This window comes from Hyla sarda, chromosome 2 (assembly GCF_029499605.1).
Source record: "Hyla sarda isolate aHylSar1 chromosome 2, aHylSar1.hap1, whole genome shotgun sequence".
In the NCBI taxonomy this organism is placed as follows: domain Eukaryota; kingdom Metazoa; phylum Chordata; class Amphibia; order Anura; family Hylidae; genus Hyla; species Hyla sarda.
The window spans coordinates 407554376-407626464 of record NC_079190.1 but is presented as its reverse complement, the minus strand read 5'-3'; the positions used below and the strand labels follow the sequence as shown (position 1 = coordinate 407626464).

The window sequence follows — 72089 nt, the reverse complement described above, 5'->3', positions numbered from 1 at the left end:
GATCGGCTGTATACAGCGATCGCCTCTCTGCTCTGTACTCCAGCCACTCACTCATTCATATATACCCTCAGAGCTGTGATTGGCTGCAACCTTCCGGCCAATCACAACTCTGGGCGGAAAATATGAATGAGTCAGGTGAATTTGCTGTATTGGGGTGCTTCGGTCTTTTGCAACGCTGGAGTCCTTCCTTCTGGAGCCCACTCTGCTGTACCAGTGTTACGCCGAGCGCTCCGGGTCCCCGCTCCTCCCCGGAGCGCTCGCTTCACTCTCCCCGCGGCAGCGCTCCGGTCACGTCCTCTGACCCGGGGCGCTGCGATTCCGCTGCCAGCCGGGATGCGATTCGCGATGCGGGTAGCGCCCGCTCGCGATGCGCACCCCGGCTCCCCTACCTGACTCGCTCTCCGTCTGTTCTGTCCCGGCGCGCGCGGCCCCGCTCCCTAGGGCGCGCGCGCGCCGGGTCTCTGCGATTTAAAGGGCCACTGCGCCGCTGATTGGCGCAGTGGTTCCAATTAGTGTGTTCACCTGTGCACTTCCCTATATCACCTCACTTCCCCTGCACTCCCTTGCCGGATCTTGTTGCCTTAGTGCCAGTGAAAGCGTTCCTTGTGTGTTCCTTGCCTGTGTTTCCAGACCTTCTGCCGTTGCCCCTGACTACGATCCTTGCTGCCTGCCCCGACCTTCTGCTACGTCCGACCTTGCTTTTGCCTACTCCCTTGTACCGCGCCTATCTTCAGCAGCCAGAGAGGTGAGCCGTTGCTAGTGGATACGACCTGGTCACTACCGCCGCAGCAAGACCATCCCGCTTTGCGGCGGGCTCTGGTGAAAACCAGTAGTGGCTTAGAACCGGTCCACTAGCACGGTCCACGCCAATCCCTCTCTGGCACAGAGGATCCACTACCTGCCAGCCGGCATCGTGACAGTAGATCCGGCCATGGATCCCGCTGAAGTTCCTCTGCCAGTTGTCGCTGACCTCACCACGGTGGTCGCCCAGCAGTCACAACAGATAGCGCAACAAGGCCAACAGCTGTCTCAACTGACCGTTATGCTACAACAGTTACTACCACAGCTTCAGCAGTCATCTCCTCCGCCAGCTCCTGCACCTCCTCCGCAGCGAGTGGCCGCTCCTGGGATACGCTTATCCTTGCCGGATAAATTTGATGGGGACTCTAAGTTTTGCCGTGGCTTTCTTTCCCAATGTTCCCTGCATCTGGAGATGATGTCGGACCTGTTTCCCACTGAAAGGTCTAAGGTGGCTTTCGTAGTCAGCCTTCTGTCCGGAAAAGCCCTGTCATGGGCCACACCGCTCTGGGACCGCAATGACCCCGTCACTGCCTCTGTACACTCCTTCTTCTCGGAAATCCGAAGTGTCTTTGAGGAACCTGCCCGAGCCTCTTCTGCTGAGACTGCCCTGTTGAACCTGGTCCAGGGTAATTCTTCCGTTGGCGAGTATGCCGTACAATTCCGTACTCTTGCTTCAGAATTGTCCTGGAATAATGAGGCCCTCTGCGCGACCTTCAAAAAAGGCCTATCCAGCAACATTAAAGATGTTCTGGCCGCACGAGAAATTCCTGCTAATCTACATGAACTTATTCACCTAGCCACTCGCATTGACATGCGTTTTTCCGAAAGGCGTCAGGAACTCCGCCAAGATATGGACTCTGTTCACACGAGGCGTTTCTTCTCCTCGGCTCCTCTCTCCTCTGGTCCCCTGCAATCTGTTCCTGTGCCTCCCGCCGTGGAGGCTATGCAGGTCGACCGGTCTCGCCTGACACCTCAAGAGAGGACACGACGCCGTATGGAGAACCTCTGCCTGTACTGTGCTAGTACCGAACACTTCCTGAGAGATTGTCCTATCCGTCCTCCCCGCCTGGAAAAACGTACGCTGACTCCGCACAAAGGTGAGACAGTCCTTGATGTCTACTCTGCTTCTCCACGTCTTACTGTGCCTGTGCGGATGTCTGCCTCTGCCTTCTCCTTCTCTACAGTGGCCTTCTTGGACTCTGGATCTGCAGGAAATTTTATTTTGGCCTCTCTCGTCAACAGGTTCAACATCCCGGTGACCAGTCTCGCCAGACCCCTCTACATCAATTGTGTAAATAATGAAAGATTGGACTGTACCATACGTTTCCGCACGGAGCCCCTTCTTATGAGCATCGGATCTCATCATGAGAGGATTGAACTTTTGGTCCTCCCCAATTGCACCTCGGAAATTCTCCTTGGACTTCCCTGGCTTCAACTTCATTCCCCTACCCTGGATTGGTCCACTGGGGAGATCAAGAGTTGGGGGTCCTCTTGTTCCAAGAACTGTCTAAAACCGGTTCCCAGTAACCCTTGCCGTAACTCTGTGGTTCCTCCAGTAACCGGTCTCCCTAAGGCCTATATGGACTTCGCGGATGTTTTCTGCAAAAAACAAGCTGAGACTCTACCTCCTCACAGGCCTTATGATTGCCCTATCGACCTCCTCCCGGGCACTACTCCACCCCGGGGCAGAATTTATCCTCTCTCTGCCCCAGAGACTCTTGCCATGTCCGAATACGTCCAGGAGAATCTAAAAAAGGGCTTTATCCGTAAATCCTCCTCTCCTGCCGGAGCCGGATTTTTCTTTGTGTCCAAAAAAGATGGCTCCCTACGTCCTTGCATTGACTACCGCGGTCTTAATAAAATCACGGTTAAGAACCGCTACCCCTTACCCCTCATCTCTGAACTCTTTGATCGCCTCCAAGGTGCCCACATCTTCACTAAATTGGACTTAAGAGGCGCCTATAACCTCATCCGCATCAGAGAGGGGGACGAGTGGAAAACGGCATTTAACACCAGAGATGGACACTTTGAGTATCTGGTCATGCCCTTTGGACTGTGCAACGCCCCTGCCGTTTTCCAAGACTTTGTCAATGAAATTTTTCGTGATCTGTTATACTCCTGTGTTGTTGTATATCTGGACGATATCCTAATTTTTTCTGCCAATCTAGAAGAACACCGCCAGCATGTCCGTATGGTTCTTCAGAGACTTCGTGACAACCAACTCTATGCCAAAATTGAGAAATGTCTGTTTGAATGCCAATCTCTTCCTTTTCTAGGATATTTGGTCTCTGGCCAGGGACTACAGATGGATCCAGACAAACTCTCTGCCGTCTTAGATTGGCCACGCCCCTCCGGACTCCGTGCTATCCAACGCTTTTTGGGGTTCGCCAATTATTACAGGCAATTTATTCCACATTTTTCTACCATTGTGGCTCCTATCGTGGCTTTAACCAAAAAAAATGCTGATCCCAAGTCCTGGCCTCCTCAAGCAGAAGACGCCTTTAAACGACTCAAGTCTGCCTTTTCTTCGGCTCCCGTCCTCTCCAGACCTGACCCTTCCAAACCCTTCCTATTGGAGGTTGATGCCTCCTCAGTGGGAGCTGGAGCTGTTCTTCTACAAAAAAATTCTTCCGGGCATGCTGTCACTTGTGGTTTTTTCTCTAGGACCTTCTCTCCAGCGGAGAGGAACTACTCCATCGGGGATCGAGAGCTTCTAGCCATTAAATTAGCACTTGAGGAATGGAGGCATCTGCTGGAGGGATCAAGTTCTCCTGTTATTATCTACACCGACCACAAGAACCTCTCCTACCTCCAGTCTGCCCAACGGCTGAATCCTCGCCAGGCCCGGTGGTCTCTGTTCTTTGCCCGATTTAATTTTGAGATTCACTTTCGTCCTGCCGATAAGAACATTAGGGCCGATGCTCTCTCTCGTTCCTCGGATGCCTCAGAAGTTGAACTCTCTCCGCAACACATCATTCCACCTGACTGCCTGATCTCCACTTCTCCTGCCTCCATCAGGCAGACTCCTCCAGGAAAGACCTTTGTTTCTCCTCGCCAACGCCTCGGAATCCTCAAATGGGGTCACTCCTCCCATCTCGCAGGTCATGCGGGTATCAAGAAATCTGTGCAACTCATCTCCCGCTTCTATTGGTGGCCGACTCTGGAGACGGATGTTGTGGACTTTGTGCGAGCCTGCACTATCTGTGCCCGGGATAAGACTCCTCGCCAGAAGCCCGCTGGTTTTCTTCATCCTCTGCCTGTCCCCGAACAGCCTTGGTCTCTGATTGGTATGGATTTTATTACTGATTTACCCCCTTCCCGTGGCAACACTGTTATTTGGGTGGTCGTTGATCGATTCTCCAAAATGGCACATTTCATCCCTCTTCCTGGTCTTCCTTCTGCGCCTCAGTTGGCTAAACAATTTTTTGTACACATTTTTCGTCTTCACGGGTTGCCTACGCAGATTGTCTCGGATAGAGGCGTCCAATTCGTGTCTAAATTCTGGAGGGCTCTCTGTAAACAACTCAAGATTAAATTAAATTTTTCTTCTGCATATCATCCCCAGTCCAATGGACAAGTAGAAAGGATTAACCAGATCTTGGGTGATTATTTGCGACATTTTGTTTCCTCCCGCCAGGATGACTGGGCAGATCTCCTCCCATGGGCCGAATTCTCGTATAACTTCAGGGTCTCTGAGTCTTCCTCCAAATCCCCATTTTTCGTGGTGTACGGCCGTCACCCTCTTCCCCCCCTCCCTACTCCCTTGCCCTCTGGTCTGCCCGCTGTGGATGAAATTTCTCGTGACCTTTCCATCATATGGAGAGAGACCCAAAATTCTCTCTTACAGGCTTCATCACGCATGAAGAAGTTCGCGGATAAGAAAAGAAGAGCTCCCCCCGTTTTTTCCCCTGGAGACAAGGTATGGCTCTCCGCTAAATATGTCCGCTTCCGTGTCCCTAGCTACAAGTTGGGACCACGCTATCTTGGTCCTTTCAAAATTTTGTGTCAAATTAATCCTGTCTCTTATAAACTTCTTCTTCCTCCCTCTCTTCGTATCCCTAATGCCTTTCACGTCTCTCTTCTCAAACCACTCATCCTCAACCGTTTTTCTCCCAAATCTGTTCCTCCCACTCCTGTTTCCGGCTCCTCGGACATCTTCTCGGTCAAAGAAATTTTAGCTGCCAAAAAGGTCAGAGGGAAAATTTTTTTTTTAGTGGACTGGGAGGGTTGTGGTCCTGAAGAGAGATCCTGGGAACCTGAGGACAACATCCTAGACAAAAGTCTGCTCCTCAGGTTCTCAGGCTCTAAGAAGAGGGGGAGACCCAAGGGGGGGGTACTGTTACGCCGAGCGCTCCGGGTCCCCGCTCCTCCCCGGAGCGCTCGCTTCACTCTCCCCGCGGCAGCGCTCCGGTCACGTCCTCTGACCCGGGGCGCTGCGATTCCGCTGCCAGCCGGGATGCGATTCGCGATGCGGGTAGCGCCCGCTCGCGATGCGCACCCCGGCTCCCCTACCTGACTCGCTCTCCGTCTGTTCTGTCCCGGCGCGCGCGGCCCCGCTCCCTAGGGCGCGCGCGCCGGGTCTCTGCGATTTAAAGGGCCACTGCGCCGCTGATTGGCGCAGTGGTTCCAATTAGTGTGTTCACCTGTGCACTTCCCTATATCACCTCACTTCCCCTGCACTCCCTTGCCGGATCTTGTTGCCTTAGTGCCAGTGAAAGCGTTCCTTGTGTGTTCCTTGCCTGTGTTTCCAGACCTTCTGCCGTTGCCCCTGACTACGATCCTTGCTGCCTGCCCCGACCTTCTGCTACGTCCGACCTTGCTTTTGCCTACTCCCTTGTACCGCGCCTATCTTCAGCAGCCAGAGAGGTGAGCCGTTGCTAGTGGATACGACCTGGTCACTACCGCCGCAGCAAGACCATCCCGCTTTGCGGCGGGCTCTGGTGAAAACCAGTAGTGACTTAGAACCGGTCCACTAGCACGGTCCACGCCAATCCCTCTCTGGCACAGAGGATCCACTACCTGCCAGCCGGCATTGTGACAACCAGATCTATATTTAGTTCAAATCAAATTGAGAGAAGTGCTGGAGTTTTGTTTCATTGTAACAAGCTGTTTCTAGATACATTTGTGCACAATGTGGAACGCGATCCCTGTCTGCGGATGCACTTGTGTATACTGGGGATCACAATCTCTTAAAGTCTGAACAAAGAGAAGATAGCTCCAGTCCAGATACATTCCGATGGGGTCTCCCTGGATCATGGTGAAGGTATATGAGGAAACCTTACAGGTTAGCTTGGTTTGGAATCGACAGGTGTCATGTTGATTCTTGTCTGCCGGAGTCTTCGCATTTTTGCATCGCTGGAAACCCTCTAGTTCTGGCCCACCTTGCTGCGCATGGTATTGCGGTTGGTTATGTGGATCGCAAAGGTATATTATGGAGAGTCAATTATTTATATCTACAATGTTTTTATTTGTATTATTAGGTAGTGCTGGAGACCTGGAGTTCAAGCCCACTTTATGAGTTCCCCCTAGTTTTCTTTGGATTGGGGCCATTGTGCAGTGGGAAAAAGTACTGTCTATTAGTACAGGTACTACTGCTCCCATCATGGAACAGTTTGTTCCATGTTGGGAGTAGTAGTACTACCTAAAAAAAATTGAGACAAAAAAGTGAAAAACACACACACTACATTTTAATTATTGTTGGCTACATTTTTAGTGCCCTACCCACCCGCATAAATTGATCCCTGTTTAAAAATGTTTTCCTTCACTACTGAATCTTTTTTATTTTAGTTTTTTAATGGTACCCTACGAAATTTCATTAAAAAAGGAATCTCCATCTCCAATAACCATAAAAACGAATAACGAAATCGGCCAAAAACTGTAATAAAACTAACGACATGTATAACGAATAGATCCGAAATAACAAATTCATCCGAAAGCCGTACAGTTTCTGGATAGAACCGGAAAAAAAAATATACGAATGCATCCGAAAATAGAATAAATCGAATTACTGTATCCCGAAGGTTTAGCAGAACCGAAAAATTTTTCATACGAAAAAAACCCAAAACAAAACAAAATATTTGGTTGTGCACATGTTTAACTGATATATAAAAATATACAGGGTTGACCATTTATATGGATACGCCTTAATAAAATGGGAATGGTTGGGATATTAACTTCCTGTTTGTGGCACATTAGTCTATGTGAGGGGGAAAGTTTTCAAGATGGGTGGTGACCATGGTAGCCATTTTGAAGTTGGCCATTTTGAATTGTTTTTTCAATAGGAAGAGGGTCATGTGACACATCAAACTTATTGGGAATACAAGAAAACAATTATGTGCTTGGTTTTAACATAACTTTATTCTTTCATGAGTTATTTACAAATTTCTGATCACTTATAAAATGTGTTCAATGTGCTGCCCATTGTATTGGATTGTCAATGCAACCCTCTTCTCCCACTTTTCACACACTGATAGCAACACCGCAGGAGAAATGCTAGCACAGGTTTCCAGTATCCATAGTTTCAGGTGCTGCAGAATGGGCAAAACAAAAATTGGAACAGAACCCTCAGTTTACGCAGAAGATTTTGTTCAGTGATGAGGCAAACTTTTATGTGAATGGTGAAGTTAACAAACAAAACCACCGCTATTGGTCTGACACTATCCCACATTGGATAGATCCCTCCAAGACTGTTGAAACACAAAAATTGATGGTATGGTGTGGTATATGGGGTACAAAGATAGTGGGGCATTCTTCATCAATGGAAACCTCAAGGCCACTGGATATGCAAAATTGCTACATGATGATGTATTTCCCTCTTTATGCACTGAAGCTGGCACGTTCCCTGAGTTTTTCCAGCAAGATGGTGCACCACCACATTATGAGTGTCAGGTCCGAGCCTTCCTAGATGAACAGTTTCCTGGAAAGTGGATTGGTCATCGTGGGCCAGTTGAATGGCCCCCAAGGTCTCCCGATCTGACCCCCTTAGACTTTTATCTTTGAGGTCATCTGAAGGCAATTGTCTATGCTGTGAAGATACGAGATGTGCAGCACCTGAATCTATGGATACTGGAAGCCTGTGCTAGCATTTCTCCTGCGGTGTTGCTATCAGTGTGTGAAGAGTGGGAGAAGAGCGTTGCATTGACAATCCAACACAATGGGCAGCACATTGAACACATTTTATAAGTGATCAGAAACTTGTAAATAACTCATGAAAGAATAAAGTTATGTTAAAACCAAGCACATCATTGTTTTTCTTGTGAAATTCCCAATACGTTTGATGTCTCACATGACTCTCTTCCTATTGAAAAAACAAAAGTTGGATTCAAATGGCCAACTTCAAAATGGCGGCCATGGTTACCACCCATCTTTCCCCCAGTTTCCCCCCTCACATATACTAATGTGCCACAAACAGGAAGTTAATATCACCAACCATTCCCATTTTATTAAGGTGTAGCCATATAAATGGCCAAACCTGTATAGTTAGCAGTTAGTGGATTTAGGGAAGGACCGTAGGAGTTCCTTTCTAGGAAACTGCTGGGCCAAGATGATTCACATATAGTGCTAAATGATTGTTACTATTATTCTTGACATCTTCTTGTACTATGCTGTCATGAAAAAGAAAAATCAGAAGTGTTTGTAGTTACCTGGTGAGTACAATGGCTTTGTTCTGAAACTCATATATATAAAAAAAGGGATGTGAACAGAGTGTAGCATGGAAGAACAGAGTACACAATTTCATTAAATTGTGCTTACCAAAGGATATACAATGGGGAGAATAAGTATTTGATACACTGCCGATTTTGCATGTTTTCCTACTTACAAAGCATATAGAGGTCTGTAATTTTATCATAGGTACTCTTCAACTGTGAGAGGCAGAATATAAAACAAAAATCCAGAAAATCACATGATTTTTAAAATGTTTTATTTTTATTGCATAATATAAGTATTTGATCGCCTACCTACCACTAAGAATTCTGGCTCTCACAGACCTGTTATTTTTTCTTTAAGAAGCCCTCCTGTCCTTCACTGCACCTGTTTGAACTCATTACCTGTATAAAAGACACCTGTCCACACACTCAATCAAACAAACTCAAACCTCTCCACAATGGCCAAGACCAGACAGCTTTATAAGGACATCAGGGATAAAATTGTAGACCTGCAAAAGGTTGAGATGGGCTACAGGACAAGAGACAAGCAGCTTGGTGAGAAGGCAACAACTGTTGGCGCAATTATTAGAAAATGGAAGAAGTTCAAGATGATGATCAATCTCCCTTGGTCTGTGGCTCCATGCAAGATCTTATCTCGTGGGGCATCAATGATCATGAGGAAGGTGAGGGATCAGCCCAGAACTACATGGCAGGACCTGGTCAATGTCCTGAAGAGAGTTGGGACTAGTCTTCAAGAAAACCATTAGTAACACACTACGGTGTCAAAGATTAAAATCATGCAGCGCACGTAAGGTCCCCCTGCTCAAGCCTTTAATGGTATAGGGAACTAATGGGCTAGTGCAGTGGCTGTCCGTGCATGCTGGAGTTGTAGTTTTGCAACATCTGGAGGTCCACAGGTTGGAGACCACTGCACTAGCCCATTAGTTCCCTATACCATTAAAGAAGGGAGGGCTCAATATTCGCGAATATGCGCATATGCGAAGAGCAGAGAGGGATGCAGTGATCACTGTGATGTGTAAAACATGAAAAGCAGAAGACTTGAAAAATGCTGCACTCACCCACTGAGAAGTATTTGCCAAACGATGCTTTATTCCAAGTGTCCATACAGCAGACGGCAAGTCAATAGCTGGTGTTGTGCAAACAAAAAGCTAAAATTGCTTTCTTGCTAATATAGCATGGACAAACTAATAGAAATATAGATATCTATGAAGCTAGTATCTCTCAACATTGGGCCAGTGATTGGGACAGAATTTGAAGCTGTAATAAGAATGTAAAAATGTGTCTGAATTCTGCTCTTGTGATACAGGGCTTGGTTTGCAGTTAGGGGCTGTCTGGGCAAACAAAAGTATTGTGTGTAGGCTCATGCAGGCATTTAAATAAAAAAAAAGTTATACTCACCTATTCCAATCCACTACGTCCATCCCAATGGTATCTGATCCCCCCTGAGCAGTGTTTACTGCTTTCATCTCGGCACACAGAAACCGATGCTCTGCCAATGACCGAGGTGCATTTGTGGTGTCCCTGCAACAAAGGCTGTCCTGTGGGCTAAAGATTTCCTCGGGCATCCCTCCTGTCTATATGTTGGGCCCACTGCCCCATTGTCTAATTTTTTATAACATGATTTATAGCTGCGTCATGTTATGTGTTAATTTATGCACTGTACCTTTAGGAAATTGTGGCAGAGGGACCAGGTGACCCTGATACCCAATGGGAGACCCCAAAACCTTGCCCTTAATATAGTGTAGAGGGGAGGAGAGTTTAGTTGAGTGAGGGAGTTTGGAGGAGAAGTCAGAAGAGAGTGTGTTCCAGATAGTAAGCTGAGGAGAAGCCTTGGGAGGAGAAGTCTGCTAAATTCCACAGCCACACAAAATCTCAGGAAAAGACCCTGGCGCTCAGGTGAAATGTCAAAGCCCGGCGGTAAACAAAGCTCTTGGGGAAAATCTTTACTTCAGTCAGTCAGTCAAGTTAAGTCTTTCAAGTCAGCATGTGCTACTACTAATCTTAAAGCTGTATTCAACAGCCACTACAACTCCCAGCAAGCTGTTACGCTCCACAGGTTCCACTCTGCCCATCCTTCTGCAACCAAAGTCTGTATTGTTCAAGTCCTGCTACCTCCAGCAAAGTAAAGAGACAGTTATACGTAACCTGGCATTGGTGTATGAGTTATTCCATGTCTGACCCTGAAGAAGCTGTCGTATCCTCGGACCGTGTAGGTTAATAGTTCCCTGGCATCACAATGTGATACATCCAACCACCCCCAGTAACAAACAGGATCATTTTCAACCGTGAGCTTTCACCACACATTATCGCTACAACCAGAAATTTTTTGAGCAGGTCTTCCTTTGGGTTAATGTAATAGAAAGGGATTCTCAACATGGACTGACACCCTTTGGGTGGATGTGGTGGTGGTGTATTGAGGTGAATATAACTTTTTGTCATTTTTCTGCTCTGAATTTTCACACACAGCAGACTTCTGACACGGAGCTTCAGCCTATCACTGGCCGAGGCGGGACATCGCTGCGGCCAGTGATAGGCTGAAGCTCCGTGTGACGTGCCGGGCTAACCGGAAGTAAGAAGAATACAGCCCGGGGACCGAACACCTGTACCGGAGCTCCGGGGGCTCGTTGGCAGGTAAGATGAAGTGCATTTTCTTTTATTTTGCAGCCCAGACAGGATAACATGAAAAAAGTGCGCGCCGAAGTACTCCTTTAAGTGCCAACCCATAGTGCCATTTAAAAATATTCATTATCCTGAATAGCTGAGAGGACGATTGGAGGGCCCTTAACTGCCTCTTCGCTGTCCGATTGTTGCTAGGTTACTCCAGCCAGCCTCAGCAGGCTGAAACAATTGAGCACAGATTACACTGATCAATTCTATGCTATGGCATAGCATTGAACAGTGCATGCAATCAGAAGATTGCATGTAATAGTCCCCTGTGGGGACTAAAAAATTGTGTAAAAAAAAAAAAAAGTTAACAAATGTGATTTAACCCATTCCCTAATAAAAGTTTGAATCACCCCACTTTTCCCACAAAAAAAAGGTAAACAGAAATAAACATAAATATATGTGGTATCGCCGCATGCATAAATGTCCGAACTATAAAAATATATTGTTAATTAAACCGCACGGTCAATGGCGTACACGTTAAAAAAGTCAAAAATTGCGTATTTTTGGTCATTTTGTATACCCTAAATAAATATATAAAAAGCGATCAAAAAATCCCATCAAAACAAAAATGGCATCAATAAAAACTTAGAAAATGGTGTTTTTATTTTTTTCATTTTGTCCAACAAATAATTTTTTGGGGGGTTTCACCAAAGATTTAGTTTTTGAAATGACTGATGTCATTGCAAAGTAAAATTGGTGGCGCATAAAACAAGCCCTCATATAGGTCTGTAGGTGGAAAACCGAAAACGTTATGATTTTTAGAAAGTGAGGAGGAAAAAAAAGTACAAAAATAGAAAAACCCTGAGTCCTTGAAGGGGTACTCCCAGGGAGAACTTTTTTTTAAATCAACTGGTGCCAGAAAGTTAAACAGATTTGTAAATTACTTCTATTTAAAAAATCTTAATCCTTCCCGTACTTTTAAGGGGCTGTATACTACAGAGGAAATGCTTTTCTTTTTTGGATTTCTCTTCTGTCACGACCACAGTGCTCTCTGCTGACCTCTGCTGTCCATTTTAGGAACTCTCCAGAGCAGGAGAAAATCCCCAAAGCAAACATATGCTGCTACAGTTTGCTGCTACATATGCTACTACATAGCTAATCCCCATAGAAAACCTGTCCTGCTCTGGACAGTTCCTAAAATGGACAGAGGTGTCAGCAGAGAGAACTGTGGTCAGACAGAAAGGAAATTCAAAAAGAAAAGAACTTTCTCTGGAACATACAGCAGCTGATAAGAACTGAAAGGATTAAGATTTTTAAATAGAAGTAATTTGCAAATCTGTTTTCCCCTAGAAAAAATATTTTCTAGGGGAGTACCCCTTTAAAAACCTTAAATGATTCCACCATATATCATACATAATAATAAAGCCACAGAAATGATAGATAACACCTGCAGAAATAAGTGGTAGTATTTGCACTCAAGAATAATAATATTCCATGATCATAGGCAACTGGTAAAGAAACAATGTAATTTGCTTATAGACCTTTTAGAAACAATATATCTTGCACACAAAATATACAGTTAGTGAAAAAATGTTACTTGATCTATTGCCGATCTTAGTGAAGAGGTCCTGTAAAGTGAAACAGTTCTTATCTCCAGCCGGCTTCTGTAAGTGCTGTGCACTAGAATAAATCACCTTTTTCGTATAGTATTTTTTGTACAGTGCATAGTGAAAGTATTCGGCCCCCTTGAACTTTTTTTTACCTTTTGCCACATTTCAGGCTTCAAACATAAAAATATAAAACTGTAATTTTTTGTGAAGTATCAACAACAAGTGGGACACAATCATGAAGTGAATCGAAATTTATTGGATATTTCAAACTTTTTTAACAAATAAAAACCTGAAAAATTAGGCGTGCAAAATTATTCAGACCCTTTACTTTCAGTGCAGCAAACTCTCTCCAGAAGTTCAGTGAGGATCTCTGAATGACCCAATGTTGACCTAAATGACTAATGATGATAAATAGAATCCACCTGTGTGGCCCATGATCACTCTGGATGAACTGCAGAGATCTACAGCTGAGGTGGGAGACTCTGTCCATAGGACAACAATCAGTCGTATACTGCACAAATCTGGCCTTTATGGAAGAGTGGCAAGAAGAAAGCCATTTCTTAAAGATATCCATAAAAAGTGTTGTTTAAAGTTTGCCACAAGCCACCTGGGAGACACACCAAATATGTGGAAGAAGGTGCTCTGGTCAGATGAAACCAAAATCCAACTTTTTGGCAACAATGCAAAATGTTATGTTTGGCGTAAAAGCAACACAGCTCATCACCCTGAACGCACCATCCCCACTGTCAAACATGGTGGTGGCAGCATCATGGTTTGGGCCTGCTTTTCTTCAGCAGGGACAGGGAAGAAGGTTAAAATTAATGGGAAGATGGATGAAACCAAATACAGGACCATTCTGGAAGAAAACCTGATGGAGTCTGCAAAAGACCTGAGACTGGGATGGAGATTTGTCTTCCAACAAGACAACGATCCAAAACATAAAGCAAAATCTACAATGGAATGGTTCACAAATAACATATCTAGGTGTTAGAATGGCCAAGTCAAAGTCCAGACCTGAATCCAATCGAGAATCTGTGGAAAGAACTAAAAACTAAAAACTTCTGTTCACAAACGCTCTCCATCCAACCTCACTGAGCTCGAGCTGTTTTGCAAGGAGAAATGGGCAAAAATGTCAGTCTCTTGATGTGCAAAACTGATAGAGACATACCCCAAGCGACTTACAGCTGTAATTGCAGCAAAAGGTGGGCTACAAAATATTAACTTAAGGGGGCTGAATAATTTTGCACGCCCAATTTTTCAGTTTTTTATTTGTTAAAAAAGTTTGAAATATCCAATAAATTTCGTTCCACTTCAGGATTGTGTCCCACTTGTTGATTCTTCACAAAAAAATTACAGTTTTATATCTTTATGTTTGAAGCCGGAAATGTAGCAAAAGATCGAAAAATTTCAAGGGGGCCGAATACTTTCACTATGCACTGTATATAGTCTTTTCTTGCTAAATATACTGTATAAAATAAGGGTTTGTTCACACTGTGTAATTCACGTGGAATTCCGTGAGCAGATTCCCGCGAGTGAAATTAAGCACAGTGAACATTAGCATTAGTGTGAATGGGTCTTTTGTGGGACCCATTCACACTGAGGGATTTCCCAACGTGTTGCTTGCTCTACAGATGTGAGCGTCCTTGATGTAGATCACCACTGTGTATCCTTTCTGATTTGACAGCTTCCCCTTAGCACTAGTGAGGATGCACTACTGTGGAAAAGCTGACAGATTGTCAGAACTCACAGGCAGGGATACAAGTGGGGACAGCCTAGGCCTGCATGTGCCCTTCTTGTGGACATGTTAAGCTGGGAGCACATGCTCTGTTGGAGATGAATTCACACAAAGGACTGAGAGCACTATTGTATATATTTAGCAAGAAAAGTTACAGGGTGGGCCATTTATATGAATACACCTTAATAATATGGGAATGGTTGGTGATATTAACTTCCTGTTTGTGGCACATTAGTATATGTGAGGGGGAAACTTATCAAGATGGGTGGTGACCATGGTGGCCATTTTAAAGTCGGCTATTTTGAATCCAACTTTTGTTTTTTCAATAGGAAGAGGGTCATGTGACACATCAAACTTATTGGGAATTTCACAAGAAAAACAATGATGTGCTTGATTTTAACCTAACTTTAATCTTTCATGAGTTATTTACAAGTTTCTGACCACTTGTAAATTGTGTTCAATGTGCTGCCCATTGTGTTGGATTGTCAATGCAACCCTCTTCTCCCACTCTTCACACACAGATAGCAACACCACAGGAGAAATGCTAGCACAGGCTTCCAGTATCCGTAGTTTCAGGCAAAACAAAAATTGGAACAGGACCGTCAGTTTACGCATAAGATTTTGTTCAGTGATGAGGCAAACTTTTATGTGAATGGTGAAGTTAACAAACAAAACCACCGCTATTAGTCTGACACTAACCCACATTGGATAGATCCCTCCAAGACTGCTGTAACACAAAAGTTGATGGTATGGTGTGGTATATGGGGTACAAAGATATTGGGGCCATTCTTCATCAATGGAAACCTCAAGGCCACTGGATATGTGAAATTGCTACTTGATTATGTGTTTCCCTCTTTATGCACTGAAGCTGGCACGTTCCCTGGGTTTTTCCAGCAAGATGTTGCACCACCACATTATGGATGTCAGGTCCGAGCATTCCTAGATGAACAGTTTCCTGGAAAGTGGATTGGTTGTTGTGGGCCAGTTGAACGGCCCCCAAGGTCTCCCGATCAGACCCCCTTAGACTTTTATCTTTGAGGTCATCTGAGGGCAATTGTCTATCCTGTGAAGATACGAGATGTGCAGCACCTGAAACTATGGATACTTGAAGCCTGTGCTAGCATTTCTCCTGCGGTGTTGCTATCAGTGTGTGAAGAGTGGGAGAAGAGGGTTGCATTGACAATCCAACACAATGGGCAGCACATTGAACACATTTTATAAGTGGTCAGAAACTTGTAAATAACTCATGAAAGAATAAAGTTACGCTAAAACCAAGCACATCATTGTTTTTCTTGTGAAATTCCCAATAAGTTTGATGTGTCACATGACCCTCTTCCTATTGAAAAAACAAAAGTTGGATTCAAAATGGCCAACTTCAAAATGGCCGCCATGGTTACCACCCATCTTCTCCCCAGTTTCCCCCCTCACATATACTAATGTGCCACAATCAGGAAGTTAATATCACCAACCATTCCCATTTTATTAAGGTGTATCCATATAAATGGCCCACCCTGTATATACAAAAAAGACTATATAAAAAGGTGATTTATTCTAGTGCACAGCACTTAAAAAAGCCGACTGGAGATAGGAACTATTTCACTTTGCAGGACCTATTCACTAAGATCAGCAATAGATCAAGTAACATTTTTCCACAAACAGTATCTTTTCTGCGCAAGATAGATAATTGTTGCCTATGGTCATTGAATACTGTTAATCTTGAGTGCAAATTCTACCCTTTATTTCTGCAAGTGTTATCTATCATTTCTGCATGCTTTATTATTCTGTATGGATTATGGGGAAATCATTTCAGGTATTTCAGTAATGATAAATACAGAGTCTCATCCTTGAAAATTCTGAAAAATGTATCCCCTAAATTTTAGATCGTGGGAGGTCAGACCTCTGGGGCCCCCTGCGATCTCCTATAGGAGCCCCGGTAGTGGTACATCACAACCCCGAAGTGAAAGCCACCACGCCGCCTCCATATATCTCTATGGAAGAGCCAGTTTGGCCATTTTCAGCTCTCTTCAGCGGGGATCATTACACTCTCCTGGGGAGAGCAGAGGGTCCATACAGGAAAATGCGTGGGGCCCAGCAGTTGCACCCCCATGATCTAGGATAGGGGATACGTTTTTCAGAATTTTCTACTTTAATATTTTTTAAGATTCTATGAATTCATCTGAGATATGTTACTGTACAATTACACATGCTATGTCTGTTTCAAGGACCCTGTAGCAGATATCAGATGCACAAAAACGGAATATAAATTTTATCCATTGCTTATATATGAATAAATATCAATTTTTATTTTACATAAACTGGCTAAACAATACATTATTCTTATACCATATTTATATTAGGACCAAACTAGAGGACAGTGTAAGTCCACTTTCTTTCTCTTTACTACACACTACTTAAAAAAATGCCACTAAAAATGCATCATGGAGCAAAAAAATAAGGGGCAGTCTATTGTAGTTTTTCTTTGCCCTTTTTTTGTCCTGAAAAAAAAAAAAAAAAAGTTGTGCCTGCTCTATAGAATTATCTTTAGATGTTGCTCTACAAATGTTTTTTCTCTTTATTTTGACACAGTATCTGACATAAGTGAGTCCACCCCTTATATTTTTTAAGTATTGTATTATATCTTTATATGTGACAACCATGAAGAAATAGGAGGACTTTTTGATGTTTTTTTTTAAGGATTTTTTTCTGCTATATGAAGTGACCGAAAATCTGCAATTCTGGATTTGGTATTTTTTACATTTATGCCATTGACAGTGCAGTTTAATTTACATTATATTGTTAAAGTTTTAACATTTACGCACACCCCATTACCACATTTGTTTATGTAGTTTACATTATTTTATTTACAGAAATGGGAAAAGAATGGGTTCAAACTTTTATTAGGAAAGGGGCTTATTCACGTTTGTTAACAATTGTTTATACTATTTTTTGCACTATTGTTTTAGCCCTTATAAGAGATTATTACATGCAATCTTGCGACTGCATACACTGATCAATGCTGTATCATAGCACAACATTAATCAGTGTTATTGGCTCTCCATTAATGCAACCTGCCATGGCTTCCTGCAGAGATAGAGTGATGATCCAACAGGACGGAGGCAGGAAGGGACCCTCCACCCGTCCTTACAGCAGATTGGAATCCTGTGATTTTGTTCCAGTGGTCCCGATCAGCAGGCTAAGCTAGCCGGGAAGTACATTACCCCCATTTAAACGCTGTGATCAATTCAATTCAAGCATCTGAGGAGTTAATGCCAGATATCAACCCAATCGGTGATGTCCGGCATTAGCCGTGGGTCCTGGGAACCATCCGATGTGAAGTGCACTAAGGTCTTCAGCGTGCCTTATTCAGCGGGAGGGGTCTTAGGACGTGCATATACATCATGTTTCCTTATGGGATTCATATCACCTCTAAGTGAAAATGTCCAACTTGGGTCCAAAGTGTCAATATTTTGTGTGGCCACCATTATTTTCCAGCACTGCCTCAAGCCTCTTCACCAGAGCTTCAAAGGTTGCAACTGGAGTCCTCTTCCACGCCTCCATGATTACATCACAGAGCTGCTAGATGTTAGAAACCTTGTGCTTACCCACCTTACGTTTAAGGATGCCCCACAGATGCTTAACCCCTTAAGGACTCAGGGTTTTTCCGTTTTTGCACTTTCGTTTTTTCCTCCTTACCTTTTAAAAATCATAACCCTTTCAATTTTCCACCTAAAAATCTATATTATGGCTTATTTTTTGCGTCGCCAATTCTACTTTGCAGTGACATTAGTCATTTTACCCAAAAATGCACAGCGAAACGGAAAAAAAATCATTGTGCGACAAAATCGAAAAAAAAACGCCATTTTGTAACTTTTGGGGGCTTCCGTTTCTACGCAGTGCATATTTCGGTAAAAATTACACCTTATAATTATTCTGTAGGTCCATACGGTTAAAATGATACCCTACTTATATAGGTTTGATTTTGTCGCACTTCTGGAAAAAATCATAACTACATGCAGGAAAATTTTTACGTTTAAAAATGTCATCTTCTGACCCCTATAACTTTTTTATTTTTCCACGTACAGGGCGGTATGAGGACTCATTTTTTGCGCCGGGATCTGAAGTTTTTATTGATATGATTTTTGTTTTGATATTACTTTTTGATCACTTTTTATTAATTTTTTTATGTTATAAAAAGTTACCAAAATATGCTTTTTTGGACTTTGGAATTTTTTTGCGCGTACGCCATTGACCGTACGGCTTAATTAATGATATATTTTTATAGGTCGGACATTTACGCACGCGGCGATACCACATATGTTTATTTTTATTTTTTTTTACACTGTTTTATTTTTTTTATGGGAAAAGGGGGGTGATTCAAACTTTTATTAGGGAAGGGGTTAAATGACCTTTATTAACCCTTTTTTTTACATTTTTTTTGCAGTGTTATAGGTCCCATAGGGACCTATAACACTGCACACGCTGATCTCTCATCCTGATCACAGACGTGTATTAACACGCCTGTGATCAGCATTATCGGCGCTTGACTGCTCCTGCCTGGATCTCAGGCACGGAGCAGTCATTCGTCGATCGGACACCGAGGAGGCAGGTAAGAGCCCTCCCGGTGTCCGATCAGCTGTTCGGGACGCCGCGATTTCACCGCAGCGGTCCCGAACAGCCCGACTGAGCAGCCGGGATACTTTCAGTTTCACTTTAGAAGCGGCGGTCAGCTTTGACCGCCGCTTCTAAAGGGTTAATACCGCACATCGCCGCGATCGGCGATGTGTGGCATTAGCCGCAGGTCCCGGCCGTTGATTAGCGCCGGGACCCACGCGATATGATGCGGGATCGCGGCGCGATCCCGCTTCATATCGCGGGAGCCGGCGCAGGACGTAAATATACGTCCTGCGTCGTTAAGGGGTTAATGTGATTTAGGTCTGAAGACATGCTTTACCAGTCCACTACCTATACCATCAGCTTCTTTAACAAGGCATGTTGGCATTAATGATTCCCTCAATGGTTACCTCATGCAGCCCCAGACCGTGACACTCTCATCACAATGCTTGAATGCAAACAAAACACACTTGTCTTGGAACTTCTCACCTTTGATGTAGTGTGCAGAGTATGGTCTGAGCACTGACAAGCTGCACCACCACCCCTTTAACCTCTGCAGCAATGCAGGCAACACTCATACTTCTATTTCCCAATGATAACCTCTGGATATGATGCTGAGAACGTGAACTCAATTTCTTTGGTCGACCATGGCAAGGCCTGTTATGAGTGGAACCTGTCCTTTGAAACTGCTATATGGTCTTGCTCACCATGCTGCAGTTCAGTTTCAGGGTATTGGCAATCTTCTTATAGCCTAGGCCATCATTTTGTAGAGCAACTATTCTTTTTTTTTTTCAGATACTCAGAGAGTTCTTTGCAATTAGTGTTGAGCGGCATAGGCCATATTCGAATTCGCGAATATTCGCGAATATATAGACGAATATTCGTCATATATTCGCGAATATTCGCATATTCGTAATATTCTCGTTTTATTTTCGCATATGCGAATATTCACGTATGCGAAAATTACCATATGCGAAAATTAACATATTCAAAATTAACATTAAACGAAAATTTGCATATGTGAAAATTAGCATATGCTAATTTTCGCATATGAGAAAATTCGCACGCCAGTCTCACACAGTATTAGAGCCTTCTTTACACCACACAGGCTAGAAGCAGAGAGGTGTGATCACTGTTATGTGTACTGTGAAAAAAAAAACAAAAAAAAAACCCGAATATTCGTAATTATGAATATATAGTGCTATATTCGCGAATATTCGCAAATTCGCGAATATGCGATATTCGCGAATAAAATTTGCAATGCGAATATTCGCGAGCAACACTATTTGCAATGAAGTGCCATGTTGAACTTTCAGTCAAAAGTATTAGTCAAAATTAAGACACTTGCTTCCCATTCAAATCTGAGACCTTTTAACACTGACAAGTCACATGAAATCAGGGAGGAAAAAGACTAATGAGGCCTGATTTGGACTTGGGGGGATATTGGTGGGCAGTAAGCTCAACTTTATCAGTGCCAGGCAGCTGCTTTCAAGGGTAACAAAGTCATGAAATATATCAAGAGAGGCATTGAGGCTTATGAAAAGGACATAGTTTTGCTTATATATAAATCATTAGTCAGACTGCACATGTTGTATTGTGTTTAATTTTGTGCCTCTGTATATAAGAAGGAAATGACTGAACTGAAGAGGGTGCAGATTAGGGCGACAAACCCCTTAAGGTCCTAGCCCATTTCACCTTAATGACCTGGCCATTTTTTGCACATCTGCAAAAAGTTCAGCAGCAATTTTCCAATTTTTCACAAACTTTTCAAAATCTGAATTTTTCAGGGACCAGTTCAGTTTTGAAGTGGATTTGAGAGGCATGCATATTAGAAATACCCCATAAATCACCCCATTATAAAAACTGCACCCCTCAAAGTATTCAAAATGACAATCCTTTAGGGGTTTCACAGAAATAGCAGCAAAGTGAAGGAGAAAATTCCAAATCTTAATTTTTTACACTCGCATGTTCTTGTAGACCCAGTTTTTGAATTTTTACAAGGTTTTACAAATTTGGAACCCAATTTCTCTAGAGTAAGGAAATACCTCATATGTGGATGACAAGTGCTCTGTGGGTGCACTAGAGGGCTCCGAAAGGAAGGAGCGACAATGGGATTTTGGAGAGTGAGTTTTTCTAAAATGGTTTTTGGGGGGCATGTCACATTTAGGAAGCCCCTATGATGCCAGAACAAAAAAAAATTAAAACATATGGCATACTATTTTAGAAACAACACTCCTCAGGGGATGTAACAAGGGGTCCAGTGAGCCTTAAAGGGGTACTACGGTGAAAACCTTTTTTCTTTTAAATCAACTGGTGGCAGAAAGTTAAACATATTTGTAAATTACTTCTATTAAAAAATCTTAATCCTTCCAGTACTTATTAGCTGCTAAATGCTACAGAGGAAATTCCTTTCTTTTTGGAACACTGATGACATCACAAGCAGAGTGCTCTCTGCTGACATCTCTGTCCATTTTAGCAACTATGCATAGCAGATGTATGCTAAGGGCAGCATGGTTCCTCAGTGGTTAGCACTGCTGCCTTGCAGTGCTGGGGACTTGGGTTCAAATCCCACTAAGGACAACAATAAATGAAGCGTTATTATTATTATAATAACGTCAGCAGAGAGACAGTCAGATGTCAGAGAGCATTCCAAAAAGAAAAGAATTTCCTCTGTAGTATTCAGCAGCTAATAAGTACAGGAAAGATTGAGATTTTTTAATGGAAGTAATTTACAAATATGTTTAACTTTCTGCCACCAGTTGATTTAAAAGAAAAAAGGTTAACCGGAATACCCCTTTAACACCCCACAGGTGTTTGACGACTTTTCGTTAAAGTTGGATGTGTAAATTATTTTTTCACTAAAATGCTGTTTTTTCCCCAAATTTTACATTTTTAGAAGGGATAATAGGAGAAAATGTCCCTCAAAATTTGTAACCACATCTCTTCTGAGTATGGAAATACTCCATGTGTGGACGTCAAGTGCACTGCGGGCACACTACAATGTTCAGAAGAGAAGGAGTCACATTTGGCTTTTGGAAAACAAATTTTGCTGAAATGGTTGAAATGTTGCCAGAACTGCAAAATAAATAAAGAAAAAAAAGAAAAAAAAAAACACATGGCCTACTATTTTGGAAACTACACCCCTCAAGGAACATAACAAGGGGTACAGTGAGCCTTAACACCGCACAGGTGTTTGACGACTTTTCATTAAAGTTGGATGAGTGAATGAAAAAAACTTTTTCACAAAAATGTATTTTTTCCCCAAAATTTTAATTTTTTACAAGGCGTAATAGGAGAAAATGCCCCCCAAAATTGGTAACCCCATTTCTTCTGAGTATGGAAATACACCATGTGTGGACATCAAGTGCTCTGCTGGCGAACTACAATGCTCAGAAGAGAAGGAGCGCCATTGAGCTTTTGGAGAGATAATTTGGTTGGAACAGAAGTCGGGTGCCTTGTGCGTTTACAAAGCCTCTTGAGGTGCCAGAACAAGGGACCCCCCACATGTGACCCCATTTTGGAAGCTACACCCCTCACAGAATTTAATAAGGGGTGAAGTAAGCATTTACACCCCACTGGCGTTTGACAGGTCTTTGGAACATTGGGCTGAACAAATGAAAAATTACATTTTTCATTTTCACGGACCACTCTTCCAAAAATCTGTCAGACACCTGTGGGGCGTAAATGCTCACTGTACCCCTTATAACATTACGTGAAGGGTGTAGTTTCCAAAATGGGGTCACATGTGGGGGTCCATTATTCTGGCAGCATGGGGGCTTTGTAAACGCACATGGCCTTCAATTACGGACAAATTTTCTTGCCAAAAGCCCAATGGCGCTCCCTCTATTCTGAGCATTGTAGTGCTCCCGCAGAGCACTTTACATCCACATATGGGGTATGTTCTTACTCAGAAGAAATGGGTTTACAAATTTTGGGAGGCTTTTTTTCCTATTTTCCCTTGTGAAAATGAAAAATTTAGGGTAACACCAGCATTTTAGTAAAAAAATTTTTCTTTTCGTTTTCCCCTCCCACTTTCACAAAAATTCGTCAAACGCCTGTGGGGTGTTAAGGCTCACTTATACCCCTTGTTACGTTCCATGACGGGTGTAGTTTCCAAAATGGGGTCACATGTGGGTATTAATTTTTTTGCATTTATGTCAGAACCGCTGTAAAATCAGCCACCCCTGTGCAAATCACCAATTTAGGCCTCAAATGTACATGGCACTCTCACTCCTGAGTAGAGATGAGTGAACTTACAGTGATTCGATTCGTCACAAACTTCTCGGCTCGGTGGTTTCTGACTTCATCCTGCATAAATTAGTTCAGCTTTCAGGTGCTCCGGTGGGCTGAAAAAGGTGGATACAGTCCTAGGAGAGAGACTCCTAGCAGACAGCGCTGCCTTCTCCGGTATGTGCGATACACGCACATACAGGAGAAGGCGTCCCCTCTGTCTGAGCCGCATCTGCAGCTAACACCGAGGAGACGTGACCTCCGCCCCCACGCAGCACGCAGTACAGGCGCCATTGGCGTCACTCATCAGCGCCTGTACTGTGGCGGGGAGAAGACGCGGGCCCTGCTGCTGAAGAGATTGCTGCGTGGGATATCAGGTGAGCATCACTTTATTTAATTTTTCAACCCTGCCTATACCTATGGGGAAAGAGGGAGGGGGGGGTAACTCTGCCTATACCTATGAGGAAATGGGGGGGGGGTAACTCTGCCTATAACTATGGGGAAGAGGGAGGGTAACTATGCCTATACCAAAGGGGAAGAGGAGGGGGGGGGGTAAATCAGCCTATACCTATGGGGAATGGGTAACTCTGCCTATACCTATGGGGAAAGTGGGGAGAACTCTGCCTATACCTATGGGGAAAAGTGGGTTTAACTTTGCCTATACCTATGGGGAAAAGGGGGTTTACCTCTGCCTATACCTATGGGGAATGGGGGGGGGTTAACTCTGCCTATACCTATAGGGAAAGTGGGGGGAGGGGACTCTGCTGGGTATACCTAAGGAGAAAGTGGGGTTAACTCTGTTCTTACACCTTTTGAGAAGGAGGTTTAAGTCTGCTGCCTATACCTATGGAGAAGGGTGGGGGGCTAACTCTGCTGCGTATGTTTATATGTGTGTATGTATGTATATATATATATATATATATATATATACGCACGCGGCGTGAGTTTGTGCTTTAGGGTGCACACCCTAATGCAATAGGCTGTGAATGCCTATGCCAACCAGTATGCCCCCAGCTGTTACAAAACTACAACTCCCAGCATGTACTGATCGCCGAAGGGCATGCTGGGAGATAAAAGTACGCAACTACAACTCCCAGCATGGCGAGTTTGCTGTTCGTGCATGCTGGGAGTTGTAGTTTTTGGAAGATTTAGAGGGCCATGGTTTAGAAACCACCGCAATGTGTTCTCCAAACTGTGGCCCTCCAGATGTTGCAAAACTACAAACGCCAGCATGCCCAGACAGCAAACTGCTGTGGGGGCATGCTGGGAGTTGTAGTTTTGCAAGATATAGAGGACTACAGTTTAGAGATCATTGCACAGTGATCTTCAAACTGTAGCCCTCCAGCTGTTGCAAAACTACAAATCCCAGCATGCCCAAACAGCAAACAGCTGTCTGGACATGCTGAGAGTTCTAGTTTTGCAACATCGGGAGGGCTAAAGTTTAGAGACCACTGTATAGTGGTCTCCAAACTGTAGCCCTCCAGATGTTGCTAGGCAACTCACCCACTTCCGTAGTCTGCACCAGGGAGCCAGCCGCACGTCATCACCGCTCGCTGTCGCCACCGCCGATGATGGTAAGTGACCTCCGGCACCGGTCACAGGACAGTTCCCCCGTTCTGCCCACACTACTGTGGGTGGGCAGAACAGGGGAACCGAACTTTAACCCCCCCGCCCCGATCTGCTATTGGTCAGTCGCTTCTGACCGACCAAAAACAGGGATAGGAGGGGTGGCACCCCTGCCACCTCACTCCTATCCCTTCAGGCGGATCATGGGTGTATTGGACACCCCCGATCCCCCTTATTTTCCGGGTAATCGGAGACCCATATGACCCGGAATCGCCGCAGATCGCCGGTCTGAATTGATCGGCGAGTTACGGCGATTGCCAACATGAGACCCCCTGGGCATTTGCACGGGATGCTTGCTGATATATATCAGCAGTTATCCCGGTCCGGTCCCCGCCTGGCACGCGGTGGGGGCCGTAATTCCCACGGGCGTAAAGGTATGCCCTGGGTCCTTAAGTACCAGGAAGCCAGGGCATACCCATATGCCCTGGGTCCTTAAGGGGTTAATGGCATGGGAGGATTTCAGGACAATTAGAGGTTATCAAGCTTGGGACTATTTTGTTTGAAGAAAAGATGTCTTAGGGGTGATTTGATCACAATTTAGATCAGGTCAGACTACTGAAAACACATAAGATTACACTGTGTTGTGCCGTCCCACTGGTTTTTGCTATAAATAAAGGGGGCTGACCATCATTAGCCAAACTCCATTGTACTGAGAATAGTATGTCTGTGTCTTTCCTGTCTATGTCAACCAATGCATTTACTTACACAATAAAAAACTCTGGAATGAAGTGTGGAGTTTTGCACACAACTAAAGTATATTCTATTTTACATCGTATCTAAACCAGATTGCCACTGAGATGTACAAAAAAGAAAGTTGCAACAGCACTCTAGGTCAAAAAATGGAGGCTCTTAGCGCACTTTTTGATCAAAATGTGTCCCCCCCATCCACCACGCGGAGGTGGCCTCATATCGGATGGGACCCTAACATGATAACGTGAGTTATCATGTTAGGGTCCCATCCGATATGAGGCCACCTCCGCGTGGTGGATGGGGGGAAACATTTTGATCAAAAAGTGCGCTAAGAGCCTCCATTTTTTGACCTAGAGTGCTGTTGCAACTTTCTTTTTTGTACATTTTGTATTTGCCACAGCAGCGGGCACCTGTGTATTAGGTTGTTGTGCTGGCTATTTTTCCTTTTGTTTTTAGATTGCCACTGAGACTCTGATGTAAAAGAGGTTGTCTGCCATGACAGGCAGGAGCAGTCAGTTCATCTGTGATGTACATGGTGCATGGCAACAACTCCCAATAATGTAAAGTAGCAAAGTAGATCGTGAATAAGAACATCATGTCAGAAACATGTTGCTGTAGACCCTCGCAAGCATGTATTTTTAAGCTTCTTGAAGGCATTTTGAATGAATTTGAAAATGGACTTTTAATCCCTAGATACCATAAAAACTAAGGCCCCCTTCACATATGTGCATCACCCGATGTTGTTTCCTTCCATCACTGTAGGAGAGAAACTGTAAAACTGATCCCATAAGTTGGACGCTGGATGGTGGAACACTACACATGGGGGCTACATCTTGCTGCATTCCCCTGTCTGGCAAACACAATTAAAGACTGCCGGTTCCTAAACAACTGATGCACTTTTGTCATCAGTTGTGCCATCAGTTGCGGTGAGTGTAGGTGGGGTGGACTGAGCAAGAGACATGTGTGAACCCAACCTTACAAAACAATTGTTTCAGAATGCAAATTTATTGAAAGACAATATCAATACAACTTTAGCAAGGATGAGCTAACAGAATGTTTCTAGATGTGCAATAATATTTAAACTGCAACTCAGCAACTTTTCCTCTGGACAGGTTTGGATATATCTCCCCTTCTCCGTGTGATATTCCTCTGAAGCATTAAAGGGATTATCCAGGTTTTATTTTATATATATATATATATATATATATATATATATATATATTTTATAAGAGACCCAAATGCATTAAAATAACATAGCAGCAGTTACTTATCTTTCCGATCAGCACCCTGATCTTTTTTCAGCAGTCACTTACTGTGGCTCTCATCACTGTGTTGTGACGCTAGAGTACAGTGCGTTATTGCTGAAGCCGCTGATTGTATGCAGTGGTCATGTGACATCTGCTCCAAAATAAATAGTGTGGTGCTGAATGGAGCTTGGACGGGGGATCAGAGCAGAATTGAAGAGGGAAGTAAATGTTGCTTTGGTATTTGGGGCTCTTAAAAAAAAATCTAAAGCCTTGATGACCCATTCAAGAAAATTACTTTTAGCCCTACTTCCTTCCCAGTATTGCATCATATATCTTTCCAGTTGCTTTGACTTCAATGTCCCTGAAGCCAGAGTCTGTAAGGAGCTTTGTATATTCAGATGGCGTCCGTTCCTTGCCTTCTGCCATTACCAGCATGTGCAGTGAGAACATCTGGGAAATGACTGGGCCACTTCTGTCTTCATTTAAAAGGACTTCAACAATCAGCACTCCACCTCCTTACCAAGAGAAACACAGTGTCAGTCATTAGAAATATTTGACATTTCTAATGTTAATGTTAGTTTCAATGTATGATGCCACACTATATATGTGTGTTTGTAAACTTAACAATTAAAGGGGTTATCCAAGAAAAAAAAACTTTTTTAAATATATATATATATATATCAACTGACTCCAGAAAGTTAAACAGATTTGTAAATTACTTCTATTAAAAAATCTTAATCCTTTCAGTACTTATGAGCTTCTGAAGTTAAGGTTGTTCTTTTCTGTCTAAGTGCTCTCTGATGACACATGTCTCGGGAAACGACCAGTTTAGAAGCAAATCCCCATGGCAAACTTCTTCTAAACTGGGCTTTTCCCGAGACACGTGTCATCAGAGAGCACATAGAATGAAAAGAACAACCTTAACTTCAGAAGCTCATAAGTACTGAAAGGATTAAGATTTTTTAATAGAAGTATTTACAAATCTGTTTAACTTTCTGGAGCCAGTTGATATATATATATATATATATATATATATATATATATATATATATATATATAAAAGTTTTTTTTCCTGGAATACCCCTTTAAAGGTGATGCTACAGTCCAGCTACTAAAAGTTTTAAAAGTTGCAATAAAACCTAAACCAATTTTGAATAGTGTTACCTGTGTTTAAATACACTACATTGACAAAAAGAAAGATAATGCACCCAGATAAAAGCGTCAGTGCTGCAAAACTCAGCTTGGAGTTATGTCTCAGAAATGTAAATGGTTACTGATGAGGTCTGAGCAGGTCTTGCCACACAAGGGCACAAAAGTGTTTCCCAATCTGCCTTATAAATAGCGTATTTGAGGTTACCTCTTTAAGGCTGCATTCACATCTCGTTTTTGCAATACGGTTCCCGTATCCGGTTTCAGTGTAAAAACCGTATGGAACCGTATTGCAAGCCGTGTGTATAGACATGTAATCGGAAACCATATGCCAAACATAGCATCTGGTTGTGTACTTTTTGCATCATTTACGGTTTTATCTATTTTTTTCTCTTACACAAAACCGTAGTCTACTACGGTTTTATGTTCGGGTGAAAAAACCGTATACATTTTTTTTTTTAAATGGTGGTCTATGGGAACCGTACTGAACCGTACGTGCGTACGGTTCCATCCGGTTTGCACAATACGGTTTTGCAATTTGCACAAGCGCAGTGCACTCCGAAAGTTCTTCCCATAAATGGAACAAGAAGAACTTTATTTAATTAAAGACAAACATAAAACCGTATCTGTTTAAAAAAAAGTATTAAACCGGACATCTAAACCGGACGTTTTCAAATCCTATACGGTTTAAAACCGTACAGAGGTGTATACGGTTGTATACAGTTCAGTCCGGTTTTGAGACATACGTTTTTTTTACTAAAAACCTGATACGGGAACCGTATTGCAAAAACCAGATGTGAATGCAAGAGATCGTTTTTAAAGGGGTATTCCAGAAAAAAACTTTTTTTTATATATATATATATATATCAACTGGCTCCAGAAAGTTAAACAGATTTGCAAATTACTTCTATTAAAAAATCTTAATCCTTTCAGTACTTATGAGCTTCTGAAGTTAAGGTTGTTCATTTCTTTCTAAGTGCTCACTGATGACACCTCTCTCAGGAAATGCCCAGTTTAGAAGAGGTTTGCTATGGGGATTTGCTTCTAAACTGAGTGTTTCCCGAGTCAGGTGTCATCAGAGAGGACTTAGACAGAAAAGAACAACCTTAACTTCAGAAGCTCATAAGTACTGAAAGGATTAAGATTTTTTAATAGAAGTAATTTACAAATCTGTTTAAAGGGATATTCCAGGCAAAGTTAAACAGATTTGTAAATCACTTCTATTAAAAAAATCTTAATCCTTCCAATAGTTATTAGCTTCTGAAGTTTTCTGTCTAACTGCTCAATGATGATGTCACGTCCCGGGAGCTGTGCATGATGGGAGAATATCCCCATAGGAACTGCACAGCTCCCGGGACGTGAGTCATCAGAGAGCAGTTAGACAGAAAACAACAACTCAACTTCAGAAACTAATAACTATGAAGGATTAAGATTTTTTAATAGAAGTAATTTACAAATCTGTTTAACTTTCCGGAGCCAGTTGATATATATAAAAAAAAGTTTTGTCCTGGAATACCCCTTTAACTTTCTGGAGCCAGTTGATATATATATAAAAAAAAGTTTTTTTCCTGGATAACCCCTTTAAGCATTGCTCTTTACAGTACAACTGACATGTTTTCTCTATTCTGTGGGTCAATACGATTTAAATTATTCCCATGGTAAAACTCTTAATTTTTTTTTAAACAAAATAAGTATGTTTAAAACTGTCCTATTCTGACCGTCTACATCTTTCTCATTTTTGTGTATATGAGGCTGTATGAGGGCAAATTTTTTTTGCGCTGTGTCTTGTACTTTTTATCACTTTTGTGGAACTTTTGGTTGCTTTTTATTCTTTTTTTTTCTTTTTCTGGGATGTAATGTGACCGGATATCAACAATTATGGATTTCATATGTTTTTTTTTACGATTGTGCCGTTAACCGTACGGGATCATTAACATTACATTTTAATAGTGTGGACATTTCTGCACATTTCTGCTCCCAGTGCCTCTACTCTATGGTTTCGAGCTAATTGGGCTCGGTAAAAATCACCAGAGGAAGCTCTTTAAAAGAAACATAGCTAACTTCTTCATAGCACTGCATCACATTTTGTTTGGCAACTGGAGCCAAGCTGCAGTACCACACATAACCTGCTGACAGGTGTGGTGCGATTGTTGGAAGAAATTAACTCTGCTTTTCCTCTTGCTGTATAACCCCTTTATGGCTAGATTTCCACTTAATTTTTTTTCTTGCAGTTTCTGGAATACTGCCACTGCAGTTTTTGAGCCAAAGCCAGAAGTGTATTCAAAAGGAATAGGACATATAAAGGAAGAACTTACACTTCTCCTCCATTTGGCTCAAAAACTTTGGCTCAAAAACTGCCAGAAAAAAAAAAAAAAACAAGAGATCTGTGGGGGCCAGGTGAACAAATAGATCCTGTGGCTGGAGTCTGGAATGCTATAGACTGTAGACCCACAGCATGCACAAGGCCTTAGATTTCTTTTTGTAACTATTTCGCAAAGTGTCATTTTCCTACAGATTATAAACTCACCAGGTCTACAAGACTGGTAAATCTTTCTCAGCAGTGCGATGCATTTTTCTTCAGTCCAGTCATGAATAATCCTGGACAAAATGAATAGGTCTGCCTCCGGAATAGGATCATTAAAGAAGTCTCCTTTAATAAAGTAAAGACATTGTCAATTTCAAAACACATCCAAATCAGAAATAAATGACCAAAAAAATCTCAAAAATGAATTAAAGGGGTACTCCACTGGAAATCATTTTTTTTTCTTTTTTTATCAACTGGTGCCAGAAAGTTAAACAGATTTGTAAATTACTTCTACTTAAAAAATCGTAATCCTACCAGTACTTATCATCTGCTGTAATGATCCACAGGAAGTTCTTTTCTTTTTGAATTTCCTTTTTGCATGACCACAGTGCTCTCTGTTGACACCTCTGTCCATTTTAGGAACTGTCGAGAGTAGGAGTAAATCCCCATGGAAAATCTATCCTGCTCCAGACAGTTCCTAAAATGGACAGAGGTGTCAGCAGAGAGAACTGTGGTCAGGCAGAAAGGAAATTCAAAAAGAAAAGAACTTCATGTGGATTATAACAGCAGCTGATAAGTGCTGGAAAGATTAAGATTTTTTAATAGAAGTAATCTACAAATTTGTTCAACTTTCTGGCACCAGTTGATTAAAAAAAATATGTTTTACAGTGGAGTACCTCTTTAATGTCTTAAAGGAATGCATTTATCACAAAAAACATTTAACAGTTTAATGGCTGTCCCATTAATTATATTAGATCTCATCTCATCTTTTTTATGCATACATATTAAGGAACTGTGTTAACAGTACTTCCACATAGTTTATCTATACACTTTAGAATTACACTGTTGAATTAGGAAAACAATACACAAATGCAACATGTTTTTTGCTGCCATTTCTTTCTTTCTATATGGTTTATACTTTACCTTCAAGGAAATGTATCTGCTTCTCCTTATCTGTTACAAAATGTTTCTTAGCTGTTTGCACAACCTTTGGCAGGTCCATAATGGTGACTGTTGAATCCTTATATGTAGATACAATTTGTTTTGCAAGACCCCCTGAACATCCTATAAAAGACAAAGATTTTAAAGTGTATTTGTTACTATGCAACAAACTTAGAAACATATAATGTGTTGTCAGACTACTCCGTAAAGTGATACTTCCTAATATTATTTTTAAACCTTTACCCCTCTAATTTTAAAATATGTCCTCTTGTGGTAGTTTTTCTTTTCAAAAATATACTCTCCTCCTTTATTGCATTGATTCCCTTTATGAATTTAGAAGATTCTAACATATCTTCTTGTCTCATCTTTCATGTTAAGCTATACATGTTTAGATCCTTTACAGAGCTGACTTCTTCCAAAAACACCTGTCCTCAGGTTGTGTGTGGTATTGCAACTCAGCTCCATCCACATCAATAGAACTCTTCTCTGAACCCTCTCCAGTGTTATCTATTTTCTTCTGGAGATACGGCCTCCAGTACTGCGCATAACACTTTAAGTAAGGTCTCACAGTGCCCTGTACAGCGGCATGATTACTTCCCTCTTTATACTGATAATACCTCTCCCTATACACCCAAGCATTCTGCTAGCATCATTTCCTGCTTCTCTATTACATTGTCTGAAATAATGACCCCCTAAATTTCTTTCCTCAGATACTGAGGTTAGGACTGTATCAAATATTATCATGCACTTGTCCACATTAACTGTCAGAGTCAAAGTTCTGAACATTCTTCCAGTTTACCTAAATCATTTGGTATTTAGGTATTTTAACCCAGTTGTAAATCCTTTTGTTATCAGCAAAATGACATACCTTACCATTGAGACCTTCTGCAAGATCACTAATAATATATTATACAGAATTGGTCCTAGTACAGATTCCTAAGGTACCCCACTGGGGCGTTTCTCATCTTGCAATGCATATAGTTTTAGATGTTAAACAATTCTGTCCTTTAGTATGGTTTCTGTAATCACTTGACCTGGTTCTGCTCATAGGGTTAAGTTTTCTGGTATTTGGCTAGAGCATCATGCGTAGCCTTGCGATGCCAGGGCCATTCAGGAGCTGTGGACAACTGGCCAATGGTATTCTGCCTTGGTGTCCACACCATGTTTGGCTGGCTATAAAGGAGTTCAGTTGTCTCACTTGATTGCCTGTGATAGGAAAATCTATTCTGAACACTGCTAACTTATTCTTTCCTTATTCTGATCTCTGGTTATTGTGACTCTGGTTTAGTTTACGGTTAACCCTTCTCTTGAATCTCTTAAATTTCGATACTTTGGTGTAATTTTGGTTTTTGACCCGGCTGGTTTGCCATTCCATTTCTGTGTGTTTGTTATTATTTTGTTTCCTGACCTGTACCCCTAACTTGTACTGTGTTTGTTTTGTTCTGACTTGTTGCCCCTGCACTTAGTTCAGAGGAGCGACGGTGCAAATTTGTGGAATATTTGCCAAGGTGATTTTGAAAGTAGGCAGGGCAAGTGGATCTGCGTGAGAGCAGGACTGCAATAATCCCTGCCCTACACAACGGGACAGTTTCCATGTTTCCATTAATTTCTCTACAAAAAAAGAAAGTATGCTTTAGTTAAAAAAAACAGTTTGTTTTAATGCAGTTATGTTGGCGGATCTTTGTTTGCATGAACAGATATCAGTGTGTACTCTTGTAGTAAGATTGCACACAAATACTTTGTGCAACCTGATCAATAATATCACTGAAGGAATTTACAATCATTGGCAACAAATAAGGCACCAAAAAGGAGGGGTTAGAGCCGAACAAAACTTTGTGTGGGAATGTATAATTGATTACAACATTAATTATACAAGGATATGTTTACTGGGTAAACTGTAAAAGTGAATGAAGGCGCTAGTGGATCACCTCTAGCCTGGATACTAGATGAGATACAGTTAGGCATGGAGGCATACAGGTTCCTATCAAATCCTGGTGTACATTGGCCCACAGATGTTACAGCTTAACCTGTAGATCCTACACATTTAGTGGTTGCCAAAGCTGGTTTCTCAACTTGTCCAACAAATGCTAAATTGGTGATAAATCTGGTGACTGGGCAGGCTAAGAGGTGCTGTAATCTGGAGAGAACATTCCTGAGAAATCTGTGTGATGTGAGTGGGTGAACATTATACTGATGAAAAAATGGCAGGAAGAAGCCATTCCATGAGAACATACATATGTGACCACAGGTTGTCTTGCACATATCACTAAGCTGTTCCTGTCCCTTGTATCACTACCAGGGGTGACCAACTGTTGTATTGGATGGCTTCTTAGATTATCACTCTGGCAGCTGGGGCAGAGTATCGCTCTATAGCAAAGGCAGAATATATGCTCTCACGATGAGTCCTCTATTCTCAAAATTTCCTTCTGCTAAGCATCTGGAAATGGTCCAGGCAGAGACAGGTGTATGTAATGAAAATGCCACCTGTGTCTAGATGGGGGACACGGAAACTGCGGGAGCTGCTTGTCCTTGCCGATGGATCAAATAATTCTCTCTACTGGTGGTCTGTGGGCAATGCAGGGTTCTGTTTGTCATGTGTATATGCTCCTATTTAAAAACTGCTCACAATACCTCCCAACAGCTTGGTCAGAATGGCCTAGATTGGGAACAATTCATCACAACAATCATCCTGCTTCCCTCAGGCTATTGATACACCACCTCCAACTCTTAGTCTGTCAACTGTGCAAAATATCTCCAAGTGCATTGTAGAGGCATTTCTAACAGTAATCTGTTACAATCTCTCACCCAAAGGTACAATACTCAAAAATTACCCTGTGAAGGCTTTTTTATAGGACTGCAGAGGAAGCACTTTTATGTTGTCTTGTGGCAAGGCCCAGCTCCTAATAAGGCTACACCTGTTTACATATTACATCATTTAAATATCTACCTGAGCCATAACTCCCTCTCCACGCCGAGTTTTGCAACAATCCAACATTTCTTTCTGGGTGCACTTTTTTTTTATTTAAATGAGTATTCATTAAGGGATTGCTTCCCTGCCTCTCCGTTTTGTGCAGTTTTGCAAACTTGAAATATGTACCTGAAGATGTAATATGTTGCTCATACATAGGACTGCATATCAAAATAACAGATCTGCCTTAAAAATGTAATAGTATTGTGTGACCTATGATCATCCTCTTGCTTCATTATACAGATTATATTGTTTTTATGTAAATTCATATAAATGTATTTTCATCTTAAAAAATTGTATACATTACATACAGTAAATTCTGATAATATATTAGAAGTTATCAGAATATCAAAGTGAATATACACAGGTTAGGAAACTTTCACAGTCAATGAGATTCTAATATTCTCTTTAAATTGTAGTAGAGAATATAGAAAATATATGATTACTTATAATATTTCATAAACATATATTATAAAATAAAAAAAATAAAAAAGATATATATATATATATATATATATATATATATATATATATATATATAATATCTCAGTTGCTGCAGATCTGCAATTTGAGGAGTATGGGGAAGATTCCTGTCTATAATTTTGTAAACTGATGACAGTATATTATAGTTTTTTTTCTATGTGCCTAGCGTCTGTGTTTGGCTTACAAACCCTGGTGATCTGCTGCTTATTCATTTTGACATTCGCTGCTTAAAAAGGGACGTGTCCAATGCAAGCACTGAGCTTACCCTAATTAACTATGCATTGATTTCCTTCCTGAGCCTGCTGTGCTGTGCTAAATCTCTTCATCCAATCACTGCCGGCTGCTCTGTAACCCCATCCTCTCTGTTGTCAGACAGCAGTTTGACAGGAAAGGAGTGAGCACAGTCAAGTGCTAAACTTTGTCCCAGCTTGTGCTTCAACTGGGACAACAATTTTTCTGCAGCCAGACAGGATTATGTTCTAGATGGTATAGGGACCCCTAATGGTCTTTTATAAGCCATGATTTTTATAAAAAGGAGATACATTTTTTTCATGAAGTATATAAGAAAGGTCAATGTTTTGCCAAGATTTCCAAAATATAAAAGGTTTTTGATTTTAACATTAGCCATTTAAAAAAACACTTCTACATTAAGAGATATAGTCTCAGCACTGTACACCTTTCTATAATATGTTCTGAAATCACAATGTGACTTTTATACAGATATAACTATGAATGTCAATGGGAAAATTCTATTTACCTGTCATATAAAAATGTTATAAATATTTTTTTTTCTATTACCTCCAAGGTCATAGACTGTGTGAAACAGAGATAGGTCAAAAGCTTGGATAACGTCTTTCCCACAAATATTCCATATTGAGTCCATGAAATATATAAAATTCAGCATCTCCTCTTCTGATCTAAAATTGTATAAATCACAAACATATTGGTGACAAGAAAATTCTAAAACAGAAAGACACTTTCAAACCTCCAATTTAAAACATGAAATAGGTATATGGGCATTCCCAATAGCCAGCAATCCCTCCCAGAAGCCAGTAATCTAGTAAATTAGCTAGTAAAATCCCCCCAATAGGCAGTAATTCCTCCAGGGCACCAGGGCAGAGATCATGCTCCACTCCCAGTGTAGACTGCAGCCTAAGGATGTATTCAAGCTCCCACTTACTGGAGCTTGCTCACCAGGGGATATGGAACAAGGGCCATGGATTTTCTGATTAATGAATGAATTATGTGGGCGATTTGGATGCTCATTCAAACCATCAACATTATTTACTAGGTCTGGTGAAATGGGGGCACTTGGCACTCCCCTGCCCAGTGGCACTCAGTTCCCAGTTCCGCACATAATTATTAACCCCTTCAGGACATTGGGCATAAATTTACACACTCATCCTGCTCCCATTGAATGGAGTGCACTCAGGAGCTGAGCACAGTTCACACCTGGTGGGTTCCAACTGCTGTCAGCAACCAGAACCCATGGCCAAATTCAAGACATCGCCATCGGGCCAATGTCGGTTTTAATGCGCTCACTGTTTTTTTAGGCTTATTCACACTAAATTAAAGGGGTATAAAGTTGGGATTAAAAAAGGGGGTAAAATAGCCGATAACTTATACCGGAATATTGGTATAAGTTATCAGCTATCGGCCTGAAAGGTCATAGATTATCGGTATCGGCCCTAAAAAATCAATATCGGTCGATCCCTAGAATAAAGTATTCTTGGTTGAGATTAGATGCCTGCTGGTGTTAAAAGGCATACAGAGGTATCGGAAGAGGTAGTGGCTTTTAACAAATGTTCTAAAAATAAGCCCATTTTGAAAGGAGCAACAGAATTGGTGATGCTGTCTAAAAATAGAGAAACTGACAAAAGTTGGAAATTTTTTTAATTAAGTTTTAAAATTTTGAAAAATAATTAGCAAAATTCCGGCTTCATTGTGATGCTGACATGCTTGAAATTAAAGGGGTTATCCACCATAAGTTGATTTTTGTACCTACCTGCCAGACAGTAATGGACATGCTTAGGAAGATTCTGTGCTTGTCTTGGGGCTAAATGGCTATGTATAGAGATTACCATAATGCTGTGGCTAGCTTTTTGTGAACTATCTATTTCCTGTTGGAGTTTCCTTCTTCAACTACAAATCCAATTATTCCTTGTTTGCAAGAGTGAGGTCACATTTCTCCCTCTAACACATCAGCCACCCCACTCATTAAAACACAAATGAGCTGCATTCCTTTTAAACGACTAGTGTTTTCTAACCAGGGTGCCTACAGCTGTTGCAAAAATACAATTAGTTGCAGAAGGATCTCTCTCCCACTCAGTGATCGCTCCAGCCACTAAAGCAGACAGGCTCCCTGTCATCACCTGTCATCACAGTGATTAAATGTCTCGGCCGCACTGCGACCTGGGAAACCTGAGACTACAGTAGTTTTGTATGCTGTTAAAAATAAATATTGGGGCAAAAATCACAGAAGAATTGCGAGACCACCGTCACACACCGGTAGAGACACTATATTACAAACTATACTAGCTTTAGAGCCACTATAGCATAGTCCATTAAACAGTCAATGTTTTTAATTTTGAAAATTAAAAAAAAAATCTCCATTTGTGGGAATAGCAACAGTTTTCTAGTCTGCCAAGCAAAGATGTCGAGGATTTTGTTGAGGGTTCAAAAAATGTCCCCTTTTTGTGAGTAGCAAAAGTTTTTTTGTCAAAAATAGGCAATACAATGATCTTTTTTTTAGGAATCAGGGGTTGTGTATGTGTAGGCCTGGTTGAAACTGCTAGCAGCAAAGGTGATGGCTGACTAAAGGGACTGTTAATAGCCAGTGGACAGCAGGAGGAAGACAAAATAGTTTTTAGTTAAATTTGGTCAGGCGGCCTGATCCTGGCTAGAGGTGACATCAGCAGCAAGGGTGATGGTGGACTAGTGGACAGCATATGGTGGAAAAATGTGTTTTTCCTTAAATTTGGCCAAGCGGCACAAGCCTGGCTAGAGGTAGCAGCAGCAAAGGTAAAAGCAGACTTGTAGGACTGGCAGTAGCCAGTGGACGGCATAAAGTGGAAAAATTAGATTTTTGTTGAATTTGACCAGGCAGCCCAGGCAGCAGACTAGTGGGACTTGTAATAGCCAGCATACAGCAGGAGGTTCAAAATAAAAAAAAATTTAAATGTTGCCTACCAGACGGCCCAGGCCTGGCTGGAGGTAGCAGCAGCAAGGATGATGGCAGACTAGTGGCCCTTTTAGTAACAAGCATACAGCAGGAGGAGGAGGCATAGTAATCAGCGTATAGAAGGAGGTTAAAAAAAATATATACATTTTTAAACGTTGCCAGCTAGGTAGCACAGGCCTGGCTGAAGATAGCAACAGTAGCAAGGGTTATTGCAGACAAGTGGGCCCGATAGTATCCAGCATACAGAAGGTGGAGGATTTGTAGTAACCAGCATACAGCAGGAGGTTAAAAATATATATATATTTTTTTAATTTTGCCAGCCTGGCGGTCCAGGCCTGGATGGAGGTAGCAGAAGCAACAAAGGTAATGGCGGACTAGTGGCACATTTAGTAGTCAGTATACAGCAGGAAGAGGCAGACTGGTAAGAGTTGTAGTAGTCTGAAGATAGCAGGAGGTTAAAAAATGTGATTTATTTGATTTTGACAGCCCGGCGACCAATGCTTGGCTAGAAGTTGTCAAATTGGGGACAGCATGGATTGTTCTGCACACTGACAACTGCATGAAGTGGCCCACCCTCAACACCACATGATTGTGCACAGCGAGGACTCCTGGTAACAGAGGCCTCTAGCCACGGACAGCAAGCGGTGGAGAGATAGTGTAAGCTGTAGTCACCAGACTGCAGGCATTTGTAGACTAGGTATACTTCTAGCCAGACTTTGTGATGCCTCTCCATTGTCAGGATCCGGACTGGTATGCAGAGAGGACACTGGAGGTGGATCCTCTGTGTCAGTGAGGTGATGGCGTGGGCCGTACCAGGGGAACAGAATCTAAGGCGTTACTGGTTTTCACCAGAGCCCGCCGCAAAGCGGGATGGACTTGCAGCGACAGGTAACACCCAGGTCTTTCCACCCGATAGCGACTCAACCCCACTGACTGCTGAGACAGGCGCGGTACACAGGGACAAGGCAACAGCAAGGTCGGACGTAGCAGAAGGTCAGGGCAGGCAGCAATGGGTTGTAGTCAGGGGCAACGGCAAGGGTATGGATACACAGGCTTGGGATACACAAAACGCTTTCTCAGGGCACTAGGGAAACAAGATCCGGCAAGGACAGGAAGGGGAAGTGGGTTTTTATAGGAATGGGAGTGATTGACAACTGATTGGGCCAGGCACCAATTAGTAATGCACTGGCCCTTTAAATTTCAGAGAGTCGGCGCGCGCGCCCTAGAGAGTGGGGCTGCGCGTGCCAGGACACAACAGCCGGGGAACGGGACAGGTGAGAGGATTGGAATGCGACCCGCGGGCAGGCGCCCCAGCGGGTCTGACCGGGGCGCTGCAGACAGGAGAACGCCGCGAGCGCTCCGTGGAGGAGCAGGGACCTGGAGCGCTCGGCGTAACAGTACCCCCCCTTAGGTCTCCCCTTCTTTTTGGAGCCCAGGAATCTGCAGACAAGCTCCTTCTCAAAAATGTTGGCCTCGGGTTCCCAGGACCTCTCTTCGGGGCCACAATTCTCCCAATCAATTAAAAAAAATCTTTTACCTTGGACGATCTTGGAGGCAAGGATCTCTTTAACAGCGAAGATATCAGAGGAGCCAGAAACAGGAGCGGGAACAGTAACCTTGGGAGAAAAGCGGTTAAGCACAAGAGGTTTGAGAAGAGACACATGGAAAGAGTTAGGAATGCGAAGAGAAGAAGGAAGATGAAGTTTGTAAGAGACAGAATTCATTTGATTCTTGATTTTAAAAGGACCGAGGTAGCGAGGACCCAACTTGTAGCTAGGGACACGAAAGCATATGTATTTGGCAGAGAGCCACACTAGGGCAACAAGATCCAGCAAGGACAGGAAGGGGAAGTGAGTTTTCATAGGAATGGGAGTGACTGACAACTGATTTGGCCAGGCACCAATTAGTGGTGCACTGGCCCTTTAAACTTCAGAGAGCCGGCACGCGCGCGCCCTAGAGAGCGGGGCCGCGCACACCGGGACGTGACAGCCGGGGAACGGGACAGGTGAGAGGAATGGGATGCGACCCGCGGGCGGGCGCGTTCCGCTACGCGGATCGCATCCCCGCCGGCAGTAACAGTGCAGCGCTCCCGGTCAGCTGGTCTGACCGGGGCGCTGCAGACAGGGGAACGCCGCGAGCGCTCCGGGGAGGAGCAGGGACCCGGAGCGCTCGGCATAACATCCATCTGCTGACATTAAGGCCTTATTCCTAAATTCGGACTCATCCTGTGCCTTACTTTTTTTTCTACAGATACGCCACTGTGCCTGCTTTCCTGCATCTGATAACATAGTAAAGAATTTCTTTACTGTACAATTTTTTTTTTGAAGAGGTACTCGGTACCACATTTCTTTGGTTATATAGTGCACTTGTGGCTAGTTGAGCCCTTTTGTAATTGGCATGTGTGACATATGTTCACAGCATATGTGTTTTTTTACTGACCTGTTCAGTAGATTTTATGGCTGGTTGTTACGGTCATCCACACTCGCTGCCATGTCTGTTCTATGTTGTGGACAATACGTCTGGTCTGCAGGCATTCTTTTTTTTTCTGAGAAGGTGCTCGCCCTTTTCCCCGCCCATCTAATAAATATTCAGTGTGGAAAATTGCTGGTTTCTGTACATTGGTTCAATGGTTCCTAGTCTCAATGCTGCCATCACCTGATATAAAGTTTTCTATGATCCTTAGAAAAAAACAAGAGCGCATGTGCAGGTGGCTAGCGTATGTTTACTATGGACTCCCCTGAACAACTGCGTATGCGCCACCATACGCAAGCCACCATACGCTAACTGCGTAGTGGAAGGAAGCTGCGCATGCGCACTTAGTTTTCTATGCATCGTAGAAAACTATGCTTTGTTCTAGGCAACCATTTTGGTGACGCTGCGGTGGCTCGCCCCATTGGGCTGGTTGCTGCCAGTCTGCTGGGTGGAAATGGCGAACAAAGTGTGCATGAACAAACTGGCCACAAGGCATGCTGGAAACAGTTGTTTAGCGACCGCATGAAAAACGGAAATGAACGCCACACTACAAGGACAAACTCATGGAAGCAAAGGACAAAAAGACAACCAAAGAGTACACAAGACTACAGAGAGAAGAAGAAAATGAACAAAAAAGTGTAAGTAAGAAAACCCAAAACACATTGGCCACTGAAGTACCCCTTTAAGCCTTCATATTCAGCACCAGCATCAACTGTAACACCAGTCTGCCACCTCTGGGTGTATGCTGGCTGATGCTAGTAACACCAGTCCACCCCCTCCTGCTGTACACTGGTTGTTGCTAGTAACGCCAGTGCCACCTCCTGCTATACACTGGCTGATTCCAGTAACACCAGTCCGCCACATCCTGCTGTACGCTGGATGATGCCAGATACACTTGTCCGACACCTCCAGCTATTTGCTGGCTGAAGCCAGTAACACCAGTTCGCCACCTCCTGCTATACACTGGCTTATGCCAATAAAACCAGTCCACCACTTCCTGCTGTATGCTGGTAGATGCCAGTAACACCAGTCCGTCACCTCTTGCTGCACGCTGGCTGATACCAGTTACGCCAGTCTGCCACCTCCTACTGATGCCAGTAAAACCAGTCCCCCACCCTGCTCAATTCCGGCTGATGCCAGTAACACTAGTTTGTCACCTCCTGCTGGCTGATGCCAGTAACACCAGTCCGCCACCTCCTGCTGTCCACTGGATAATGCTAGTAACACAAGACCGCCACCTCTTGCTGTATGCTGGTTAATGGGAGTCCCCCAATCCTGTAGCTAGTCCCAAAAAGGGATCATTTTTTGAATGGCTGGAGAAATCCGTGCCATACTTTTCTCTTAACAGGCTAAAAATCTGTAGCTACTCCCAAAAAGGGATAACTTTTTGAATGCCTGGAGAAATCTGTGCTATCTTCTTCGCTTGGCACACTGAAATATTTTTGCTTCTCCCAAGAAGGGATAATTTGGCAGGCATCTAATTTTAGTGTGAATATGCCAAAAAAATCAGCAAGCACAATAATGAAGCTGTTACTTACCATGGTTTTGCAAATGTCACCATAACTGAGCCTTAAAACCACTTTAAAACTACTTGAATACATTTCTAGCAGTGTTGTGCAGGACTTTATTGCTTTTAGGCAGTGTTAAAAATATGTTGGGACTTAATTTAGTCCTGGTTTGTGTTGAACTGCCGAATCGAACTGACAATTTTCAAAAAGGTCTGTAAAACTGGCGAGACAAACTTTTAAAAAGTTTGCTCATCTTTAGTTATGATGCTCAGTTAAAATTACTGACATTGCGGATAATGCCCATGTTTCAAAGCTATGTACAAAATTTACCTGTATACACCATCAAATATTTCTTTTGAAGATATCCCAAAACACCTTTCATACTGAGGTTTTCCTTCTCTGAAATACATAAAGGAACAAAATTTGGTTAGATTTATAGTTAAAAACAACAACCTAAAAAGAAGTCCTATATACTGTGGTATAAATAAAATTGGGGAAAACCCAAAACAACCACTTTTTAGATTTATAGTTTACAAATATTTAATTACTTTCACTTGTATGTCTAGTTATCTGGCATCTCCATTCATGTACAAACATCATCACTATTTTGTGGATAATATCTATGTCTTGGTAATGTACAGCCCATTCAAAAAGTCTTCAGACCCTTTCACTTTTTTTCACATTTTGTCATGTTACAACCTTGTACTAAAATCAACAACATTTTAGTTTTTCCTCATCAGTCTGTACTAAACATTCTATAATGAGAATATGAAAACAAAATGTTAGACATCTTTGTAAATGTATTAAAGAGGAACTTTTGGCAGCTATTGCAGCCTCCAGTCTTCTTGGGTATGATACTACCATAAGGTTGAAAACCTGGATTTAGATGTTTTCTGCTATTCTTTTATTTTTTGTAGATCCTCTTAACCCCTTAAGGACTCAGGGTTTTTCCGTTTTTGCACTTTCGTTTTTTCCTCCTTACCTTTTAAAAATCATAACACTTTAAATTTTCCACCTAAAAATCCATATTATGGCTTATTTTTTGCGTCGCCAATTCTACTTTGCAGTGACATTAGTCATTTTACCCAAAAATGCACGGCGAAACGGAAAAAAAAAATCATTGTGCGACAAAATCGAAAAAAAAAAAACGCCATTTTGTAACTTTTGGGGGCTTCCGTTTCTACGCAGTGCATATTTCGGTAAAAATGACACCTTATCTTTATTCTGTAGGTCCATACAATTAAAAGGATACCCTACTTATATAGGTTTGATTTTGTCGCACTTCTGGAAAAAATCATAACTACATGCAGGAAAATTTATACGTTTAAAAATGTCATCTTCTGACCCCTATAACTTTTTTATTTTTCCATGTACGGGGCGGTATGAGTACTCATTTTTTGCTCCGTGATCTGAAGTTTTTATTGGTATGATTTTTGTTTTGATCTGACTTTTTGATCACTTTTTATTCATTTTTTAATGTTATAAAAAGTTACCAAAATACGCTTTTTTGGACTTTGGAATTTTTTTGCGCCTACGCCATTGACCGTACGGCTTAATTAATGATATCTTTTTATAGTTCTGACATTTACGCACGCGGCGATACCACATATGTTTATTTATTTATTTTTTTACACTGTTTTATTTTTTTTATGGGAAAAGGGGGGTGATTCAAACTTTTATTAGGGAAAGGGTTAAAGGACCTTTATTAACACTTTTTTTTTACTTTTTTTTGCAGTGTTATAGGTCCCATAGGGACCTATAACACTGCACACACTGATCTCTCATCCTGATCACAGGCGTGTATTAACACGCCTGTGATCAGCATTATCGGCGCTTGACTGCTCCTGCCTGGATCTCAGGCACGGAGCAGTCATTCGTCGATCGGACACCGAGGAGGCAGGTAAGAGCCCTCCCGGTGTCCGATCAGCTGTCCGGGACGCCGCGATTTCACCGCGGCGACCCGAACAGCCCGACTGAGCAGCCGGGATACTTTCAGTTTCACTTTAGAAGCGGCGGTCAGCTTTGACCGCCACTTCTAAAGGGTTAATACTGCACATCGCCGCGATCGGCGATGTGTGGTATTAGCCGCGGGTCCCGGCCGTTGATTAGCGCCGGGACCCACGCGATATGATGCGGGATCGCGGCGCGATCCCGCTTCATATCGCGGGAGCCGGCGCAGGACGTAAATATACGTCCTGCGTCGTTAAGGGGTTAAAGGGGTACTCCAGTGAAAATGTTTTATTTTCTTTTTTTTCTTTTAAAACAACTGGTGCTAGAACATTTAACAGATTTGTAAATTACTTCTATTAAATGTCTTTTCTGTCTGACCACAGTGCTCTCTGCCGACACCTCTGTCTGTCTCAGGAAATGCCCAGAGCCAGAGAAAATCCCCATAGTAAACCTATCCTGCTCTAGACAGTTCCTGAGACAGACATTGGTGTCAGTAGAGAGCACTGTGGTCAGATAGAAAAGACATTTAAAAAGAAAATAACTTTCTGTGGAGCATACAGCAGCTGATAAGTACTGGAAGGATTAAGATTTTTTTAATAGAAGTCATTTACAAATCTGTTTAACTTTCTGGCATCAGTTGATTACATTTTTTTTTTTTTTTTTTACTGGAGTACCCCTTTAAGCTCTGTCAGGTTGAATGGGGACAGTTGGTGGACTGCCATGCCATGTTCCATTCCTTGTCCGCAAACTCACAGTGCAGTTCCCTCTCCCAACCTTTACTGAAAGGCAGGGGGTCAGTACTGAGAGAATCCAGAAAGAGAGCATAAATAGTACTTATTGGGCGATTCACCCCGGATGTAGAGATACAGAGTCTCTCGAATGAGGAAAGGGGATGCTGCAGATTAAGCGTAGTTTTACAGGTGGCATAAAAATTTCTAAGCTAGGCATACTGAAAGAGTTTTAGGTGTAGCAGAGGGGTTATTCACAAGGTGGCATAAAGATCTCAGCCTCGATTGGTCTAAAATGGTAGCGAAGGAGACACCTTCAGATCTGGCATGATCAAGGAAAGATGATGTGGAAAAGGCAGGTGGGAAGGCTAGACTGCCAAAGACAGGAGCCAGAGGGACATCAGGAGAGAAGAGTGGAGTGTTTCACCAGAAAGAAGCGCCGAGCCTGGGCTATGGAGGATTTAACTGGTGGCAGATCAGAGGAAAGATCAGGTATCAGTGAGCGTTTCGTAAGCAACCATATTGCTTTAGTATCTACACATGACGTGTGGCATTCTAGGGCGACCCATTGCTTGGTTATTGGGTCTGCTCCGTAATATAAAACTCTGGTTAACACTGCTGCCAGACAGCAGTCAGGGAGGCCCAGCATCAGTTTTGCGCCTGGTCAGAATGCATCAGGATATTCTAGGGTGTTTGGGGGCCCAAACAAAGCCAGACGGGAGCGAAGAGAGTCCCACAAAGAAGGGCTTAGGGAGGTTGGAAGGGATGCTGGAGAAGAGGTAGAGAAGCCTAGGGAGCACATTCATTTTTATGATGTTGATTCTCCCCAGCCAAGAAAAGTATTTTCTCTCCCATATGGCCAAATCTGCTTAAATGGAGTGTAGCAAGGCAGAGGAGTTGAGACGGAACGTGTCTTTAAGATCGATGGGAACCTGAACACCCAAATAAGATAGTGATGTAGGGCACTACTTAAAGGGGTAGTTATTGCACAATTGACAAACAGTTTCTGGAGAGGGATATATTAAGCGCCTCACTCTTTATAGTTTCATTTATAGTTGGAGAATTTAACAAAAGTGTGTATAGTGGAGAGCAGAGGGAAAGAGAAGTGAGAGGGGAAGACAAAAAAAGTAAAAGGTCATCCGCAAAAGCAGAACATTTGTGATGGTATGAGGACACTTGGAGACCCCTGAAATCGTGAATCTTCCATATCGCTACAAGTTCTATTCCATGTACAACACGAATAGAAGAGGTGAGAAAGGGCACCCCTGCCTCGTACCATTACAAATGTTGAAAGGGGAAGATAATTGGCCATTAATCTTAATTTAGGCCTGGGGATTAGTATGAAGTCCATGTGATCAAAGGCCTTCTCCGCATCCAGAAAAAGCAGGCAAAGAGGTATATTGGCCTTACGAGCCTGATGAATAGCAGAAAAGGTCCTCAGAGTGTTATCTCTAGCCTCCATGCTAAGGATGAAGCCCACCTGGTCAACATGGACTAGGGCTTTCATGTGAGAAGCCAGTCTATTTGCAATTAATTTGGCAAAAAGTTTGGTGTCTGTATGGAGTAAAGAAATAGGGCGCTAGCTCTGGCATAGCATAGGGACCTTCCCCTCCTTTGGGATTACAGTGATAAAGGCACGTAGAAAGGACTGCGGGGGTTGGGAGGAGTCGGAGACCGCATTGAAATCAGAGAGAAGAGGGGAAGACAGTTTTGACCGGAGGAGTTTGTAAAACTTAGCTGTATAGCCATCCGGTCCTGGGCTCTTGCCCGTAGGCAGCAATGTTATGGTTGAGTACAGCTCCTCCAGTGAGAACGGCGCCCCCAAAGAGAAAATGACATCTTCAGGGAGGGAAGGCAGAGCAGTTGAATTGATGTAAGACTGGAGGGAAGGGGGAGATTTACCAGTTGGGGAAGCGGCACCAGGGGCAAGTAAATGATAAAGAGCAGCATAATACAAGCAAAAGGCTTCAAGGACATCCGGTGTGAGGTAGGCAAGGGAACCAGATGAGTCACGAATAGCTGGTACAAAGAGGGAAGATCTCTTCTCTCTAAGAGCCCTCACCAACATCCTGATAGACTTATTCCCCCATTCATAAAAAAATATTTTATCCGTGATTTGTCTGTAGTACCGGTGTTTCACATTCAACAAGGCTAAAAGCTCTTGACGAATGCAAATGATGTCAAGGAGGACACTTTCCTGTTGGGATTGTTTATGCAGAGATTCTAGGGAATGTAATTAAAGGTGGAGAGAAGACAGTTTAGCCGACGCCTCCCTCTTCAACCTCACCCCATGTTTCACCATTACGGTGTCCATTTTAGGACATTGTCAGTCGTCAGCCGTACCTCCGTCCTCTGTCAGGCAAAACAGCGTCCCGCCTCCTCCCTCAAGCCAATCTCTGTCAGGCATCAGCCGCAACTCCCTCCTCCCTCCTTTGTCATCCTAAAGTCTCTCATCCAAAACTCTGTCATCCTAAAGTTTCTTGGACCAATCTCCGTCAGGCATCAGCCGTAACTCCCTCCTCCCTCCTTTGTCATCCTAAAGTCTCTCATCCAAAATTACATCATCCCTCAAATTAAAAACCGTCCTGCCGTGTAGCAGAGCCGAGTCAGTGTCGGCTCTCTGCTATATGGGTTCTGCTGTACATGCTATTCAATGTTAACTCTGCTATACAGTGCTGTGCAGCATCACCTCTGCTATGCGGAAGGAAGTTGCATCTGAGGGAGAATTGTCTGAGACATGACAGCATATTGGATGAGAGACTTTCGGATGAGGGAATTGTGGCTGAAGGATGACAGCAATTCGTGTGAGGGAGGAGGCGGGGTGCCATTTTGCCTGATAGAAGACGAAGCTGCAGCTGACGACTGACGGCGATTGGTCTGAGGGAGGAGGCGGGACACTGTTTTGCCTGATGGAGGACGGAGTTACGGCAGACTGACGGCGATTGGTTCGAGGGAGGAGGCGGGATGCTGTTTTGCCTGAAGGAGGAAGGAGTTGTGGCTGACAACTGATGGCGATTGGTCTGAGGGAGGAGGCAGGACGCTCTTTTGCCTGACGGAGGACGGATTTGCGGCTGACGACTGATGGCGATTGGTCCGAGAGAGGAGGCGGGACGCCCTTTTGCCTGATGGAGGACGTAGTTGCGGCTGATGACTGACGGCGATTGGACCAAGGGAGGAGGCGGGACGCTGTTTTGCCTGACGGAGGTACGGCTGACGATGTCCTAAAATGGACACCATACACCAGGACTCCACGGAGTACACACTGCAGAGCTTCCCACTTAATGAGTGGGGAGAAAGCGTCAGAGCTATGGTCCATGAGAAAATGAGATATGGTCTCCTTCAGTTTTTGGATGCACAGAGAGTCCAGGAGAAGGGATTCATTTAGTTTACAAGTGGAATGCGGTTTGGAGAAAGAGGGAAGGGTGAAAGTTAACAGAACAGGCGCGTGGTCTGAGAAGGTAATCGATGCGATGGAGGAGCGTATAACCGAGGGCAGGAGGTGGTGAGGGCAGAAGATGTAATCAATCCGACTATAAGAGTTTCCGAGATGAGAATAAAAAATATAATCATGGTCATGGGGATTTAGAGAGTGCCAGACATTGCTTAACTTCAAAGCATGAAGTCTTGTACGTATGGTACGTACTGTAGTTTACGGTAAGAAAGAAGGGAGTGACCGGAAGAGGTATCTAGCAGAGGGAGTAGGGGGAGGTTAAAGTCTCCACAAAGCAATATCTGACCAGTCGCAAAAGTGGATAAGGCTTCCAGTGTATTGACAAGGAAGGTTGCTTGGTTTCGGTTAGGTGCATAAATAGAGGCAATCGTGATCAGATGATCCGAGAGGTCACAATTAGCAAAAATATAGCCGGCGTTGGGGTCAATGGCTGTGTCTAAAATGGAAACAGGTAGGGATGTGAAATGCTAAAGATACACCCTTAGTTTGCATATCAGGGTTTGTACTATGGAGCCAGGTCGAGCAATATCTAGTGGGGAGTGTAGGGAGATGGCCATCCTTAAAATGTGTCTCCTGTAAAGCTAAAATGTGTGTACCGTAAGGGAACGGGTACATGGGACTAAGGAAGGAGGCCATGAGGGCAAAAAACAAGGCACAGTCAGAACCAGTCCAAGTGCCTAACTAGTGAGGTAACGTGAAAGAAGCGACAGCGGAAAGCCACACAGTAAAAATTAACTAGTTTGGCCTAGGGACAGATGGGATCTGAGGGAATTCTTCCAGTGTAAGGGTGGGAGGATGCAGGAAACTAAGGAGGCAGTGAACAAACTACAACTTAGGGACCAATAATGGACAGTCATGTCTCCAGGCATGTTCATCTGGCTGGACAACTCATGGACACTCTCAGAGGTGTCCCTAAGCCACAACTGTGTTGTCTTAGCTGTGTGCTTAGGGTCATCGTCCTGTTGGAAGGTGAACCTTTAGACCAGTCTGAGGTCCAGAGCTCCACTATGACCAGTATTCTTGTCCCAGCCTCTGAAAAGCATGTGCAAACCATGAAGCTGCCACCAACTTGCTTAACTGGGAGGTGATGAGCCCAAGAAGCCAAGTGAAGCCATTGATGCTTCACTAGGCAGGCGATGAGCAATGCCTGGTTTCCTCTAAATATGATGCTTAGAATTGAGGCCAGAAGGTTCAAACTTGGTTTCATCAGACCAAAGAATCTTAAGAATCCCTTAGATGTTCCTTTGCAAACTCTAGAAAGGTTGTTATGTGTCTTTTACTGAGAAGTGACTTTTTTTGGCTGCTCTGCTATAAAGCTGAGATGGTGGAGTGCAGCAGTGATGGTTGATCTTCTCAAAGTTTCTTCAGTCTGCAAACAGGATTTTTGGAGCTCAGTCAGAATGATCATGAGGTGTCCCAGTACCGGAGTGGGTCCTGTCAGGTAAACATTGCTTCAGGTGCCTGTGCTGGGCCCTACTGATCAGGCGATGCCTTAAAGAGTACATGTCACCAAACTTAAATTTTAGTATATTGTTCCTCATGTAATTAAAAAAAACTTTGCTATTTACTTGCTGTTAAAATTCTCAACCTTTATATGTTTTTAATGTGATTGAAAAAACGGCCAATAGGTGGCTCTGTTCTCTTCCCTGCGACAAGCCAAGCAGTTAGTTTGGTCTCCTCCCAGCCTGGCAGGAGACCAAACTCAGGAAGTGTGTGTGGGGCATGGTGAGGCACAGCTCTCACAGGCTTCATTGACATCGCGCCTGCTGGGGAACACCCACTTTCTCCTGACAGGAGCTCACACAATGTGAGCAAGGAGAAAGGTATGAAACAGAGCTTTTTAAAGTTTGGAAATTTTATTTAAGGGCCGGAGGGGTGTTAGTTTTTTTTAAATATTCTTTACAGTCATTGTTGTAACGCCGAGCGCTCCGGGTCACGCTCCTTCCCCGGAGCGCTCGCAGCGTTCTGCTCTTGCTTGCAGCGCCCCAGTCAGACTCGCTGACCGGGAGCGCTGCTCTGTGTCCTTCGGCGGGGATGCAATCCACGCGTAGGGACGTGCCTGCCCGTGGGTCGCATCCCGATCATCTCACCTGCCCCGTCCTCCTGCTCAGTCCCGGTGCGCGTGGCCCCGCTCTCTAGGGCGCGCGCGTGCCGGGTCTCTCAGATTTAAAGGGCCAGTGCACCATTAATTGGTGCCTGGTCCAATCAGTTCCCAAGCACTCCCCACACATAAAAACCCACTTCCCCTTCCTGTCCTTGCCGAATGTTGTTGCCCTAGTGCCCTGTGAAAGCATTCTGTGTGTTCCCAAGCCTGTGTATCCAGACCCTTGCTGTTGCCCCCGACTACGAACCTTTGCCGCCTGCCTTGACCTCTTGCTACGTCCAACCTTGCCTTCGCCTTGTCCTTGTGTACTACGCCTATCTCAGCTGGTAGAGAGGTCAAGTCTCTATCAGGGGATAGGACCTGGGAGTTACCGCTGCAGCAAGTCCATCCCGCCTTGCGGCGGGCTCTGGTGAAAACCAGTAACTTCTTAGAACCGGTCCCCTGGTACGACCCACGCCATCGCCTCACTAACACAGAGGATCCACTACCCGCTTCCAGTCCGTTCCTGACAATTGTCTGTTAATTTGTAATGTTTTGCTCTGTATCTTTAAGAAATGTAAAGGATATCTGTTAGGAGATATGCTACAGAGTACCCATGTGACCCTGATTGCCCTATGGGAGGCCCCCATAGATAGGTCATATATAGTGTAGGGGGGGAAAGTTATTTAGTAAGAGAGTGTTAGGAGTTTGGAGAGCCTGAGTGCAGGGCTCAGTGCGAGCTGCAGTGTGGAGTGGATAGGAGTCAGCAGGAGTGTGAGGGGATTCAAGGGAAGCCTAAAGAAAATTTTCAAGCAATCGATCACGCCATTCTGCAAGTGCTCCCCGCCCAGGAGAAGTCAGAAATTCCTAGCTGTGGGCAGAGGAGCTGGTGAGTTGACGGGCCACACTGTGCTAGTCCGGGATAGATACAGTAGAAAGCCTCTGGCAGCTGGATCCCGAAGGCTAGTTCGTACCCTGGTGTTTTAGCTTTAATTGGACACTAGCAGAATCCTAGTCAGCATGGGAGGCCTCAAAATTAAGCCTAAAGTGCCAAGTCTGCAGCAAGTAAAGCCAAGTGGGTTTAAAACACTACATGTCCCAGCAAGTCTGCAGGGCTCCCAATGGTTATTCTGCATCTCCTCTGCTCTAATCTGCACTGTGATGACTTTAACATCCACTTCAGCAAAGACAGTTATCTGTAATCTGGCATCACTGTATTTATTATTCCGTGCCTGGCCCAGGAGAAGCTGTCATATCCTCGGACCGTGTAGGTTAATGAAGCCCTGGTGTCACAAAGTGATATATCTAATCACCCAAGTCATGAACAGGACTAATGTACTAGCACTAGTTGCCACCACAATCATTGAAGGCCCTTCTCCCTGATCCCTTTGTTTCGTGGAGCGGCCTGCTCAAGAATAAAAGTCATTATTTTCTTGGGAACTTTCAGTGCGGCTAACATTTGTCCTCTTCTCCAGATCTTGTCTCTGAGTTCTACAATCGGTACATCCCCTTTCATTGCTCCCTTTTGGCTCTCATATGCATTGACAATAGTAAGATCTTATACAGACAGATTTATATTTTTCCAAGTCACGTCCAATCAACTGAAATCACATAGTTACATAGGGGGAGATTTATCAAAACTTGTGCAGAGGAAAAGTTGCCCAGTTGCCCATAGGTACCAATCAGATTCCTTCTTTAATTTTTAACAAGGCTTGTGCAAAATGAAAGAAGCGATCTGATTGGTTGCTATGGGCAACTGGACAACTTTTCCTCTGCACAGGTTTTGATAAATCTCCCCCATAGTTCATGAGGCTGAAATAAAGGCAAGAATCCATAAAATTCTACCTATAACCCCAATGTGTTGATTCAGAAGAAGGCAAAAACAGCCTTATGGGGCAGATGTCAATTGCCTCGTAACAGAAGAAAAATGTCTTCCAGACTCCAAATATGGCAATCAGAATAAACTATAGATCAATTTTCTATCCCCATCAATCTATTATACAGATGCAAAACTATGTTATTGTCAAGAACCTCTATGCCTTTTTTGATGCATACGATACTTTACTTTCTGGCACCAGTTGAAAAAATTTGTTCTCCACAAGAGTACCCCTTTTATGCATATAAAGGTTGAGAATTTTAACAGAATGTAAATGGCAAAGTGTCTTATAATTACATAAGAAACAATATTTTAAAAGTTTGGTTTTGACAGGTACTCTTTAAGGACCAAACCCATTTTCAACTTAAGGACCAGAGCATTTTTTGCAAATCTGACTTCTGTCACTTTATGCATTAATAACGCCGAGATGCTTTTACTTATGAATTTTGATTCCGAGATTTAGTTTTTTTTAATGAAAACTGCAACTCAAAGTATTCAAAATGACATTCAGACAGTTTGTTAACCCTTTAGGTGTTTCTCAGGAATAGCAGCAAAGTGGAGGAGAAAACTCAAAATCTATATTTTTTACACTGACATGTTCTTGTAGCCCCATTTTTTCATTTTTACAAGGGGCTATGGCAAAACTACAACTGCCAGCATGCACGGTCTGTCATTTTTTACAACAGTTGGAGGCACACTGGTTGCAAAACACTGAGTTGGGCAACAGACCCTAACTCAGTGTTTCACAACAAGTGTGCCTTCAGCTGTTGCAAAACTACAACTCTCAGCATGCACTGGCAGCCGAAGGGCATTCTGGGAGTTGTTATTCAACAGCTGGAGGCACACTACTACAGCACCAAGCATGCCCTTTGGCTGTCCGTGCTTGCTGAGAGTTGTAGTTGTGCAACAGCTGGAGGCACACTTTTGCTACAACTCCCAGCATGCACAGACAGCCAAAGGGCATGCTGGGAGTTGTAGATGTGCCTCCATCTTTTGCATAACTACAACTCCCAGCATGCCCTTCAGCTGTGCATGCTTGGAGTTGCATCAATGCAACAGCAGGAAGCACACAGGCCTCACCTCCTGCTGTATCCTTCCACCGCTGATGCCGCCTCCGCTGCCGCCGCTGCCTCAAGGCACCACAGACAGATAAGGGACCCCCGCTGCTGCTCCGATCACCACCCCAATCCCCGCACAGTAGGATACATGATTGGTCGGTCATCCCAACCAACTAATCCGCCATCGTTAGCTGGGCAAGGGTGATTGGTGTTGTTTTGGACAGAATTTACTGGCGAATCACAGTGATCGCTGATATGGCAGGAGTTGACATGGGATGCCTGCTGAAAGATTTCAGCAGGCATCCCGTTCCGTTCCTAACCCGGTAACCGGCATTGAATGGTAACGCAGATGTCCTAAGTCCCAGGAGGCAAGGGCGTATCTGTACACCCTTCGTCCTAGAGGGGTTAAAAGTTTGAATCACCCCCTTTTCCCAAATAAAATAATATAAACACAGAACAAACAAATATATTTTGTATTGCCGCGTGAGGAAATGTCCAAACTAATAAAATATAATGTTAATTAAAACGTATGATCAATGGCATAAATGGAAGAAGTCGAGAATTGCAGATTTTTGGTCACTTCATATTTGAAAAAAAAAATATCAGAAGTGATCAAAAGTCCAATCTAAACAGAAATGGTACCAATAGAAAATACACATCACTGTGCAAAAAATCAGCCCTTATAAGGAAAATTAAAGAGCTGTAGTGGTCAGAAGAGGACAATGTTAAAGTGCAACTGTCATCAATATTTGCCCCCTAAAGCTATACACAGCAAGTAAAAGCTGTGTAGCACAGTAATGCGCAAATACAGTTGAAAGCTGCCTGTCAGTCAAGCAGGCCGGGAACTCAGCCCTGACACATGCACCGATGACATCACTCATCGGCGCCTGCAGAGGAGAGAGAATGCGGCCTGGTGAAAGCAGATGGATGCCACCATGCTGAACTGCACGGGACAGGGTGAGTACCTATTTTTGTTAATTTTGATTATGCCAGGCATAAAGCAGGGGATGGGGGGGGGGCTGCTTAACTAACTGACTGTCTATTTACCTACCCACCTGAATGCCTACCTGTCTACTCCCCTGATTCCCTTCCTACCTATCTACCTACCTAACTAACTTGCTGTCTATTTACCTACCCACCTGTCTACCTACCAACTCACCTACCCACCTGGCTGCCTACCTACTCACCTAGCTCCCTACCTACCAAATTGGCTGTCTACCTGCCCACCCACCCTCTTAACTGGCTTTCTGCCTACATAGCTAGCTACCTACCTAGCTGTCTACCTACTCACCCACCTGGCTGTCTACTTACATAGCTAGCTACCTGGCTATCTATCCACCAAACTACCTACCTAGCAATTTACCTAGCTACCTATTTAATATCCTACCTAGATAGCTACCTAGCTGGAAACCTGCGTAGCTACATTCCTACGTGGCTGTCTATCTACGTAGCTAGCTAGCTTAAAAATAAAATATATACCTTATTATCAAATCTCATTAAAAAAACTGCTCTCAAAATCTGGATATGTGAGGAGCCCAAATATGAGCTGAGCAATTATAGAGGGACATGTACATATATAATAATGATATTAACCAAGGAGCACCTTTATGCTGTCTTGCATAAAATTTCTACAGATAGTAAGTAGATAAGCAATTTGACCGTGTAGTAGGAGATGTCGGCGCTGGATAGAGGAACCAGAAGGAGTGCAGCATAAAATCAAGTTGGGTTTATTAGATGCAACGCGTTTCGCTGCGCATGCGCAGCTTCATCAGGCATGGCAAGGTTGGGTTCACAGGAGGTATAAATACCTCCAAGTGTTAACCCTTTATGTTACATGAAATTATACATATCAAAAAGGTATAACAATCAGAATATATAAACACCACATGAGATACATATCACTATCACCTCCTGTGAACCCAACCTTGCCATGCCTGATGAAGCTGCGCATGCGCAGCGAAACGCGTTGCATCTATTAAACCCAACTTGATTTTATGCGGCACTCCTTCTGGTTCCTCTATCCAGCGCCGACATCTCCTACTACACGGTCAAATTGCTTATCTATTGCCTCTTAGGAGGGCTGCGGATGAGGACACAAGCACTTACAGGCGCTTCCCATTGTTGTGTGTGTGCACACAACCAACTCTGGTAAGCGGCATGGGATAGATCGTTTCCCTTCACTATGGGCCTGAGCTGCTGATCTCGCACATGGAGCGCCTTCTGCTTTCCTTTTCGATTATCTACAGATAGTAAGGGATAACACGTACTAGAACTGGCTCAAAACATCCAACTTATGCACTGCCTATGTGCTAAAATTAGAACAGGACCGTCCCAAACTCTATAACTTAGTAAAGTGCCAAAGCTACTTTAAAAAATTTGCAACAGCCCCTTGAGAAAGTGTGTAATGAAACAGTGTAGGGGAACAAAGGAGCATGAATAATGGGTAAGCACACAGTCATCCTGGCTGTCTAGCTACGTAGCTACCTACCTAGTTACCTGGCTACCTAATTACCTAGCTAGTTACATAGCAACCTACCTACCTGGCTAACTTCCTACCTACCCACCTACCTACCTACTTTTACTGTGCAGACACCAAGGGGGGGCATTATAACAGTTTGAGTCCTATAGATAGGGAGATTGTGTAGAAGGCACTGAAAAATGCAGAGTCTAACATTTTTGTCCAATAGATTAGATGAGTTTTGGATGGAAGAAGTCATTATGGCAGTCTGATCAGGACACAGAAAAAAGAAGACGCTGACGATCAGAATAGATGTCTTATGTGAGTCCCTATATGTAGCTAAAATCCCTTATATGGTATGCAGATCCTCTGTACAGATGGCATATTCCTCTATATGTTCCTGTATGGGGGAAGACTTGTCTGTATACAGTGGTTTTATTCAGTAGCAATATGGTACATTAGTTGTGGTGACCCTGTGATTGACAGGGCATGGAGCCAATGGCTTTTCTTTCTGTAAAACACTGATCCAAGCGCCACAGGAGCCCTACAGGTGATGTGTCAGTGATATGTTATTGTGTGACACATCATCGGCAGTGGACTGCTGGGGAGACAGTCCTGCAGGAAGAGAGCCTGCAGTCATATACAGGTGGAGAGCCTGCAGTCATATACAGGTTCTTTAGAACATCGACTTCTGGCCATAGTACATCCTCAAAGGACAACACAATAGGTGTGATGAAGAACGTGCTTTTTATTATCCCATACACACAAAAAAGACAGGTGCATCTAGTGGACAACGCTTTTCAAAGGGATTCCCCTTCTTCTTCAGGTCCTATTTACACATACAGGTTAAAAAAATAAATTTATATATGTGAACATTCAAAAAAATTGCGGGATTGGAGGTCACTGAGGGTTAACTGTGACATCGGCCCTTGTGGTCTCTGGGAAAAAAATCACCAGCGGCAAATTCAAGGCGGAAGACATGCTAATTATTGCCAACGATTTACCTTTCGAGTTCAAGCGGCTTCAGTTCCCTTTGCGTCTTGCCTTAGCAATTACCATCAACAAAGCAAAAGGGCAATCATTAAAGTGGTACTCCAGCACATAACATCTTATCCCCAATCAATAGGATAGGGGATAAGATGTTAGATCGTGGGGGATCCTGCCGCTGGGGACTACCACTTACCTGAAATTCACAAAAACACTGAAAATCATCATTGCAGGCATCAATAGTCACACATCTCAAATATTCCACTACATGGACCTTATCTTACAGGAGTACGTCCAATCCCTGCCAAGATATCTAAAGAGTTCAGATGACCTAATAAACCTATTGGGCCCCTTAAAATGGAAAGAGAGCTGCATGTTCATTACAAAGGATGTCATTGCCCTCTACTCAAATATTAAACACAATATCGGCTTAAACTGTGTCAAACTCACCATGTAAAAAGTCCCCACGAAATGATCTTAACCAACAACTATTTTCTGGATGACACGTGGCTCTGCGATGGGCTCCCTGGTGGCACCGTCTTATGCTAACCTGGTAATGGGGGTCTTCAAGGAAAAATTTATAACATCCCAAATGCTTTATAAGGAACATGTCATCATATACCGGAGGTATATTGATGACCTCTTTATGCTAAGGAATGGGCCATCTGATCTCATCAACAGTTTTGTACACATGCACACTTAACATGACAGAGCCGGCAGCAGCGGTCACATTTATATGTAAAGTATATGCCTGTACTGCCCTAATGATGGTCCTGCATGTAAATATAGGAAGGAAATGTTGGTAAATTCCACTTTACATGACACGTCATGCCACCCTCCCCATGTACCAAAAAAATCTGCCTCTTGGGGGACATGATATGAGCATGGAGGAACTGTTCTAGAGAAACCAGAACTAGAGGATCTGTTCTAGAAGCAGGAGATGAAATTGATTGACTGGAGATTGTCTCAGTGAGGGCACATTGATTGGCCCATTAGGAGAGAAAAGAATATGGCTAGGAATAGGAATGTGGATGGTCTGTGGATAGTGTGTTGCATACTGTTATATAAGAAACCAGCTAATGTAGGAACAGACATTAGTTGCAAAATGCAGACAGTCATAAGCGTACCTGCCACAGTAATGCAATGACAGCGTGGGTCATCCCAAGACCCACGCTGTCATTGCATTACTGTGGCTGGTAAGTTTATGCTTGGGATTGTGTTTTTTTCACATGTAATGTACTTATGTTATGGGTGCCTGTATTTAGCAATTTATGCCTGTTCCTACATTAGAATATACGTCTATGTAATTTCCTTTTGTTCCTGCCATTTGCTTTTATACCTTGTGTGACCAGGTATTGTATTGCTCTGATTGTTTCGGATCAGTGGGGGTCTGATAGTTTGGACTCCACCGAGCATGAATACAGGATTCTGAATGCCCCATGCTTAAATGGAGCAGAGGTCAGGAATATGTTTGGCAGTATGGAGATGAATAAAGCGTGTTTGTTTAAATTCTTCATGATCCAGAACATTTTTTTTTCTGCCTCACATTTTTTCCACCTTACCTTCTAAGACCAATAACTTTTTTTATTTTTTAACTGACAAATTTGTACTAGGGCTTATTTTCTTTTTGACAGGTTTTTCGAAATTCAAAATACATTAAATCTGGCATGCTATCTTTATTTTATGGGTCAGCACGATTCCAATGATACCAAACTTGACACATTTTTGTTTTGTTTTATGGTTAAAAAAAATTTGAAAACTTGACAAAAAACATTACCATGTTTTTACCCCAAAACTCTTTTTATTTTTCCACCTATGGAGCTGTGTTGGGGTTATTTTTTTGCACCATGAGCTGTAGCTTTTAAATGTACCCCTTTTGTGTAGCTCTGGCTTTTTGATCACTTTTTATTAAGGCCTTGTGCTTCCCTAGCAACCTGCATCTACATGTCTGCTCACCTGACCCATGACGTACATGTACGTCATGGGTTGGGAAGATCTCACAAAGAAAAAGAAAAATAATATATATATATATATATATATATATATATATATATATATATATGTGTTACTCTAACTCTAATTCTAATTCTGACCATGCACATCTAATTTTTATGCCTCTATCACCTATATTTATTATAAAGAGTCCACTCACAGAAAATATGAACCTGGCACTACCACTAAATCAGACAATCCAGGGGCCGATATGAAAGATGTCCTGTTTAACTTCTAATACTCCACGTGTGCGGGTGGTACTACACGTATAACCAGCGAACATTCATATAATCCAGACGAGAGAGAATAATAACGGAGCACTCACCCCAAATTCAGTAGACATGTGGGTACTTCTCTATTTCATAACTCATGTGCCGACAGGACATCAGAACGAGGGAAGGCAGACACGATGGTAAGTGGGGGGCTCTCAGTCACACAGGGCGATTGTGACTGAGCTTACCATCATGTCTGCCTTCCCTCGTTCTGATGTCCTGTCGGCACATGAGTTATGAAATAAAGAAGTACCCACATGTTTACTGAATTTGGGGTGAGTGCTCCGTTATTATTCTCTCTCATCTGGATTATATATTTATTATAAAATCCCTCTTTTCATTAGCTAACAGTGGTAGAAATCCTCTCAGGGGAAGGGGGCGTGTCCTTTGTGGGGGTGGTGGGAGGTGATTGGTGTGTCTGCTCATGCAGCCTTGCCCATTAATCATCTCTTGTCCATGACTCATGGACAAGCCTGATACTGCTGCAGGACTGTTTAGTCTCCTGCAGCATTAGGTATGGGGACCCCTAGTGGTGGGATTTTCGGGAGCCATTTTCTTTATCAAATATTCAAACATTTTTAAACAACCATGTTACAAATAGTCTTTTATTTTCATCAGTAACAACATATGAAAAGTTTTTGGCTCTGACAGCACCTATTTAACTGCTGATCCTTTCAACCACAAAATATATGGGACCCATGTTCTTGTGATCAGTGAAGGTACCAGTGGTCACACCTCAGCACTGTTTTACAGAAAAGCATCTAAAATTCTAAAATAACTCATGATCAGTACGTCCAAGAAAGTCTCTTACACCAACCCTCAAAGTGAGAAATACAAAAATAGAGGGGGCGTGGCGTGACATCACATCTCCGGCCACCCAAACCCAGCGTTCTAAACATACCCCCCCCCTCTGGATAGGGGATAAGATGTCTATGGGCAGAGTACCCCATTAATGTATTTGATCTGCTAGTATGAATCTCAATTAAATTCACAAAATATAGCCACAAGGGAACGTTAATACTTATGTGCAATTTTATCATCTATACAATATTTAAACACACAGTACCTTACAGCTTGTGGTAGGAAGTGACAGCACTTATATATAGTATTAGAGTAATAGGTCATCATGTGATGGAGTGTCCTAGGGCTGGACTTGATCATGTATTGAGTGGAAGCATCAGTATTGGAATAATAACCTTAAAAGAAATAGAAACATCAGTAGGACAGCTATCACATCCATGTGACTGCAGCTAAACATTAAACATACCCTTTAAATATTGATTTTGTCAAATAATACAAGAACAGATTCTTCACTGCTGGCTCAATACCAAAAGTAACTAGCTATCCCCTCTTCAATTCCCTATAAAACCAATACCACACCCCACATTAATGTCACACTACCTTGTCCAACAGTTGACTTTGTCCTCTGACATGATGCTCCTTCAAATGACACCAGATTCTTCAAAAGTACATCAGGTTAAGTTAGGGCCTACAAAATGCAGTTTCACATATGGCAAGATGGTCTTGCTAAGCAGTAATACTGCCTTAGGGTACGTTCACTCGGCGAATTACCTGCAGGTTTTCCGTTACATATCTGCTAGGTAAAATCAGCAGCGTATTTTTCTACTATTGACTTCAATGGGTCCGAAGGAAAATCTTCAAATCTGCTTTTCTTGCAAGTACAGACACACATTTAGAGCTGAGTTTATTATTGGCCCTTATTGTAGCTGACTGGCCCCGAGAAGATATGAGTGTAGGAGAATCTTCACCTTAGTTCTCTTAACTAGTGTCAATTATCTTTTTCACTTCACATGACTAGTATGTGTCAACAGTGTATGACTATTATCTAGTTGTTTATTACTTTTGCTATAGTACTAGGTCAGCTGTTCACAACAATGGGACATTTTACATGAGACAATATTACATTTAACTGCTTGCACCCTATATTGCAAACTCCTTTAAGAATTTTTTTTAATTCTTTAAATTAATTTACCTTTATTGTTTTGTATGTCAACTTTCAAAAGTTTCAGTCCAACACAGGCATCAAGCATCCGCTCCATCCCATCCACACTGGTGCCCAAGCGAGAAGCGATTGTTGCAGCTGGAATTGGTTCCTGTGCTTCATGTAGTAAATCAAAAACTCCCAGTTCACATGCCGTAAACATGGTCTGCAAGTGAAAGAGCGACAAACTACTTTAGAGTCTTTACTAGACATATTACTAGACATTTCACTGAATTTACAATTGGTGATGACCTAATCTCTGTGACCCAAACCAATCGTGGGAATGAAGGGGCCGTGTTTGTTTCCTTCTACCTGCACATTGTGCTGAAGTGTCGAGGGAAATCAATGAGGGGATGCATTGTAAGACTTACTCTGCATCACTTTCATTTTCATAATAGGTAGGGTTCCCAGAGATCTAATCAAGCACTGATCACAAAATGATAATATATCCTACTGTAATATACTGTAGAATCTTTTGACACATAAGAAATATTCGGCCCATCTAGCCTGCCCTATATTCTGAATAATATGAATAGTCCCTGGCCTTATCTTATATGAAGGACAGACTTATGCATATCCCATGCATGATTAAACTTTAAAGGGTACCTCTCATCAAAAAAACTTTTGATATATTATAGATTAATGTATGCAGAATAACTTTACAATTGCATGTTATTATAAAATATGCTTCTTTCTATTTAATTTTCCACTTTGAAGAAATTACCACTAGGGGTCTCCCTACCAGTCCTGGCAGCAAGCATTTCAGACTCATGCCGGAGTCCTAAACACTACGAGCTGCCAGTCTGCTTTGCTCACAAAGGAGAACACTGAGAGCTGCCAGCCTGCTTTGTTCACAGCCTATTTGGCTGTGAACAAAGCAGGCTGGCAACTCTGAGTGTTTAGGACTCCAGCATGAGTCAGAAATGCTTGCTGACAGGACTGATCGGGAAAAATACAATAGAAAGAAGCATATTTTTCATTAACATGCTATTGGAAAGTTATTCAACATTCATTAATCTCAAATATATCAAAAGTTTATTTGATGAGAGGTACCCTTTAACACTACAATTTCTACTGGAAGGCAATTACATGCATCCACTACTCTCTCCATAAAGTAATACTTCCTGAGGTCCCTAATGATAATAATTTCCCCTTTAAATGTCATTTTTGCTTTTTCCTCAATTAGTAAATTGTCTAATTCTTGTACTTGACTTGACTGTATGAATATCAAATTGCAACATCACTCAAACTTACTATGTTGGCCTTACTATCTTGCATTAGGTTACATTTTATACCATTTTTCACATATAGGGCCACCCCACCCCATGTGTCATTTCGATATAAAGAGTACCCTTGTTATTTCCTAGTCATTACTCTCAGTAAACATGTTTGATGCAGGTTTAGAGATTTTATTCCTTAACGCTGGGGCCCCCGGCGATCTCCTGTACGGGGCCGTGGCTGTCCCGTGCAGGGGGCGTGACGTTGCGGCCGGCACGCCTCCTCCATACATCTCTATGGGAGAGGCGGGGAGGCAGCATTCGTGCCTTCCCGCATCCCCCATAGAACTGTATGGGGACGGGGAGGAGACGGGGCGTCACCGTCGACCTCTAGGTCGACGCTACGCACCTTAGCGCTGCTATCATTGCATTCCCATTGCGAGTAATACCTCCTATGAACAGATACGATATCTAAAGCTCAAATCAGCTGCAATCGCATCTGTACATGGACAGGCACAGACACATTCACTCCTATAGCCAGGACATAGGGGGACATGCATCATTATTTGTGTATGGTAGAAGCAATTGACCCCTTTTCTCGAATTCTAAATTATGCGCAGAAGCGCTAAATTTATCAATCAAGTAATCAAGTAAATATAGTAATCTCCTCAATCCACTCTTTGGAAAATAGAATCGATGATTTAGAGCATCTTGCTATGTTAAGTCCAAGATGGCTTCTATTTGCGCAAAAAAAACAGGGGTAAAATCTTTGATACATGTCCCCCATAGACTTTACCTGACTGGGTGGTTTTCAGAGCATCTAGCTTTTGACTCAGACTGAAAATCATGTCAGAGCACTATTTCCAGTCCAAGATAAGAGTTGGTTGCGCTGGGAAAATAACCCAATTGTCACTGACTACAATCAAGTCTGTTTCAGTAATAAGAGGGAATAAGTCCATGCTTGTCCATGCACAGATACGATTGCAGCCGATTTGGGCACTAATCATGATGTAAATGTGGCCTAAGCTTGTAATTTCTTATCCCATTAGCTGCTGGCATGTTTTGACTTTGTTTTGGGGGTCAATTAAATAGATTGATTATGACTCTTTTACTTCCTCTCCTTCCTAGTTTAAATACTAGTAAGCAAAACACACTAGTTAGCAAAGTCAAACTTCCAGCTGTTGCAAAACTACAACTCCCAACATGCCCTTTGGCTGTCCGTGCATGCTGGGGGTTGTAGTTATGCAACAGGTGGAGGCACACTGGTTGCAAAACACTGAGAGATTGTTACTTAACTCAGTGTTTCGCAACCAGTATGCCTCCAGCTGTGTGCCTGTTGCAAAACTACAACTCCCAGCATATATGGCCTATCAGTGCATGCTGGGAGTTGTAGTTTCCAACAGCTGGAGGCACACTGGTTGCAAAACAGTGAGTTAGGTAACAAACTCTTAGTGTTTTGCAACCAGCTGTTGCAAAAACTATAAATCTCAGCATGCAGTGACAGCCAATGGGCATGCTGGGACCTGTAGTTATGCAGCTGGAGGCATACTACTACAACTTCCAGCATGCACTTTGGCTTTCCGTGCATGCTGGGGGTTGTAATTATACAACAGCTGGAGGCACACTGGTTGCAAAACACTGAGAGTTTGTTACATAACTGTGTTTCCCAACCCGTGTGCCTCCAGCTGTTGCAAAACTAAAACTCCCAGCATGCGTGGTCTGTCAGTGCATGCTGGGAGTTATAGTTTTGCAACAGCTGGAGGCACACAGGTTGGGAAACACTGAGTTAGGAAACAGACAATGTTTCCCAACCAGTGTGCCTCCAGTTGTTGCAAAACTACAACTCCCTAAATGCATTGACAGCCGAAGGGCATGTTGGGAAATGTAGTTATGCAACAACTAGAGAAGAACAGTTTGGAGACCACTGTGTAGTGGTGTCCAAACTGTAGCCCTCCAGATGTTGCAAAACTTCAACTCCAAGCATGCCCAAGCTGCCCAGGCATGCTGGGAGTTGTAGTTTGGCAACATCTGAAGGGCCAGATGTTACCGAACTTCAACTCTCAGCATGACTGGACAGTCTCGGCATGCTGGGAGTTGTAGTTCTGCAACATCTGAAGGTCCACATGTTACAGAACTACAACTCCCAGCATGCCTGGACTGTCTGGGCATGCTAAGAGTTGTAGTTTTGCAACATCTGGAAGGGCACAGATTGGAGACCACAACAGAGTGGTGTCCAAACTGTGGCCCTCCAAATGTTGCAAAATTACAACTCCCAGCATGCCAAAGGCTGTCTGGGCATGCTGGAAGTTGTAGATTTGAAACTCCTAGAAGCAGCAGTGAAGATCACTTTACAGCGATCTTCACTGCTGGCTCTGACGTCGCCACCACTGCATCCACTTGCCTGCGCTTCCTTTCTGTCGCCGGTCTCCGCTCCCCGCGTGTCCTCCAGGTATCAGCCTCCCGCCCCCCCATCAACAGCATCCAAAGCCAATTGCAGGGGATAGGAGAGGAGATGGCACCCCTGCCACCTTGCTCCTATCCTTTAGGATGATCGGGGTTGTCTCTGACAGCTCCGATCATCCCTATTTTTTGGGCAATCGGGTTACCGGAGACCCGATCAGCCCGGAATAGCTACAAATCGCTGATCTGAATTGATCCTCGATTTGCGGCGATCGTCGACCAGGGAGGGGTTTGAGAGTCAGGACCCCCCCAGGGGTTTGCACGGGCTGCCTGCTGAACTATTTCAGCAGGCATCCTGGTCCGGTCCCCGCCCGGTGAATGGCGGGGACTGGAATTTCCACGGGCGTACAGGTACGCCCTGGGTCCTTAAGTACCAGGGGGTCAGGACGTCCATTTATGTCCTATGCCATTAAGGGGTTAATGGTAGCGCCATCCTAGTTACCCAATCCCCAAAAAATTCAATAAGATTAGTTTGAGATGAGATCATCAAGGTAAATTTCATGTTGTTTTTCATCCTGCAATCCATGGGATTTTAGAGGTTTCACAATTCTATCATTTAGTTTGGTTTCTATTTATCTCTCCACTATTAATGTCGGGATTATTGGTTCTAATACCTTTCTAATGAATGGGGACAACATTTGCTAATTTCCAATCTTCAGGGACAACTGCAGTTACCAGTGATTGGTTAAATAAAGCTGTTAACGGTTTTGCTAGTACACCGCTAATTACTTTTAACTTTGGGTGTATCCTATCAGAGTCCCTTATAGCCTCCATCCCTAACTGAGATCATTTTCATTTATTTTCATTTGTAAAAACTAAACAGAAGTATTTATTGAGGCAGTCAGCTAGTCCTTTATACTCTTCTATTCTGTTTTTAATCTAGTAATTCCTTTATTTAATTTCCCTTTTTCCTTTATACAGTATATATGAAGAATATTGTATTCCCTTTTTTCACTGACTGGGCTAATTTCACTTTTGCCAGGGCTTTAGAAGCTCTTATAACTTGCTTGGCCTTTTTCTGCCTAACCTCTTTGTGCCTAACAAATTCCTTATCTTCATTGCTTTGTTTTTTAATGATTAATGATTACTAAATGCTGTTCTTTTTAATATTTTGGCCACTTCGGCTGAGTACCACAGTGAACTTCCTTTTTTGCTTTTACTGACAAGCACTAGTGCTGTGGAGTTGGAGTCGAGGAGTCAGAGTCGGAGGAAATTTTGGGTGCCTGGAGTCGGAGTCGACAAACAATGCACCGACTCCGACTCCTACTAAATAATTACTGCAATGCCACCCACCCAAGTCAGTGTCGAAAGATTATTTTCAGCCCTAAAAATAATAAAGTCTGACTTAAGAGCCTCGATGAAAGAGGATCTGGCAGAGGCAATTCTCTTCCTTAGAATTCTACATTGAATTGATTTGCATTTGCTAAGCCTATAACTACATTTCAAGATTAATATAAACCATTTCTAGGTTTTACATATTTTGTTTCTGGTTCATATAGATAAGCTTTGTTTTTGTTCTAAAACAACCAAAAGTCTCTATGACAAGGCACCATTGCTCTCAGACACGGCCACCACTACCTTATCAACGCTTCCTTAGAGACAACTATGTGGTATCCCAGTACCGCATTTCATTCGGTACTTATTTATCTATGGGTCCCAGTAGCCAGAGTCCCTAGGACTTAGTAATATCTGTTAGTCAGTCCTCCCCTAATCGCCTCTATTATAGTGTATAGATTCCTAATTTATCCATAGAATAATGTATATAGTATTATTTCTGCATATAAATGGTTAATTACTTGTTTCCATGGTATCGCAGGGCCTTCGGGTCATGTGATGCGTTCCAAGCCTCATTCTGGATGCGTTCCAGGCCTCACTTTGGTATCTCTAGCCTCATTTTGGGTTTTTGCAATGTATATAGATCCTGTGATGTAAGCAATCCCATGATACCATGTAAAGTGAATGGCAGATGTTCGGAACAATCAAAATCGCCACGCCCCCTGCCCATATAAGGGAGTGGCGGCCATCTTATCTCTCTCTTGTTCCTGGGATAGCAAGCAAGTAAGACCTGTATAGCTGTAATCGCAGTGAGTTAGGCCTGAGTCTTGCGGCAACGGCTGAATGATCTAAATTATAGAGTGTGTCCTCCCCTAAGCACTCTGCAGTATCACCGGACCCAATATTTCCCCTAAATCCGGACGGATATGCACATCACTCCCTAAATTCAGAGACTATAAGTTTAATGCAAGGTCCACAACTTCTGCCAGTCGCTAAGCAACCTAAGAACTGTTATTTGAGACTGTTACTACGCATTGGATATTGCAAGCACTGCAGTAAAGTTATTCAAGTTCAAGTTAAATCTGCTTGTGGACCTTCAGTCATTTCATTGCACCTATCGCTTCTGGGAAGGGCGGCGATAGGCCGGAAAATAGATTCAGCATACCAGTCCTCACCCTGGCGTCACGAGTGACTGGGATAATATTAACCCTACATATACCAACATCATACCATCCCTACCATACACCCCCCAAGGGCTACCACAAAGCCTTTTTGGCATTGCACGAACAGGATTCGGGTGTGTGCCTACCATTGCCACTAGTGAAAGTGTACTCCCCCTAAGAAGTGAACTTTATTAATGTACTGTGACTTATACTCTGGAGTAAGGGGTTGCGCGCACGGTGCTGTGTGGAGGAAGTGCGCATGTAAAGTAAGGGGGGAGGCGAACAGTACTGCAGAGTTACAAGTCAGCGCGGGACATACCAGCGCACGTGATCCAGAGACCCCGCCCACTGAAGCCGTCGGTGCCGCGGCGGCCATTTTGTCGGAGCCTAAGGCCAGAAACCAGCAAAGAGAGACAGCCCAGCACGGGGAAAGGCGCAGAGTGCGCCAACAGGCTAGAAGCTGTGAAGAACCGGAGCAGTACGGGACTCTGAGACATCAGATTACCGAATTGAAGTCCTGCATAGAATCGCTCCAGCTGCCGATCAACGCACTCAAATTCCAATTAAAAGCTGTTGAGTTTTAGGTCACCGCTCTCAAGTTTGAAATCTACGCTCTCAAGTTCCAGATTAAAGAACAATTGCGTATTTCCCTGGGACCTAGGAATCCGAGGTCTATTTAAAGGGCCAGTACAACCAATACGAAAATGTCGGAACCTGCAGTCCCACAGTCCCCACCTGAACAGCAAAGGGGCGATGCTCTAGTGGCCAAGCCAACAGGGTCTCCGCCCTCAGCTAGAAGAATATTGCCACCCTCACCAGCACTCTCGACCTCCCAAGGGCGTGCCCTGCCTATGATGCCGGTGCATTGCCGTAGAATGAGATTTGCCATAGAATGAGATGGTCCGCCTCCATCACATCCTATTGGCTCTCTCTTGTCACGTGACATATTTGGCTCATATACATTTACTCTATTATTACATGTACTGTTGATCCACAGCGCTATCGGGATCCCTATGCCCGATGGCGCTGTCATCAGTGTGCGGCCCCACGAGCGCCCCACGCCCGCAGCTCTACTCCCCGTCCCCCGCAGCTGTACTCCCCGTCCCCCGCATCTCTACTCCCCGTCCCCCGCCCCCCGCAGCTGTACTCCCCGTCCCCCGCAGCTCTTCTCCCCGTCCTACGCAGCTCTACTCCCCGTCCCCTGTGAACGCTCAGGGAGCGATCCACAGCGCTATGGGGATTCCTACGCCCGATGGCGCTGTCATCAGTGTGCGTCCCCACGAACGCCCCACGCCCGCAGCTCTACTCCCCGTCGCCCGCAGCTCTACTCCCCGTCCCCCGCAGCTCTACTCCCCATCCCGTTAACGCTCAGGGAGCGGGGAACAGAAAGTAGAGCATCGGGCACAAGTAAAGTAGTACTGCACATGCGCAGCACTACGCGAATAACTTTACCTGCGCCCGATGCTCTACTTTCTGTAGGGTGAGGAGGGTGAGGAGATCCTCACTACTGTGCGCATCGATGCGTGACGTTTAAATATGTCACGTGACAAGAGAGAGCCAATAGGATGTGATGGAGGCGTGACCATCTCATTCTATGGCAAATCTCATTCTACGGCAATGCACCGGCAAGACCTCCAACACCGGCAGAACAGGACCCAACTAGTCCACCCTCAGTCTCTCCCTATGTGTTGGGAGCCCCAGTTGCTGCACCTGTCTTTTTAGGGAATCCTGTACTTACCACCTATAATGGTGACCCTTTTACACTAAGAGACTTTAAAGAGAAATTCTACAGGCTCTTTGCATGTTATGTACTTCCCCCTCATCAACAGGTACAACTGCTTCTGGGACAACTCCAGGGACCCGCCTTGGAAGAACTTCTCACCTGGCCAGTGGCCGATAAGGCCACAGTGGGACAGATTTTTGAAGGACTTTCTCAAGTGTTTGAATCTCACTCCCCCTCAGAGGTACGCCTCCGATTCTATGAACGACGCCAGAAGCCAGGTGAGACCCTCCAAGCATATGCAGTGGCTTTGCAGAGCGCATTAGAGGCGGTACAGAAGTTGGACGGCATCACACCCGATCAGGGCAATTGAGTACTGATGGACCGTTTTATAGAGGGGGCGCTAAACAAATGGGATAAAGCCCAACGTAGGATGCTGGCCGTACAGAATCCCGACATGGCCTTCCAGCCTTTAAGAGACTAGTGGGGAAAGTAATAGAATTGGAGCCTCAGACAGAAGAAATTAGTGTCCCTACTACAGACTCTCAGGGTCCTTCGCCCCAACCGCCTGTCCCTTCTCATTCTGCCCCACCAACATCTAATCCTAACCCTTGGACAGCTGACTTACAAGACATTAAACAGGACATTGAACAGTTAGCCAAGGCTTTCAAAGAAATGGCAGTACGGCCAAACCCTTCCAGATCTGCAACACCACCACCTAAGAAGGCTGACCCTCACCCTGTCACTCCACCTAGTGTTCCTCCTGTGAGACCTCCTGGAAGCCAAAGACCCGTTTGCAGTTATTGTAACAAGAATGGACACTGGAAGAGCCAATGCTGGGCTTTAAACGGGCGTCCCCTGGGGTCAAGGACCGCACCCCAGGAGTAGAGATTGAAGGTCCAGAATCAACCAGCAACAAGAAAGGACTATCTATGTACGAAGCTGCTTGCCCCTATGTACAGGTGATGATTGAAGGTGTCCCGCTACAAGCTCTGATAGATACGGGGTCTCAGGTATCCACTATCCCACAGGGGGTTTTCTATAAGTACTGGGGCCCAGAAAGGTTGTGTGATCCTCAGGAAGTGGACTTTAGAGTAATTGCAGGGAACGGAAAACCAGTACCCAGACATGGTTACTGGGAGCCCACGGTGCAGGTGGGAAAACATGTGTTAGGAAGGCAAGGGCTGATTGTCACAAATGTCAGAGATGAGGGAGCGGACGATTTCATTTTAAGCATGAATATTATGAGGTACTGTTTTGATGATATTGTCTGTGCACTGCATGCATCTCTCCCTCACTTGTCACCCCCAGGCCGGCGAGCTGCCCAACACCACCTCAAAACCCTTCAAGCAGAACAGAAGTTCGTGAATCATCATGGAGAAATCTGCCGAGTAAGGACTCAAGATTAGTGTTGAGCGGCATAGGCCATATTCGAATTCGCGAATATTCGCGAATATATGGACGAATATTCGTCATATATTCGCGAATATTCGCATATTCGAATATTCTCGTTTTATTTTCGCGTATGCGAAAATTAACATATGTGAATATTAGCATATACAAAATTAGTATACGCGAAAATTCGCATATGCGGAAATTAGCATATGCGCATTTTCGCATATGCGAATTTTTGCACGCCAGTCTCACACAGTAGTATTAGAGCCTTCTTTACACCACACAAGCTGGAAGCAGAGAGGGATGATCACTGTGATGTGTACTGTGAAAAAAAAAAAAAAAAAAAAAAAAAACGAATATTCGTAATTACGAATATATAGCGCTATATTCGCGAAATTCGCGAATTCGCGAATATGCGATATTCGCGAATAATCTTCGAATTGCGAATATTCGTGAGCAACACTACTCAAGATATCCGAGCCATTAGCCTACAGCCACAGACAGAGACAGTTATTTGGTGCCGTGCCCGACCCGGGGTGAAAAATCAAGATTACTAAGCGCTCTTGGAGCCCCTTCTGCTGGAAGATTGTCCCTTGGTACGAGCTGCTCGAAGCCTTGTGACTGTGCGGAATGGGAAGGTCCCAGTGAGGCTTATCAATCTCTCTCAAGTTGCTGTCCAGCTACCCAAATACACCCCAGTGGCTACGTTACCCCATCTAGACATCAGAGATGTAGTCTCGAAGTCACAGGTGGTCCAATCTGGACCTTACCAGAGCCCTGCAGAACCTTGGTGGAACCAGCTGCAGATAGGGGACGAAGACACCCCCAAGGAACAGGTGGAAGGAGTCAACCAGGTGGCTAAGAAGCATCAAGAGGCTTTCAGCAAATTTCCGACAGACTTTGGCAGGACCGCTATGATCAAACATAGGATCCTCACCGGGGATAATGCACCCATTAAAGAGAGGCATCGCCCTGTGGCTCCTGGGATGTACCAGCCCATGAAGAAAATGTTGGTAGAGATGAAAGAGGCTGATGTCATCCAAGAAAGCCAGAGTCCGTAGGCTGCACCTTTGGTCTTGGTGAAAAAGAAAGATGGCACCATTCGCTTCTGCGTAGACTACCGGAAGCAAAACAACATAACTCATGAGGATGCCTATCCTCTCCCACGCATTGAAGAATCCTTGACGGCGTTTGGGTCTGCCACCTACTTTTCCACACTGGATCTGACGAGCGGCTACTGGCAAGTGCCAACGGCAGAAGAGGACAGAGAGAAGACCGCATTTGTGACTCCCATGGGTCTCTTCGAGTTCAAAAGTATGCCCTTTGGACTGTGCAATGCACCAGCTACTTTCCAACGCCTAATCGAGCGATGCTTAGGGCACCTTAACTTCCAGAGTGTTCTGTTGTATCTAGATGACGTCATAGTCTACTCTCGTACATATCTGGAACACCTGGATCATCTGAAAGAAGTTTTCCAAGTTCTTATCCGACACGGACTCAAGGTTAAGCCTTCTAAACGCCACTTGCTAAAGCCTCAAGTGCACTACTTAGGACATGTTGTCAGTGCCCAAGGAGTCCAGCCTGATCCAGACAAAGTGAGTGCTGTGAAAGAGTGGCCTACACCCAGGACGGTGCGAGACGTCCGAAGTTTCCTAGGGTTTGCTGGATATTACCGGCGTTTCATCCCTCATTTTGCTGAAATTGCAGGACTCTTGACCGAATTACTGAGAGGGACTGCCCGGGATAATTATAATGGGAGGCTTCCCATCCAGTGGGCCGAAGAACGAGAGGATGCCTTTCGAGCCCTGAAGTATCTCCTCACGGAACCCCCTATATTGGCGTATCCTGACTACAGCCTGCCGTTCCGTTTATACACAGACGCTAGCTTTGAAGGTCTGGGGGCGGTCTTATCTCAAGTGCAAGATGGCAAGGAAAGGGTGATTGCCTATGC

General features: G+C 43.5%; 1 protein-coding gene across 1 annotated transcript; it reads right to left on the bottom strand.

The window, feature by feature from the left end:
* Positions 1-26921: 26921 nt before the first annotated feature.
* LOC130356831 (acetylserotonin O-methyltransferase-like) lies at positions 26922-66217 on the bottom strand. Its single transcript, XM_056558826.1, has 8 exons — positions 66164-66217; positions 60900-61074; positions 59973-60102; positions 42382-42450; positions 35689-35807; positions 31422-31562; positions 30501-30623; positions 26922-27339 (listed from the first exon to the last, which is right to left on the bottom strand). Exons 2-8 carry the CDS (start codon positions 61069-61071, stop codon positions 27128-27130), a joined length of 966 nt encoding a protein of 321 aa, XP_056414801.1. The 5' UTR covers positions 61072-61074; positions 66164-66217; the 3' UTR covers positions 26922-27127.
* Between the last annotated feature and the right edge of the window lie 5872 nt (positions 66218-72089).

Bases quoted from the DNA above. Each gene is read 5' to 3' on its own strand.
- LOC130356831 (XM_056558826.1), bottom strand. From the start codon at position 61,071: ATGTTTACGGCATGTGAACTGGGAGTTTTTGATTTACTACATGAAGCA. The intron at 35,808-42,381 runs GTAAATTTTGTA...ATACAATTTTAG, and splicing joins ATATTTGATGGTGTATACAG to ATCAGAAGAGGAGATGCTGA. The intron at 30,624-31,421 runs GTAAAGTATAAA...ACTTTATTAAAG, and splicing joins GCAGATACATTTCCTTGAAG to GAGACTTCTTTAATGATCCT.